Consider the following 59,469-nt stretch of genomic DNA (forward strand, 5'->3'; position numbering starts at 1 on the left):
TTTTTATATTTTTGCAAAAAAATTCCCTCGCTTTGTTCGCTCAACCCCTTTTATTCACCTAACCGGTGTTATTGGGCATGCATAGTTTCAGCAGTGGATTAAGGGAATAAAAAGCTTTTGGTGTCCCACAAACAAACTAAAAACATTTCGAAATAAACACTGCTCACTCGAACAGCTTATAGTTAATTAACAATAAAATTGCTCAGTTTCAGTATTATTGAAGATAGGCTATAATGGGAAATGTGCCTTGAAAATAACATTAGCCTAAATGAAGATGGAGATACCGCCAATAGATTTTCGAAGTTCTAGTCTGCTGAAAGGATTAGCACACGAGGCTAAACAAATTTCCAAAAATTAATTATTGGAATCCTTCCATAGTTGTGAATGATTTGTTTTAAATGGTTCACCAAGTTAATGAAATTGGTTACATACAAAGTGTGCATTTTCATAAAAAACATTATTGCGCCAAAAATGCCATAAAAGCGACCAAAAGATGATACTGTAGGCCTATATGCCAAAAATTTCTGGGGAGCAAGCCCTCTACACCCTCTTCAAATTTAACTATTTTGGACACCAAATGTTCTGTCGCTCATTTAACTTACAAATTTTGCTTTGTTAAAACTCTGGTCCTGCCCTAAACTTTTTTTAGATCTATTGCTGCATTTTCGGCATAGCCCTACAAACGAGACTTGTTTAATCTAGCTAAAATGATGAATGTAAATTTTCTCCCTACATTGAAAGAGTTTGGGGCCCAATCTAACGTTTTCTTGTCTAATTTTTAAGCGCCATAACTAAACCTACATGCCCACTAATGGATTTCGGGGTGGGGGGTAAGATGGTACTCACACGGCCTTAGCTATTCATAAATGATTAATTAGTTGTGACCGATGAGCTAGCTGTTCTGTCCTAAACAAAGTATACTTTTCCTTGCTACTTGGCATGGCATTTAAAAGCTCGGCATTCTAACTTTATACATAAAAGATCACCACTAAACAGAAAATGGACAATACACAATCTTTTTATGGTAGAAGGTAACACACGTATTGCAAACAGCTGCAAAATTTAACAACAACAACAGGCTGTTGTTCTTGAAATGACATACGCGCATACATGGTTAAAATACTTTACACACAGCCTACAGTACAATGATTACAACACAAACGGCCACGATAACCGGTGAGATACAGTCACGAATTGATCTGGCCTACCGTGCACGGTAAGCTACAGTTTAAACTGATGGTGTAAAACACCGCATGGAAACACGATCTGAAGCCGTCGAGAATGAATTAAACCACACAATGAATTAGGCCTACGTCTGGAAATGTTGACTTCTAAACCTACAGGTTTAACATAAAATGATATATTTTAAATAGTCTGAACTGATAGTTGGCTAAAACACATAAGCTAGTTACACATAAGTTTATAGAAGAATGCGTAAAATTTCATGGAAGGATAAAATCACAAACAAAGATGTACTATCCAGAATACAAACCAACATGGAAATTCTACAAACAATTAAATCAAGAAAATTGAAATATTTTGGCCACATGATTTGCAATAATTCTATTCAAAGACAACTACTAGAAGGAAAAATGAACGGCAAACGAAATAAGGGCAGACCACCAAGAATTTGGACTAATGATATCGAAGACTGGTCAGGACTTAATTACAAAACTGCAGTAAAAAAATCTCACGACAGAGAAACTTGGCGTCTCATTGCCTCCAACCCTCGACGAGAGGAAAGAACTTAATGGTGATGAGTTACGAAATATGTAAAAAAACAACATTTATTTAAGCGATTCTTTTCTAAATTTGGTTTGAATAAGCAGCCTATAGGCAGGGCCCACAAGAGGGGGGGACAACCGGTGCATTGCACCGGTGAGTTCAAGGGGGCCCGACGAAATGTCCAAATTCACGCATTAAAGTTGATTTCAAGGATTTTGCATAAAATATTATTTTTATATTAGTTCCGTATGTGGATTGGGCACCTCATAGGTAGGCCTATGCCCTTTTTTAAAAGTACAGAATTTTCAATTTTTTTTAGTTCAGGGGGCCCGACAAAATGTTTAAATTTGCGTGCTAAGGTCGATTTTGCATAAAATATTAACTTATTTTTTATATTAGTTTCGTATTTCGATTGGGCCCATCATGGGCATTGTTGTCACTGGTCCACTTTACCCCATCTCTACATTACTATTAATTTAACTGTTGGCCAAATTTAGGCTAGTCAGCAACAAGAGTGAATCTACGTAATGCGTACGTGATATAGTGAGGCTCATTTTTATCATTCAAAAAAACTTCTACCTTATGTACATAAGATACAATTTAAGTTACCATACATACCTTTCAATAGATCAGAGGGTGCAAAAAGTAATTTCCGTGCTTTTTTGTGTCTTCTAAACCATGAAACCTTGAATAATGGCGTGTGCAGCTACTTTTCGTCATGCTTCACTAAACCTAATGGTATCCGCACAGTAGTGAAACTTTAATAGAAAAAAAAGGCGGGGTTCCACTTTACCCCGTTGTTCCGCTTTACCCCACCTTCCCCTACATGCGCATTGGCACGGAGTTGTGACCGTGTCAAATTTTAAACTGATTAATTCATTATTGATATAAAGCAGGAGTAACTTGACTTTACGTTTTTATTAGAAAATGCAAGAATTACTTTTTAGGCGTATTTCAGGGTGAAATCCCAAAATTGAGAGCGAACACTGGATAATTTTAAGATATATTCGCAAATTTTGGTGTCGCAAGAGAATGAAGTCATTGCTTGAGAGCACAGGAGAAAATCGTAAGATTACTAAACAGAAGCTGCATTAGAAGACATGGCTCAAAAACAACGTTGCTATGTGTGCGACTGTGCAAGGGAAAATGATATTGAATACAATTTATTATTAATACAAAACGTAAGCTTCCATATTGGATATTATCAGATCCAGATGAGGCGTGGCAGGAGACATGCTCACAAGCAATAAAGCCTTAAAAGCGTCCTTTTTTAGGATGTTATCAGCCTTTGGTTTAGTTACAACTACAGCCACGAGAAATTTGGTGGAGAGCTATGACAGTGAAGAATATTTCTTGCATGCATCTAAAATGAAGTCAGATCTACATCTTGATATTTAAACCTGAGAGTCCTGTCCTCAGAAAGTTTGATAAATTTTCCGGGAAGAGGCATAGGCGACTCATTGGACATAAAGATGAACAAATACACAGAATGTCATATTTGCCAGTGTTTAAACTTACAACATCTTAAAGGATGGATTAAAAATTATTGTAAAAGCACTAACTTCGCAATGTAAATACAACGTACATATTTGACAATTACACGATAATTTCACAAATTTCCGAATATAGGAACGTTTAAGATCACACGGTTTCACAGAACTCATAGAAATTATCGTTCTGAAAGAAAGCATGACAGGCTTTTCATAAAAACACCGCTTTTTGTTTACACATGTTGGCTTTATAGTAATTCATAAATTGAACAAACGATTGTACAAATGTTATTAACGTGATGCGTCAGCTACAACACGTAGGCTAAGCCATTACTTCATTGGTACACTATGACTTAATCCTTGTAAGCTTTGTCCACCGTCAATTCTTAAGCAAACTCCAGTAATCATTCTTGCTGCATCCGAAGACAGAAATAGAACAGCATCAGCTACCTCACTCGCCTCAATTGTGCGCTTGTTGAGAGGAATCGAAAGAGCTGCCCGAGCATAAAGCTCATCCTTATTCATTTCCAATTTCAAGTCCTTCAACAAATTTGTACGCACTGATCCTGGATTGATGGCATTAACTCGAATTCCTTTAGCTGATAATTCCAATGCAGCTGTCTTGGTAAAATGATCAATACTAGCTTTTGTGGTTTCGTAGGCAACACCATTCAGTGTGTGCAGTTGGCTGCATATACTAGACATATTGACAATGTTTCCTTTCGATTTTTCAAGATATGGTACAAACTTTTGAGTCAGAAAAAATTGAGGTCTAAGATTGACGTCGAACAATTCATTATAACCTTCGAAAGATGTGTTTTCAGTGGTGCCACTGATATGTATTCCAGCACTGTTCACCAACACGTCCAACCTGTCATAAATCGTCGTTGTTTCTTTATATACTTTCTCTATTCCATCTTTTTGAGCCAAATCAACAACTATTTCAATGACATTTTTAGCTCCAAGTTCTTTGCAATCTTGAGCAACAACAGAAAGATTCTTTTGGTCTATATCCACGAGACTTAATGCTGCTCCTTTGCTGGCAAATGCTTTCGCTATCGCAGCTCCTAAGCCACTTGAAGCTCCGGTGATCAATACGATTTGAAAGGAACTCTCTGCCATTTGTAATTTTGATTGTTCCAAAATAACTTTCAAATATTTAAATAATCTGTAAAAATCCTTGCAAAAACAGTTGTAGTTATCTCCACGTTTAGGTTCACAGAAGTAACATTAGCATTTGGAACCTATGTTCTGTAGAAAAGATATCATACCAAAAACGATTTGCCTTTGAAGACTTTCATTTTCCATACACTACATAAAAGCCAAGGGCAGATCCAGCGAGTATCTTTAGTTGGGAAAGAGGCGATTCCAACAAAACACAATGATGTGAAGATTTACATTGATCAGACCTTGTAAATATAGTGTGAATAAAGTTACGCCGTAAAAAAACGACGCCCCAGCCCCAATTACAATTAATTTTAAACCTTCCGCATCACTGAAATGTTTTCTAGAAATGATATTTATTTGAAGATGGTTGTGGACAGACAGACGTAGACAGTAGGCTACAGTGCTCATACACAATTTCAACCGGCATATTACGGCGCACTTAAACGTCAGTTGAACATCGCCCGACGCAAACACTCAGAAATGAGTGTTCACCTAGTTTGCAGAACTAGTTTGCCACGTGTTTCCAAAACTTTCCGTTGAGCAAAAACCAACTCAGTCTACCCCAGACAGCAAATCAGTCGCTTTTTATATTGATCGAATGTCTGTAGACGTTCGATCAATGTAAAAGACTGGTTTGTTATCTGGGGCCAAACCAGGCCCATAACCAGGGGGTTCTTGGGGTTCCCAGGAATCTCCCTTGAACTAAGAGGTCCACATTTTTGGAAAAGGTGTAGTAGTGTACATACGATCACAGGATCAGCTACCTGGGATTAGCGGATTAATGAAACCTTCCGGATAGTTCTGAATAAGAGGTTTCTGGAAGATAAATGGAAGATTATACAATAGTAAAGCCTTAAACTTTGATCATTGCTGCGTCATAATGTCTTGTGTTGCGCTAGCGAGTGTGACGTTATTATTTATCTCGTATTTTCTCGGATACAGTGTTACCTAATAGATAATCTTTCTTGCATTCTACCTTCTGGATAATTCTATGGATAATCTAATATATATGAGCGCAGTTCTCGTGATAAAAGATAGTTGAAGTGAGAATAGACAAGGGAAATGTGGACGTATATTGGTTTAGTGCAACGGTGGTCAAACTGCGTCTCGCGAGCCGCATGTGGCTCTTCCAGCTGAATAGTAATGTTGAGAAAGTGTTACCTCATAATTCAAAAGTTTATATCAGACATAGCTCAAACGTCTCAAACCAAAATCAAGGTTTTATAGAGACAAATGTCAAAAACATTCTGTCATTTTCTCAGTGTCAGTATGAGAACAAATGTTCTCCTGAAGAGGCGAGGTCAGACCAAATTGAAAGAATACAAAATTAAAGTGCAAAGATTGCAGGAGGAGTTGCAAGCAGAAGCGCCGGAAGCGGGGGGGGGGGGGGGCGGATGCCCCCCCTACCCTCAATTTTTGTGCAGATGGAGGGCCAGGGGGGCCATGGTGCCCTTTTAAAGTCATGTAAGCTACTACACATTTTGCAATATAACAATTTCTGCTATTTGCTTTTAGCCTAATTATATAATCTTTCATTTTTGCCTCAAAATAATATATAGGCTACGGCACAAAATTTTACAACACAGTTAACAGGCCTTAAAACTCGTTTTTTTTTTCGGCAACTATCGTGGCCTACCGGGAGCTCCTTCTCGGTGGCCAAACCTGCGTGCTTGGAGGCCAAAATAAAAATAACGACAGCACAAGTAAATAGAATTAAACTTGCAACAATGCTAAAATGATCACTTAGCGTTGTTGAAGTCTGGGCCTGGGCGACGTCCTACAATAGAATCGTTGCACCACGCAATAACTGCTTTATCGGAATTGTAATCCAGTACTGCGGGACCATCTAACGACACTCGCACGAGTGTCTCCAATGTGGCTGCTTTTAAAGAAGTTCGCCACTCCCCTGGAATTCTGTTTAGCAACGAAAAACAACGTTCGACATGTGTTGACGATGACGGCAAGGTGATAAAATAAGTGTTTCAATGATGTGAAGGACATTACTAAAATAAGCATAATTTTTGCAAAATATGATCAAAAAATGTTTTTCCTTCGGATGTCAACTAACCTAGTTCTCCTTTTTAACAACGATTCAATGTCCGACAACATCGAATCGACATAAAAACGACAATATTGCCAGCCGATGTAAATTAGCACTTCGGATTGAGACTTTGTTAAAATAAACGTCGGGAATTACAAACAAGACTTACAGCGCTGGTGATCGCAGATGGATAATTGGATATATTCCATCAATAACAAATATTCCCGCACAATACAACAGTGGCGATTATGACGCGCTGACCTAATTTTAAGTCACTCTTTGATACTACGTATTTTCGACAGTTAATCCACGATCATTTTATTGCGAAATTAAATAATTGGCTAGAAGAGCCCGGCGGCCAAACTTGACCGATTGAGGAGGTAGCACCGGTGGTCATTCAAGCACTACTTAGCGACCATGGCCGCAGGCTGCTTTAAGGCTTGACAGTAGGTTACATCATTATAACATAGCATGATGCTCTTCTTTGTATACCGGACACTTGTAGGCTATCATTACTCAATACAAAGTGAGCTGATAGATTAGCATTGTCGCTATATCTTATCTTAAAACTTGAAAAAAAATTGGCCTTTTAGTAAACAAAAGTGCCCTTTTTTCGTAATCTTGCCCCCCCCAGTCAAAAATCGTTCCGGCGCCCCTGCTTGCAAGCTAGATTTGCAAGAGCTAAAACCATGCTTTGATATCCTTGTAAATTCATTTAATGTTAATGTAGTCAGTGCTATGACTGTCCAGTTTTCCAACTGTTTGTTACAGGCACGTGTGCTTTAGAAATGAAACTGAATGAAATGCAAGACATGGCTCTAAAATTTTTTACTTAATGACACACTACAATTGAGTTTGGAAGAAAGGTTCCAGAGTGTAAAAGACATTTCTGTATTTAGCAGGATATTTTGTTGTGAATTTTTATTTTCTGAAATTAAAGTTTGTAAAATCATACATTAGTTAGCTCAAACATCACGTGCCCGGCTCAAGATCACGGGGCGCAAGTTCGACTCTCGGGGTGTGCGCTTGAGCAACGCATTTTCAGGACTGCTCTCCATTCAGCGGCACCTAGTGAATGGAATAATTCCTTGACAACAAGACTTCAACAATCGGAAAACTTCACTCTGCCAATCTCGGTAACCGGCCCTGTGTCAAGAGCCTCTACATGTCTACAAGTATGCGGAACTACCAAGAATAACCAATCAAGGCTTTGTCAGTGCGAGGATAAAGATTCAAAAACCAAACCAAACCAATGCTTGGAAGAATTAATTCGTACCACTTTAATAACACATATAGTCCAAACTTACAGAGATTAACAAATCAAACAAAAACCTATTATTGTGTTTGTTGTTTTTTGTTTCTGTTAAGTTATTTCATTTACTGACGCTACACATTTTGCGGCTCGCTAGTGGTTGTAATTTTTGGCAAGTGACTTTTTCATTGAACAAGTTTGCCCACCCCTGGTGGATGTATAGTGTGGGATATACTTTATGCTAAATTACAGTGAAATTCGCTGAGGCTTACATGTATTGCTGTAGTTTGATATTGACAAGGAATATTGTGTTTTGGCATCTGTGCGATACAATTATAAAATACTGAATTACTGTGATATAGTTAAGTGAAGTTGCATACAGAGCTTGAATAAATCTGTTCGTTGTTAGTGATTAAAAGTGAAAGGAGCGGTGAATCTCGCTAGAAAGGAGGGTTCTCTTAATTACGATTTAACTCTACCGGAAATTTAGCTTAGACAAAGGAGCCGTGAGCTATGAGAATTACTGATTGTTGAGTGATTTTACATCAGGATTTAATTCTCTTTTGGGTGAGAACTCTTAGATGTGACAATGTTTACAGAGAGGTTCTGTATGTTATAATTAAGCTAAAATAATGTCATTGCTTTGATCAAGCTTGTGTGAAAATGCCAGGTCGGGAAGAAGAAAATAAAAGGCTATAAAGCGTGCTGCACGCAATGCATGAAAATAGATTCTTTTTTTTCACTGCAATAAACAAAAAAGAGATGATGATACAACAAACACAAACTCATGTGATTATAAATCTCCAGCAGCTACATCATGTGCTGAAAAGCCAAGTCCTTCTGACACCTCTCATAATGATGTCTGCCATCCTGATCAACTTGGAAAAAACTCTTCCTGTAACCGTGACGCTGCAGAAACTGGTCAAGAAAAGATAAAAAGTACCACCATGTCAGGTAAATATTAACTTTGAGAAAAGTTGCATCACAAAAAGTGTTATCTTAAAAATGAATATTTTTTCTGTAAGCTTACTCATTTTTAATGTTTCTACTATTTTTTGACAGAGTCAAACCTAAAAGATGACATTGGATTTTTCATTAGCCTAATTCAACTTTAAGTATTGCAAAAGTGGAGGAAACAATTGCAAATCTTTCTACAGGCCAGAAATATCACTTGCTAAAACATCACTATGAACCCCAGTTACTATACAATACATATCCTGTTTCTGAATACAATAGAAAATTAAAATCATTTCAGCACAACATGCTTCAGCAACACAAGTGGCTGCAGGGTCGGATTTAGCTGATGGGGGGCCCGGGGCACTTTTAGATCGGGGGGCCCCCGTGCAAAAAAATTTTTCGCGCCGTAGACGCGAAAAACAACCTCTACGTCTACAGTAGCATTAATCCAGCACTGCACAGCATTTTGCAGAAACTTCAAAGGCTGAAAGAAAGAAAAAATAACACAAAATCACATTTTTTCTACATAGGGGGGCCCTTCAAAAGTCGGGGGGCCCGGGGCACTTGCACTCTCTGCCCCCCCCCTAAATCCGGGCCTGAGTGGCTGACGTTCAGTGCAAAATTGAATGGTGCCTTTTGTCTTCCATGTGCTTTGTTTCTATCACAAAAGCGAATAAAAACTTGTCAATACTTTGGTAAACAAACCTTTCACAAAATGGGTAAAAAAGGCGTATAAAGTAAATGCACATGTAACAAGGCCTTATCACCAATAAATGCATAAAAGCCTGCCTATAGGTTTATGTAAAGCATTGAAAAACCAACAACAGCTGTCAGAGCAATGTTGAACAACAAAGTTTCTGAATACATTGCCGGAAAAATGACCACATCATTAAGTGCGTAGCAGAAGCTGCACTTTTTCGCACCTACTGTTCTGCATTTTATGCTTCTCCCCTTTGGTGTAATTATTCAATATCAGCTATTAATCGTCTGAAAGTTGCATATAACAACTCGTTCAGAATTCTGTTCAAATTGCCTAAAATTTGCAGCATTAGTCACATCCAAGCAAACCACAACGTGAACACTTTTTATGCTCTGCTACGGAAGAGCATTGCTGGCTTTGTAAATCGGTGTTGCAGCTCTTCTAACTCCTATATCAAAGCGTTAATGACCTCTGAGTGTTTCGCTCGTTCAATGTATTTACAACATTATAACCGTACAATGCTTGTTGTTTGATTTTCAATTATTTTATTTGTATGTGTGTGCTGGCGTGTTTCTATGGACCTCTATCTTCTGGTCTGAACCAAATAAATAAATAAATAAAACTATTTTGTGGAAGACAATGCAGAGGTCTCTGAGGAGATAAAGAAATAGTATCGGCTGATTCAAACCCAGAACCTTTTTAGCTACCTTTGAAAGTCATTGCCCAGCATGAGCATAGTTTGTTTGCATTTATTTATTTCGTTTTTGTAATGTTGACAATTGAAAGTTTGTTTTGTTTGTTGGTCTGTATATCCAGTATAAGTTATTATGTAGGCTACTGCCACTTCTTATGTTTTGATTGCTTGATTGTGGACACGCCAAGAAGAAAGTGTTTTCACCAGAGCTGTGATACAAGTTCGGCGGCAGAGTAGGAAATGCCTTTGGTTCTAGTGCTGGTAGGTTTGCATTCGATTCCAGTTCGGATTACACCAAAGACATTAAAACTATAGCCTACTATGATGTTGTTGCGTTAGAAGGGTACCGTAGTGATGTTACACTGCAGGCTCAATTCTCAAAATTACCACAGTGGTTTCAGAGCGAAAATAACGACGCAATAGCCTACCATTTGCAGAGTTGTAACACTGTTATAGCATTCAGAAGGATTTTTCAGTGTGTATCAAGAGACATTCTCAAAAACATTTTCAGAGTCGAGTAGGCCTAGTTTGGTTAGATTTTTCTACCCAGGTAGCCTAGCCTAGTCTATAAATTGCTATTAATTGTTTATACTTTTCGTTGTTGCCACCTATTCTACACAAGTTGTTCAATTGCTTATTGCACCCTGTCAATGCATGATGTTGTGCAGATTGGGTAAAGCCTAACTCATCGTAGCCTAACTTATGGGAATAACAATTTTAACCCCACAAAATGACAATGGCCTACTTGCCTGATCGACAAACAGAAACTTGGATTTGAGTTTAAAGTTTGACGCCACTAAATTAGACAATTTGAGTAGAGAGGTTATTTTTTTCAACCATAAACAGAAAAACTCAGCAACGACACAGCATTGAACATTATAAAAACAAAATAAACTTTCAGCTAGATGCATTGCTGAAAACGTTTGTTATTTTATTTTTATCATGTTAAGTGCCGTATTGTTTTTGAGTTTGTTTCTTTATACTATATTAGATTCTTCTAACAGTAGTCTAGGCCTAAACAAGATTCCAAGTCTACCGAACGTTTGCAAGCACTTCGCTCTGACTGAAGATGAATTGAGACTATCCTGTAGGCTACTTGCGTTTTTGTTGCTGATTGTACGTACATGCGCATTGGCACGGTGTTGCGAGTGTGCCAGATCTTAAACTGATGAAATTATTATAAAGCCGGAGTAACTTGACTTTAATTACGTTTTTATTCGAAAATGCAAGAATTACTATTTTAGACGTATTTTTGGTGTGAAATCCCAAAATTGAGTGCTTGGTGCTTACAAGCCGAACACCAGACAATAATTAAGATATATTTGCAAATTTTGGTGTCGCAAGAGAATGAAGTCATTGCTTGAGAGCATAGGAGAAAATCGTAAGATTACTAAACAGAGGCTACATTAGGACATGGCTCAAAAACCACGTTGCTATGTGTGCGTGGGAAAATGATATTGAATGAAATTTATTATTAAGCTTGCATGTTGGATATTATCAGATCCAGGTGAGGCTTGGCAGGAGACATGCTCACAAGCAATAAAGCCTTAAAAGCGTTCGTTTTCAAGCTGTTGTTAGCCTTTGGTTTAGTTACAACTACAGCCACGAGAAATTTGGTGGAGAGCTATGACAGTGAAGAATATTTCTTGCATGCATCCAAAATGAAGTCAGATCTACATCTTGATATTTAAACCTGAGAGTCCTGTCCTCAGAAAGTTTGATAAATTTTCCAGGAAGAGGCATAGGCGACTCATTGGACATAAAGATGAACAAATACACAGAATGTCATATTTGCCAGTGTTTATCCGAATGTAACAAGTTTCTAATTTACCGAACAGCTTATTTACACTTTCCAAGGAAGTATACTGAAATTGTTAACATCACACAACGCCTGTTTTAATTGTTGATGTTTGTTACATTGCTACGTATTGGTACGTACCGGACCGGTAATGATAATGCAACAATTGCTCGATCATACAGGCACAGCAAACTGTAACCATGCTGTAACAATTAGAAAAGCTTCGTGGCCCACATGAAATAGTTTCGCGACCTACCGCAGTGGGTCGTTGGTCACAGCGGTAAACCATAATCTCTTCGTGGGAAAATTTTAACATAAGATTCCCCAATCCGTTCGTCTGTATGTAATGACCGAAAGAAACACTCTTCTGAAAACGTCTATTCAAGCTGTGACGTAATAATGATAAGCATTATGAAGCTATTCAAACACCTGTTGAATTTGGCTTACACCATATCTCGTAATTCAAGATTTAACGATTACGTAATATTTCACAGGTGTGACAAAGGTGATGCAATCTTTGCTTATTTCTAGCAACAGTCCATGACGTAACACGTCAGGCTCAGTAGACAACGGTTCTATGCGACGTTTGATTTGAAAATTGTCTGTAACAGTCGTGACCTACGGATTGGAAAGCACTGACCAGGTGACGTATGGAACGACTCTCGAAATTGCAGCATTGGCCTTTTAGTCTACTCTAGGAAGGCTTATAGGCGATTGATTGATGCCGATAATAAAAGTACATGCAACCAATAAAGTAAAACAACTTAGTGCTTGCTAAAGGTAAGAATTGTAAACTTACAGCATATTAAAGGATGGATTAAAAATAATTGGAAAAGCACTAACTTCGCAATGTAAACACATTCATATTTGATAATTACTTCTTTAGTGCACTGCAGTATAGTCCTTGTAAAGTTTGTCCACCGTCTATACTTAAGCAAACTCCAGTAATCATTTTTGCTGCATCCGAAGACAGAAACAGAACAGCATCAGCTATTTCACTCGCCTCAATTGTGCGCTTGTTGAGAGGTATTGAAAGAGCTGTGAGAGCATAATACTCATCTTCACTCACTTCCATCTTAAAGTCCTTTAACATATTTGTACGCACTGTTCCTGGGTTGATGGCATTAACTCGAATTCCTTTAGCTGATAATTCCAAAGCAGCTGTCTTGGTAAAATGATCAACACCAGCTTTTGTTGTATCATATGCTACACCATTTAACCTGTGCAGATGGCTACATATACTAGATATATTAATAATGTTTCCTTTCGATTTTTCAAGATATGGTACAAACTTTTGAGTCAGAAAAAACTGAGGTCTAAGATTGACATCAAACAATTCATTATAAACTTCGAAAGATGTGCTTTCAGTGCTACCACTGAGACCTACTCCAGCACTGTTGACCAATACGTCCAGCTTGTCATAAATCGTCGTTGTTTCTTTAAGCACTTTCTCTATTCCATCTTTTTGAGCCAAATCAACAACTATTTCAATAACATTTTTAGCTCCAAGTTCTTTGCAATCTTGAGCAACAACAGAAAGATTCGTTTTGTCTATATCCACGAGACTTAATGCTGCTCCTTTGCTGGCAAATGCTTTTGCTATTGCAGCTCCTATGCCACTTGAAGCGCCAGTGATCAATACGGTTTGAAAGGAACCTTCTGCCATTTGTAATTTTGACACTTACAAAGTAACCGTTAATTATTCTTCAGGTACAATTTCTCTACAATACCAAAAAAAAACGTTATGTGCTGTAAATATAGTATATAAAATACTCTACATTCTGAGATGTATGCTGGGTTACAGAAAGCAGAATTACAACAAGTACCGTAACCTATGTTATGCAAAAAGAAATCTTACAAAAAAACAAGTTACGTTTGAAAACATTTATCTTCCATATAGGCTACTACTTTAAGCTTATTAAATGTTGCATTTTGTTACGTGCTTACTAAATGCTGCGTTTATTAAATTACTGAGGGTTCATGATAGCTGCGTTTGTTTAACATAATCTGATGATACAAAACGTACAGTTCTTAATAAATTGAACAAAGGAATGAACAAATGTTATTAGAGGGACACAGTACAAACACAAGTGTTACTTCATTGGTGTAGTGTAATACAGTCCTTGCAATGTTTGTCCACCGTCTATTCTTAAGCAAACTCCTGTAATCATTTTTGCTGCATCCGAGGAGAGAAATAGAACAGCATCAGCTATCTCACTCGCCTCAACTGTACGCTTGTTGAGAGGAATCGAAAGAGCTGCATCAGCAAAATACTCATCTTCACTCACTTCCATTTTTAAGTCCTTTAGTAAATTTGTACGCACTGTTCCTGGATTGATGGCATTAACTCGAATTCCTTTAGCTGATAATTCCAAAGCAGCTGTCTTGGAAAAATGATCAATACCAGCTTTCGTTGTATCATATGCAACACAATTGAGCCTGTGTAGTTGACTACATATACTAGATATATTGATAACGTTTCCTTTCGATTTTTCAAGATATGGTACAAACTTTTGAGTCAGAAAAAATTGAGGTCTAAGATTGACATCAAACAATTCATTATAAACTTCGAAAGATGTGCTTTCAGTGCTGCCAATGAGATTTATTCCAGCACTGTTCACTAAAACGTCCAGCCTGTCATAAATCGTCGTTGTTTCTTTAAACACCTTCTCTAATCCATCTTTTTGAGCCAAATCAACAACTATTTCAATAACATTTTTAGCTCCAAGTTCTTTGCAATCTTGAGCAACAACAGAAAGATTCTTTTGGTCTATATCCACGAGACTTAATGCTGCTCCTTTGCTGGCAAATGCTTTTGCTATCGCAGCTCCTAAGCCACTTGAAGCTCCGGTGATCAATACGATTTGAAAGGAACTCTCTGCCATTTGTAATTTTGATAGTTCCAAAATAACTTTCAATTATTTAAATAATCTGTAAAAATCCTTGCAAAAACAGTTGTAGTTATCTCCACGTTTGGGTTCACAGAAGTAACATTAGCATTTGGAACCTATGTTCTGTAGAAAAGATATCATACAAAAAACGATTTGCCTTTGAAGACTTTCATTTTCCATACACTACATAAAAGCCAAGGGCAGATCCAGCGAGTATCTTTACTGGGGAAGGGGATTTCAACAAAACACAATGATGTGAAGATTTAAATTGATTAGACCTTGTAAATATACTGTGAATAAAGTTACGCCGTAAAAAAACGACGCACCAGCCCCAATTACAATTAATTTTAAACCTTCCGCACCACTGAAACGTTGTTTCTAGAAATGATATTTATTTGAAGCTTTTTTCCGCAGGCTTTTCTACCGGGGTTGAATTAAAAAACAAGAAACGAATGCATGCGAATGACTGGTGAGTTAAATGGGCTCAAGAAAATAATGGATCGAAGTTACAAAATCCTTTAGTCCTGTGAGTCACTATGCATACATGATGGTTGTGGATAGACAGACATAGACACTACTGTGCTCATACATAATTTCAACAGTCATATTACGCTGCACTTAAACGTCAGTTAAACGTTGCCCGAGGCAAACACTCAAAAATGAGTGTTTGCCTAGTTTGCAGAACCAGTTTGCAGAACCATTTTTTCAAAACTTTCCTTTGAGCAAAAACCAACCAAACCAACCAACAGCGCGGCTGACTTCATCGAGCTGAAGCAGGTAAACACTAGGCTATCCGTTCAGCAGCAAATGGCGCAACACAAATGGCGAGCAGCCATGGCGAGTGGATAGCGCGTTGGGCTCACAGTCGAAAGCCTGCATGTTCGATTCCAGCCACCCGCACTTGCTGTTGTTTCTCTGGGCAAGAAACTTTACGATAATTGCCTCTACCCAGTGATCGATTTCGAGTAATGGGTAGTACCAAATTGAAGTCATAAGTAGATTTGAAGTCAAAGTAGTTGAAGTCAAAGTAGAAAACCGGAAACAGACATTGCAGTCGGCTGCAGCGTGGGTCAGGTGTACGTCGGAAGGCGTACACCGATGCATAGCGCTCAAGTCCGCTTTCCCGCAATGCAGGATAAAGATAAACAAACAAACAAACAAACAAACAAAAGCATATTGACAAAGAAAATTGCAAGAACCAGAGTTTAAAAAACACAAGATAGCCGCCCAATTCAATTGACAACGCAAAGATGCCTGAATACAGTGCTAGCCAGTGGCGGCTGGTGAATCCTAGAAACGGGGTGCTGCGGACAGGCGAAGTCCGGCCGCGTGAGTAGTAGTATCATGCGTTCTAGAAGCCCCAAGGGTATCACGGAAGTTACACGGAAGCTAGGGTGACAACTGACATAGATGACCTTACAGGTTAATGCCATCCTGTTGTGCTGATAGACACTCAATTTGTATGTACTTTTTGTTTGTTTATCGCCAGCAAAACAATAAACTGAACTGAACCACAAACTACACCTCATAAAATTGTTATTTTTCTAGTTTCCCAAGTTCAGAAGTACCACCTGATTCCCTTACTAAGGCTACTAATCATATGTTCAATATAATTACATTTCAGGTAAAATGTACCAACGCCACAAGGCGGCGTGACGACACGACTGCGCTCTGCGAAATCATTATGGCTGTTTCCTGAATCTGAATGTTTTAATTACGACTGTGATACAATTTTATTAAATGCCATAAGCTGTTGCATAATTTGTAACGTATTGCATAATAAGAATATTAATTGTATTGCTGGTATTAGCATCATCTAAAATAAAAATGTAAAATTTATTCGTACAAACAATAACAAACTTAGAGTATCGTTGTTTTGAAAAAGCTATTATTCTGACAAGCTTTAAGTGACATCATACCAACAAATTAAATTTCCAGGTTAGTTATATTTATCAAAATTACCGTACTATCAATGATCACCTAAAACAGGGGTTCTTAAACTGGGGTCCGTTGACCACCAAGGGGTTTGCGGATTAGTTTTGGGGGATCCATGAACCCAATGGAAATCTTAGTATATAATTTTAAAAATGAAATAATTTTTTCAAAAGAAAAAAGATTGAGTTCAAACAACTATCCTATCAGCCCCATCAAACGCGAAGCCACAACTTCATGTTCTTGTTGAAGACAAACAGCAGTTTCTTCACATTAATGAAAGTAAATCAAAGATATTGAAAAACAATCTGCATTAGCTATTTCTTAAATTTAATAAAACATAAATTTTGTTACCAATTCATTTTAATTTTATTGCGTTGTGTCCAATTCATGCTGATCAAAAAAGTTTCTCGGAATAGGCCACAAAGAGGGTCCACGCAAACCAATTTTTTTTCAAGGGGTCGGCGTTAAAAATAGTTTAAGAACCCCTGACTTAAAACCACTGTTTCAATGATCTTTATCAAACAAATGCTCAGCTAAATTATGAACCTGATAAGCTACACAGATTTAAACTGAACAATACCAAAGCAAGTGGTTCTTAGTTTTGATTTAGTGGTTGCGTGTTGAGTTGTATCGTCATGTTATTATAATGGAGTGGCTTAGTTGTAATAAGCATCATAAAACAAAATCGCAAATGTTATTCCTACATGATAAACCTAAAGTTACGTCGTTTTGATCAAGCTATTATTCCAGGTTAGTTACATTTATCAAACGTTACTATAAAGCTTTAGCTGAAACCACTGTTACAGCGAAACGGAGACCTGGTGAAATAAAGATTTGCCGAAACCAACATACACCGAAACGAAGATTAACCGAAAAGATGATAAAATGCAGTATTTATGAAGTATTTATTACTGTTCAAGATGATTAGGCTAAATGCAGTATTGACAAGTCATGGATGATAATAATTATAACCAACTAAGCAACCTTTTGATTATTTGCCTTACAATAAACTAAAACCAATCCACTGACCAAAACACTCATCAAAGTACAACGAAATCTTCAATCAACCTAAACACTCCAAACAACAGTGAAACCTCATTGATATACTGTACCTATAAACTTACCAGAAGATCCGCCAATCAATCACAAGTTATGAAACTCGAAACATCCACTCCCCATAAGAATGAAACAAAGTATTCGGAAAGACCTGGAATTGAACCAATAGACCTATCCACCAGAATCAATAGTGAAAACTCTATTTCTGCAAGCAAACAGCTTTAAGAAAACAACATGGCTGCAACCAAACCGATAAAAAATTAACAAAATTTTTATAAAATTAACTTAATTAAATCCTGCATATTAACTGATCTATAAATTTTATGTCCATATGCATACAGACAGTTCACCAAATTAAACGCGATCAGCCCACAATACGAATTGTACAGGAAAAAGAACTAACATATGGTATTTAATTGGTGATGCTCCATATGCCTAGAACTAAAAGACCTGCTGTTTAAATCAGCAACACTACAACTACAATGGTTAATATTTTGTGACAAGACAATATTTTGTGACAAATCAGTGACAAGTTATGAAAATCGAAAGATCCACTCCCCATAAGAATGAAACAAAGTATTTGGAAAGACCTGGAATTGAACCAATAGACCTATCCACCAGAATCAATAGTGAAAACTCTATTCCTGCAAGCAAACAGCTTTAAGAAAAAAACATGGCTGCAACCAAACCGATAAAAAATTAACAAAATTTTTATAAAATTAACTTAATTAAATCCTGCATATTAACTGATCTATAAATTTTACGTTCATATAGAAAGTTCATACAGAAAGTTCACCAAATTAAACGCGATCAGCCCACAATACGAATTGTACTGGAAAAAGAACTAACATATGGTATTTAATTGGTGATGCTCCATATGCCTAGAACCAAAAGATCTGCTGTTTAAATCAGCAACACTACAATGGTTATATTTTGTGAGATTGAGCTTTTTATGTTGGTTGAGCGAGAAACTTTATAAAAATAACGTTAATAAACCTTTATGATCTTTAAGTAGCCTACACTTAAGGTGTGTTTAGGACTTATATTATAATGATAATTATGGCAGTACTTCGAAGCGAAGATGAAGAATAGTTAATATTACATCATTTACAAGCTCTCATATGTAATGCAATGTATCATATGCAAAGTAGCCTAATTGTAATGAAAGAAATGAAGGCAAGAGAATTATGAACGCCAGCGAGATTAAAACGATCAATGCGCAGCATCACGAAACAGAAGCGATGGCACAAAGGTATCCTGTAACGTTAAATAACCGCAAACATAGGTTGTTTTCCTGCTCAAGCGTTTAAAAAAATGTAATGAAGCTTGGTAAAAAAATTGTTACCATCAGACCGACAAAAATTAAGGGTAATCCTCGGAAGTTCACGAAATGTAACAAGTTTAGGTCTACAGTTTAAAATCAACAACACTGCATTAGTTATTATGTTCTGAGATTACTATTTTTATATTGGTTGAGTAAGAACATTTATTAAAGTAGCGTTAATACCTTTATGACCTTCAAGTACGCTTTAGGTATATTTAGGATTTACATTGTAATGAAAAATAGATTGTTTTATAAGCACCACACAAGATAGGCTACTTCGCACCTACAAAGTTCTACCATGCGGACATTTATGTTGTTGCCAAACTTGTGAACAAAAAATAGCTACATGTCCTTGCTACAGAAAACGTATTTCAAAAAGTATCATTGTTTATCGCATTTAATAAAGTTGTATGGGGCTTCTAGAACGCATGATACTACTACTCGCGTGTCCGCCAAAGACGAATACAACACCGGGGGCCTCCCTCAGAAAAATTACATTTGATTCGGTGCATTCTGAGCATACTTTAGCTCTAAATTGTGATAAAAGTTTAAGTAAAACTTGGCTCATTTAAGAGTTTTGCAAATGTGTAATATTTTGAAGGGGACGATTAACAAACATAGGCCTATGTAAATAACACGTTCTACTGTAAATGTTCAAATAGAAAACGCTTGTTTTTTTCATTACCTACTCCACAAAAATTCACAGGTGGCCTATGTCACTTTACATTTTGGATGTAGATACGTTGCTTATTGCGTGACATATTAAATTCAAACAGTTTTTTTTTCAAGGATGGGAAGTAGACCTATCCTAAAAAGTATCAGTTTTTCTAGTACTTCCCTATTTACGTCCTTCTGTATCTAAGACTACCGTAATACTAATCAACGAAAATGTAAACTACTAATTGGTTTTTGCGTTACACTTAACAATGCGTAATTTCACAAAGTAGAAGCGGATTCACACTGGCTCGCTATTGCGCGCAAGCTGCTTTTGACGTTACCACGACGCCAGGCGCTCATCGACTTTTCACATTGCTATTTTTCCTCACTCGCCTTTGGGCTTGTACACCGTTTTGCTATTCGTTTGTGTTGACAATTCAAGAAAACTCGCGGCTCTACGACGTCACAATCGAGTGTCTCTTTAGTTGTAACCTTGCGCAAAATATTTTACAGCACGCCGAATTTCCAAATATAATTTACACTTATAGTAGGCCTATAACAGTCAACAATTCTGTGAACAGAGAACATAAAATAGGCTACATTTTGGGCAGAAGAAACGCTTAAGATATTTGAAAAACTTTTTGTGAAAACTTTCATGGGAGTGCTGCAGAACCGCAGCACACTCCGGCAGGGTAAATTTAGTACAGTCACCGAAAGAACGCAATCATGGAACGCTAGTCATTTTATAAAAATTCAATGCCTGGTGAACAGTCTCTTTCTGTATATAGCTACCGTGCGTTTGTTGGACAATGGACATTCTGATGATACAAAACGTGTCATGAGTCATGACGTACAAACAAAAGCATATAGGCGAGTTCAATGCAGCTTTACAGTGTCAGCGGACATCATTGCAGCAGCGCAAAAAGAAACATATTTTCCACGTCAGTTCAGTTGAGTTGTTTTTACTTCTGACCATCATATCAAAAACAATACACGTCAACATAGCAAAGGTCGAGAAAAAGGTAGAAGCAATAGCTTACTGGATCTGCTGCTATCTACGACATCAGCAACAAAAGTTAAGCCAATGCTCTGTTGTCTGTTATTTCACCTGTTGAGTGTGATCACTGTTGCATGCAGGGCCGTAGCCAGACCGCAGAGCAAGGGGGGGGCCAACTTTTCGTTAGGGGGGCCGAAAAAATTTGAATGATTTTGGCATTTTAACCTCTTAAACACCGGTATCCACAAAAATTGCAATATGTCAGTTTAGTGCAGGGGTCACCAAATGGCGGCCCGCGGGCCGCATGCGGCCCGCCACGCTGTATCGCTGCGGCCCGCGGAAGGTATCAGCGTACAAGTAGTAGGCCTTATAACCAAAAACACTTTTCATGAGGAGTTAAAAAGCACGACGGCAACAAATACTTTCCGGGAAGCATATTTTCGCTTTGCATACGATTCCTCCGACCTACCAATCAGATTATGTTCTAGGTGGGGGTTGCTTAAAGCTATTCCAATGCGATGTCCAGCCACACTGTCCCGGTGGTTGATTAAAACGTCTGTTTTCGAATTTCGAAAATGTCTGTGAGCATAGGGTTGCTTATTTTAAGTTTGCAAATGTCATGTAAACACTAGTGTGCGTTTCACCGTTATTGTGTTTCACGACCAGTGTTCTCTTTATGCAAGTTTTTATTGGCAAAATAGTTCGGTGTGCCAACTCAATTTATAACTTAATAAATTGGCAAAATATTATATAGAAATTTAAAGACTTTTTCTGATTGTATTATGAAAATATTTAGCTTAGTACTGCAAAAAAATTTTTTTTTCTTTTTTTAAAGAAATATGGAACGCTTCACGATTTCGCGTGTCATCCTTGCGCAGGGGCCATGCTAATCTTCTCTGTATCGTTCCAATTTTAGTATATCTACTGCCGAAGCAAGTTCTGCAAAATGCTGTTAATCAACAAATTCTTGCCACGCTGATAAGCATCGCAAGTGTCAGTTGTATACAACAAAAGAAAGACGGTTTTATAGACTCTCACAAAAAAGATGAAAAACCAACTCATTGCTTTTTTAAATGGAAGACTGTTCATGAATTACGATTTTTGGGTGATTTCTACAAGCATTTGTTTCATGGTGCCTGGTTTCTTTTTCCCTGTTATTGGAGCCTCTTTTTCGCTGATATGTTTGTAGGTCACTATTGTTGCCTGTATTGCGATGTGTCAAACATTTCCTTGTTTACTGAAATTGTTAATTGCAAGATATCTTTTGTAAAGCGAAGTGACAACACCACTCTTGCTTGGCGATGAATATTCTGATGAAACCGCTCGCCTCGCTATCTAAGTGCGCAAAACAAGTGGCCTCGTTTATTTGGCATTGTTAAAAAAGTCAAAAGTGTTGTAAAAGGAGCTTGGCCTGGCAGTAGCGTTGTTCGATTAATGTTGTTGCTGCGGAATTCTTCTTCTCTCGTCTTCTTCTCTCGTGTTGTCGCTATATGTCAGGGTATCCGTTGGTTAGCCACTGCCTGGTGTCGTCATCGATGGAAACTAGACCTTCCATACCATGAGGTGGTCTCACTGGTCTGTATAGCCGGCAATCCTTGATAATGTGGGCTGCCGTCTGCATTTCACCACACTCACAAGCAGCACTCTCTGCCAAGCCCCAGCGCAACATGTCTGCACCATAGCGTCAAACACCAGTGAGCAAACGGTTACGCCTTGATGAGGCAAGTCTAAAGCTGCGGTGTTCTAACATAAATATGAACAACATGTAACGCTGGATACTGGGTACGAAATGCGTTCTTTTTTAGCATAAGAGTCAACCTACCTAACATTTTATTAGTGCGGCCCGCCACAGCTCTCCTTAGTGCCAAAGTGGCCCGCATGCAAAAAAGGTTGGTGACCCCTGGTTTAGTGTTAAGACCAGTAGCGTAGCCAGGAATTTTAAAAGGAGAGGTTTTGACGACCGGCGGGCGAAGCCCGACGGCGTGTTCGCCTAAGACGACACCCAGCGACGGGGGGTCTGGGGGGCCTCCCCCAGAAAATTTTGAAAAATTACTTTGAATTTGGTGCATTCTGAGAGCATTTTCAACAAAAATGTGGGTATGAATATTCCTGTAAAATGGTGCTGTCAGGTGGCATAGCAAAAGGATAAGATCATGTTTTCTTCAGCATTTTTCGGAAATAAAGCTAAGTGTCTATGTTTTCTTGTTGCTAATTCCTGGCTGAGATGTTTGAATGTTAGGTATTGGCACAACTCGCTCTTTTAATGCAGCTTTGTTTAAAATTAGGCAAATTTTTTTAGACTGAAAGCATCATGCTCAAGCATAAAGAGACTGAAAGCATCATTCTCAATATCGTGACGTCACACGCGTGCCAAAGGGGGGGTTGTAACCCCCCCCCCCCTTTGGCTACGCCACTGGTTAAGACCAACACTGGTCTCTTATCACGGCAACCATATTACAATGACCAACATAACAAAGCAATTGTTGACTTGTTGTATAAATAGCGGTACTTGTTACGAGCAAAAACTTTAACTGGCTCGAAGAAGCTAGTGCCGAGAATTTTGATATATGATTACATTCCGCCTATACAACCGTGAGCTAGTCTATTGCAATTGCAGTCGCGGATGTTTGGATGCAAGCCGTCTCACAAACAAGTCTAAATCGATAGATTTCGATACAGAATGTTCAAAGGCCATAAGCACTAAGTTTGCCTGTCTTGGTTGTAACATGCTCCGTCTAGTGGGAGCGTCAGCCCTTGTTAACACTGAGAATCCACTTTCACAAACGGCAGTGCTAGATTCAAATGTAGCAATATCTGCTGCAAGGTTGAACACTTCACAGATCAGAAAACTAGAAACAAAATTTATTTACACTGATTGGATTGAAGAAAAAATATAAACACTGCTTAACTGCACAAATTTGGTTTATCACTGCACAGATTGGTTATCACTGACCCTTAGAATTAAGTATGGTAAGTAATGGGTATGAATTAAGTATGAATTAAGTATGGTAAGTATTTAAGAATGGTAAGAATTAAGTATAGCCTAATTTGAACCGGTTTGTAGGCCTGCTGGAAATCCATTCCCTCTTTGTTAGGTTATCATTCTTTCCCAAAACATTTTTATTTTACACAGTTTCTGACAATTTTTTTACCAACCTAACACGTGTTGGCCTTGGTTGAATTGAACCTGTTGAGGTTGCCAAAGGAGGAGTTAGGGGGGGGGGCGAAATTGTTTAATCATCATAGCTGTTAACTAAACAAAACAATTGTAGTTAATTGGGCCAGTTGGAGCTGTGCAACGGGAAAATGAGCAAAATCATTATAATTGCAGCTGTTGCTCAAGAATGTTGGAATTTTGCCAGGGGGGGGCGAAATTTTTTTCAGGGGGGGGCGAGGCCCCCCTGGCCCCCGGCTGGCTACGGGCCTGGTTGCATGTCCATTGTCCAATGCTCATTCGACGTCTGCGGAAATTACTGATTGCAACGTTGCAGCATTCGCTTTCGGAAAACGTTCCATTTTAGTCCTGCAGCAAACGCTTGTCTGCTCAGCAATGTGACCAGAGCTGTGACACAAGTTCGGCGGCAGAGTGGGAAATGCCTTTGGTGCTAGTGCTGGTAGGTTTGCATTCGATTCCAGGTCGGATTACACCAAAGACATTAAAACTATACTATGATGTTGTTGCGTTAGAAGGTTAGTGATGTTACATTGTAGGGCTGTAGGCTCAATTGGCAAAATTATCACAGTGGCTTCAATAACGAAGCAATATATCATTTGCAGAGTTAAAACACCAACAGGATTTTTCAGTGTGTATCAAGAGTCATTCTCAAAAACATTTTCACAGTCGAGTAGACCTACTTTGATCAGATTGTTCTACCCAGGTAGTCATTGTAGTGGGGTTTAGCTTCGAAACTTGCAAGATTATAACAAGAATAGGCAAAAAAAGGTTTCTTCAATATGTTTTCCAAAATACTTTTACCAATTTAACAGTTACAAGACTTCAATTAAAGTACAATTACCAGTAGAAAAATAACTAATCGCAATTATTTAACCTACCCGTTAGTAAATCTTCGATTTAACACATAGTTGAATGCTACTCACATTGCGTTCGATCAGCATTGCATAAAATCTGTACGGTAGCAACGATATCGTGCAAAAGAAATTAATTCTGTTGTGTAAATGTTTGTTTGTTTGTTTGTCATATCTTTATCCTGCATTGCGGGAAAGCGGACTTGAGCGCTATGCATCGGTGTACGCCTTCCGACGTGCACCTGACCCACGCTGCAGCCGACTGCAATGTCTGTTTCCGGTTGTCTACTCTACTTATGACTTAAATTTGGTACTACCCATTACTCGAAATCGATCACTGGGTAGAGGCAATTATCGTAAAGTTTCTTGCCCAGAGAAACAACAGCAAGTGCGGGTGGCTGGAGTCGAACATGCAGGCTCTCGACTGCGAGCCCAACGCGCTATCCACTCGGCCACTGCTGCCGACAACAAAATATATAAACATAGTAAGAAGATTACAGTTAAACAAACTTAAAAAATTTTGATCACACAAAAACTTGCACCGTAAATAATTGCCTCTGGTTCTGATCATAATTAATCCAACACTGCTAAAAACCACTCTATACAATATAGCTTTCATTCTTTGATCTGCAGGTGCAGCACTATCTTTCTACAATAAATCTGAAATTGAATCAAACAAAAGTACGGTCGCCAACTGTATTGGTAGCTTTGTGAAACAAATGAATGAGCGAACTCTGTTGAAAGTACATCCTCGTTGGCTACACCTGAACTTTCAAAGCATGTGTGAATAAGGCACCCAAATCAACGAATAGGAGCATTTTGATAATTCAACGTCTGATGGCGTCGAAACAATGCAAATATTAACTTTTGCAAACGTGCAGTTTATCAGTTTTTCGTTGTGGGTGTTGCAGCGAGGTAAAGCTGTTGACACGAGCTCGTAATGAATTACCAGCAAAGTGAGCAAACTATAATTTTGTAATCAGCTATCTAACTTTGCTATTAAATACATGTCATCGAAAGGGTATGCGGTACGTTGCTCAAGCATTCGTCGATCGAAGTCAATATCTTCATGTTTGCTTTTCTGCTCACATAATCCCGTCATGTTTGCCATGGATAGAGTTGTTTTATCGTGTCCTAGCTAAGTGTGTAGCAACCCAAACACCAAACCAACCATTTAAGTCTGCAGACGTTGAATCAATATAAAAAAAATATTGATTTGCTGTCTGGGGGAATATGAGCTTGAACGTAATAGCAACGTTAGAATTGTGATTAATAGTTTATACTTTTCGTTGTTGCCGCCTATTCTACTCAAGTTGCTCAACTGCTTTTTTTGCTTCGATAACGCACGGGTGCAGATGTTTGACATAGTAAGAAGAACACTATAAACATAGCCAGGTCAAAGTCTTCGAGAAGCGACGTGATTTTGGTGTGGCGATGCACCCGTTGAAGGAAAGTCCACCAGCGTTACGGGCCAGACTGGAGAGTAGAGGTACTTGGGGGGAGGGAGGGTGTGGATCGAAAACTCTGTCCCAGACAACAAAATTTGTCGTTTTTAGATTGATTCAATGTCTGCAGACGTTGTAAAAAGGATGGATTTTGCTGTCTGGAGAGTCATAGGATGTAAATAAGCTTTCTTTCAAAACCTTTTTTTGTTAGGTGTAGTGCCGTATTTTTACTGTATTTTTCCATGCAATCCGCTCTGCATAAGCTGTTTATACAATAAACAACGTTGATCTAATGCCGGTACTAAAAAGTATTCGATCAATGCCAAGAGCAATGCTAGCAAGACAAATTTAATTAACTCGAAGGTAGTTTGAAAAGGAGATTCATTCTAACGACAGCATCTTAAAAAGATTGATTACATGAATCTATTCACAGCTGTGTTACCATTTAGCCAGACCATTAGCTTAATGAAGTCTGGTTAAAAGTTAGAGGAAAGAATTTCTTATTTATTGTATCCAATATCCATCTTAACTACCCATTAGCGTAGGGTAGGGAAGTTAGTAATATATTTTTAACAAATTAAATATGGCAATTCGATAAAGAAAACCATTTCAAGACGCAGGACCGTTCAGTATAGAGATTTAAGCCAGCAGTTTTAGTCAAATTCTAAAGCAAGCTTAGAAACAACAGTAGCCTTATAATGTGGAGCTAGTCAAATCTGCACCCATAGAAACAATTGTGGCCTGAACATGAATTTGCAGGCTATCACAAATTTATCAAATATTGTGCCAAATAGTAAATGCATCACAGGATACTTTAATTACAAGGTACATCTTGTATAAGTATATCCTCTTGATTGTTTTAAACCATTTCCTGGTTTCACTATCAAGATGAAATCTTTGATAGTCTAAATATATTTTTTCTGGTTTGCTGCATGTTTTTTTGCGCAGGCTATCTTTTCAAAACATGGCACAAAGAGCAGTTAGTACGAAATAAGTTTGTACGGTTTTGCGAATTGTAGAGTCTAATCTACATTTGGATAGCTTTAAATGATATATATATCGGCTGCCTGGAAACTCATAATGCCTCTATTAATCCACTGCATGCAAACAGAAAATATTTAATCAATTTTCTTTATTTTGTTAGATTTTGAAGATCTCTATTCATTACGCTACTTAAAAGGTCATGGCTGAAAATGATTGTTCAACAGTGTTGATCACTGGCGCTTCAATCGGCATTGGAGCCGCAATAGCTAGAGCATTTGCCAAAAAAGGAGCAGCTTTGAGCTTAACTGGAAGAAATAAAGAAAATCTTTCCATAGACTTTACATACGTAGACGGGAAACTGCGAAAAAAGAAAAAAGCGATTTTAATGCAACAAACCAAAGCGACGTTAAAATCATGTGTCTGCCTTGCCACGCATGACTGAATCTAACTGGCTTTCCATTGGCAAAACAGAAAATGACACTTTCTTACAATTTCAAGCTTCTGGAAGCGAAAGCTTCATGCTTATACAGGAATAGCAATGGCAGTGTCTGGTGATAACCTGTTCCTTTCGGATGAAGATTGGGAAATACACGTGGAGGTAATAATGGAGCACAGTCTCTATATTAATAATATAATATAGTAATATAGGGACTTTGAATGGAGACCGTGCTTTGGACAGTAAAATATTTCAGCGGAACTTTTACTGGTAATACTTCAGCTCTGTCGTTGATATAGTCTGTCTAAAATCTATGGTTTAACATGTTAATTTACTTCAACAGAGACTGTTTGTTGTGGTTCACTTTACAACTGCCTATTTTGGAGCCAGGGATTCATAGGTTTGGAGCTGTGTAAAGGTCTGCGACCCAGACTTTTGCCGCTCATACCGACTTCCGCCCGTAAGCTTCATAATTCAAAAGTTATGAGATAGTTTGTTGTGACTTTGATTACAAAGCTTTAAGTTTAAGTCTTAATACATCGGTATACACCAACCAGATACCACTCGAATGCTTTGTCGGAAATGCTGTAATTCAACGTGGATCGTGTCTAGCAGTTGCAGCAGGATTGGCAAAGAAGTCTTCCGACATTACTCCAAAAGCTGTTGAAGTCATGACTTCCATTTACGACGGTAAGTTGTAGGCTAATTTTATGACAACAATCGATTTAAGAACAACCAACTAGTGAAGAATGTTGCATGTTTTTTTTTAATTCTTCATCTTTATCCTCCATTTACAGGAAAACGGCGGAGGCGTTATGCATAGGACCATTTGATCCAGACCTGCTTGGGAGTTTCCACATTCAAGTTTCCGATTTCATTTGAAGTTTGATCTTGTCAAATAGTCCTACTACCGAGATTTTAATTCAGTTCAGCCCCCTTAGAGAGTGTGCAATGTGTATGATAAAAGAAATATTGTTACTTTTTGTAAGAGCGGAAAGAGTAAGGCTTTTAGTCGGCTGATTTTTGATAAAGTAAAATGTATTCCTGTTTTACAGATATAGCTAACATTGAGATGATTGTGCTTTCTTTTTCAGAGTTTTTGAAAAGTCGTGATGAAGGGCGTTTGATACGGCTATTTTCTCAAGATGCTAAGCGGTTGTCCTGCGAAACTGGTCTTTCGATAGGCGAGCTCCTAAAATGTTTAGATGCCATTCCAATAATTTTTTGCGAACGGAAGAATGAAGCTGCTGCCAGCAATCTTCAGACATCAGACATTGTTATCAGTGACAAGGATAAAAAAACAGTGAAGTATATTGGAGGTTATATAATAAAAAATCTGCTACGCAAATCTTGGAACAAGGAAACAGAAAAATCTGTTTTGCAAAGGTGCGTTAAAAAAAGTTCGGATTCTTCACTGCTCGAAATAACGGACCTCCTTCTTCGCATATTGATTGCTTTGGAAAAAGCCTTTCGAAAGAGCAAGTCGTTCGCTGGTATCGATTTAAATATTATGAACGAGTGTCTGGCATCGCCACATGTCCAAGCACATATACAACAAATGTGTGTACATATGGATCTTGAAGATACCAGGCCATGCGTCTCGTGCGTCCATAGAATTGCTCGCTTATTTTTTAAAATTAGGGGCCATCGTTTTGCTAAGTCATTAGCAGAAAATGCCACAGCAAAGAACAGTAAGTCTCTTCGCAACTCTTTGAAAAAGCTGTAACTTGCTATTGAACTCTGTACCGTAAGTGATTCGTTTTTTTCTATTTGTGTTCTGTGCCGTATTCTTATTTGCTGGCTGTGATTGTTGTATTTCAGTAAGTCTCTTCGCAACTCTTTAAAAAAGCTGTAGCTTGCTATTGAACTCTGTACCGTAAGTGATTCGTTTTTTTTCTATTTGTGTTCTGTGCCGTATTCTTATTTGCTGGCTGTGATTGTTGTATTTCATCTGTTATTCGGCTTGCCTTTTTAAGTCATGTGTTATTTCTCTTATGACCTTACACTAAAGTAGAGGACGAATTGCTTTCTTTTCGCTTATTGGATACAAGTATTTCCAGTTATTTGTTGTAGTTTTTTTTTCAAAAAGAATATCAATCAATAATAATTCATTCGCAGAAACTCAACATTAACATTATCATAAAACACTAGGCAGTCACAAGCAAATTTATAAATGGACCACTACTCTTTCCGGCGTTTCTTGATAGGTTGACCAACTGCACAACCGTGATGTAATTCGCGCTTTAACACAATGGTGTTGTTTCGGTATCCAAACTCATGAATATTGGGATTTTGGTGCCTTCTCCCCAACGCTCTTTGGTGACCAAAGTAGGCTTCGAGGCTGTCTTGAGATATTCGCCTTGTTGCTACGCACCCAAAACCACGACGCAGGAGACAACGGACAAGCTCGACCATGCTCTTTGTGGCCAAGCGTAAGCCATCAAACGTTTGTTTTGATAAAAAAGATTTTTCTAACGAGCTTCTTCCAAACTTCTGCATGTTAGCTTCTCTCCACTGCTCTAATCGCGGAATGAAGATGTTTTCCAACCAACTAAGACTGTCATCATGGATATCGCTGAAAAAATTGAAAACTGTGAATACGGAGTATGCTGGACGTCTGTTAGCGGTATCGGTGAACGGGAGCTGAAGAAAGCATTATCGGAAAAATTGTGTTTCAATTCTTGTCGGAATCGCCAGCATACCAGCTTGTTGTTTTTACAAAATTTGCAAACTGCGTTAGAAAATTTTTGAAAACTGCCTTACCAGCGACCGTCCGCAAAACCTACACAATAAATCATATGACTTGGTTATAGCTAGGTGTCTTCCTCTCTATCTCACACACACCTAAAATCTGTACAATACATTTGACAATGGCGATGAAAATAGAAAATACCTGTAAACTCGAATACTTCTTTTCCCCTTGCCTGGTCGAGTATTCATGCAGTCGAACCACGAGTCCATCATTGAAACAAAATCTGCAGTCTCTTTCATTTCTTCCCTTTTTTCAATTGGAAAAAAGTTCTTCATGGCCGTAGCAACAGAAGCAGATAATGTTTGAGCTGCCAACTTCACATTCATTTTGGAATAGCTTGTCAATTGAATGTGGCGGGCTGACAAGCGATTTCGAGCTAATTCGCCTTTCTGAAATCAAATATACGTTTCCGTATGAGAGAGTATTGCCATTGTGCCATATGAACCAGTATGGTTACAAAAAAAAAAATCACTAACTGCAGATTCAGCCATCGCAAGACTGGTATAAACAACAGAAAGAAAACTCTTGTCTCATATCGGCTGTAATGAAAAAGTACCCACCGCGAGGGCAAATAATGAGACTACAACACTCAAAAATATTCGACTAATCATTGCAATAGGAAATTAACCTCCCATAAAAATCAGCCCGTCTCACCAGTCTGCACAAACACATTAGCTGTAGCATGGTCATATATCACTCAATAGCAACAACAAAAAAATAAATGGACTTACATTTTCAGATTCTATTAATGCAAAGTGTTCCCACAAAAGGAACTTTCCGTTCCTGTGAATTAATCTCGGAGGCTTCTCACGTTTACTGCTGCTAGAAAACAGGCAGTTTCTCGTAGTTTTCAAGAGATGCGGAGGATCGGGAATAAGGTAGATCTTACGATCCATTTCAGGAGAAAACCAGTTAATAGCTTGATGAAGCGAATCACAATCGGAACTCATGAGTTTGAACATGGTTCGGTTTGCAGCAAGACCATCAGCCACAATCGCAAGCACCTACAGTAAAAGATCCAAATAGACGCTTAACAGATACTGTGCCTGCACATAGCAGATTTTGCAAAAAATTGCAAACCTGCTACACTACAGCACCAGTTTTTCAACAAAGGTAATATCACTCATCGTGCAACAGCAATTTAAAATTCCTTTGCGATTTTTTATTATTAACTGAGTATGTCACACAACAAGAAAGAATATCGCACCACCAAATCGAAGTAATAATAAGGGCTAAAAGCGAGGTTTATCATTAGCTATTGTAAATAAATGATGTAGCCTAAGTGGAAAGGAAACGATGCCTGGTTTTGGAGATATAAATTAAAAAAACAAAACAAATGACGCAAACCTGCAATCCATGTGTTTCCAATAGACCGATGCATTCCCACATAATCGATGCAAGCTGGAATCCAGTCACAGTGCTCGAAGCAAAGTACAAAAGAGGGAACTTTAGACCGGGATTTCCACTAAACGATTTCACATACACTGTAAGGGCATGTGTTGCAATCTCACCTTGTTTAGGATTCGATCGGTTTCCAAGGTCAGTAAACCCCACAAGCGTGCCCGTACAAGCAGCGTACACCAAATCTTGTTTAACTGTAAAAACATATAATGCACTGATATTAGATACAAAGTAGTTCACCCAAACAACACAGTATCATATTTCTTCCATAAGATAAATCAAAAAAATCGCCACTTACCGCTCATTTCTTCGAGAGTGAGATATACACATTTTTCTTTGTCCTCAGCTTTGAGCACGTAAGAGCGAATGAACTCCGCGGTTTTACAAGTCCAACCGGTAGCTGGTTTTTCAGCATTTCTTTAAAAACAAAGAAAACGTTATACACAGTACCGATTTCGATCTTTCCACAAGCTTGCATTCAAAATAAAAAATTCAAAAATTTCGATATCATTTGAACAGGAAAAAACAAGAAAGTAACTGCAGTACCATATACTCTATTTATATCTTTTTACATCATCTAGCTCCGTTAATACTTACCGGTAATCAATCAAAGTGCGACGTGAAGGTAAAATCAAAATTCGTCTTAATTCATCATAACAAGAAGCGCTTTTCATTGCTAAATTTAAAGCAAATCTAAAAAAAGAAAAAAGCAACACATTCAAAAAGCGTAAAATTTTATCACCTGCAAACTACATTTTTCATTAACCATGCATATCTGGTTAATCAACCTGAGGTTTGTTAATTGTTATACGTTCAGCAAAGAATTTTTCAACTTTGTAAGTAGAGTTATAGATAGTGAGTGAAGCTGGGTTATTAAAGTAACCTTGAAAACTGAACCGGGTAACTCAATTTCCAGTTTTATTTCATGCATCATGTATGTTAAGAATGTTTAATTTATAATTTAATTGCTTCGTTTGCACTATTGGTGAAGTGTTAACAATTACCTGATGATATCTGGATGAAATCGTAGTCCGTTTTTATGTTGTTTTTGCATTTTCAATTGTTCCCAATAAAACAGGGAATAAAACGAGTCAGAATTTCGTTCCATAAGCTGATGAATATCTGAAGCAATTGGAGAATCCAATGATTGATTGATTGATTGATTGATTGAATTTTTATCCTCGGACTGGGAAAGCTTCTTGCAGAGCTTAATCCTGGCAGTTTCGCATACTTGTAGAGGCTTTGAATAACTGACGCAGGCCCGGTCACCGAGATTGACAGAGTGAAGTTTCCGATTGTTGAAGTCTTCTTGCCGGGGAACTATTCCATCCATTAGATGCCGCTGAATGGAGAGCAGTCCTTAACGTGCGTTGCTCAAGCGCACACCCCGAGAGTCGAACCAGCGCCGCTTGATCTTGAAGCTTCTTCGTTCCAGAAGTGACGCGCTAACCAATTGAGCTATCGGGGCTGACATGCAACATGCAACAATATCTTCCTTTCTGGATAACTTTTGTTTTATTCTTGCAATTCTAAACATGTATATTCGTTTTACAAAGATGTTATGCTGTTAATACTTTAAAAAGTAGAGCAAAATCATCGCACAAACTAAACTCACTCTGATTTTTGTTTCCTAGCTGTCTGCTGAAGTCAACTCTTTGTTGCCCGTGTGGAAAATTTTTGTAAAGGTAACTTGCCAATTTGAAAATTATAAGCTTCTCTTTGACGTTGCAATTTTGCATTCATCAAAATGCAAAATTTGCAATGTTTGCAAATATCACCATCAGAACCCACAATGATGACAGGACATGAAGGTGAACGGTAAACATCAGTTTGAAGTAAAGAATCATCACACTCTCGAGTTGAAATCACATGGCGAATAGCATTTTTGAAGCTGAAAGAAAATCCTTCCAAAAAAAAAAAGTAACTTCAGCAGTACATTTACAAGTATATATATTAATTTAGCTAGGTTAGGTTCGCTTACGCTTAGCTGGTCTAGAATTTTAGGCTCACATTATGCTTACAACCGGTAAATACTCAAGCCTTTCTGCAATTTCACATAGGCCTAACAATGTCATAAAAACGCCATAGTAATGCAACTGTGGTGACCCTCCATGCAAACACAGACAAGGTAAGAACTGTAAACTACAAAGTAATTTTCATTAACAACCTTGAGAAATGATACACATTGAATAAAAACACAATTAGTAATTTGTACAGTATCGCAGCAAACAAACCTGAACATAAGTGAGAAAGAAGAGATAACACTCTTTGTAAAAAAGTCTTGATTGTGCAAGTGCGGATATCTGGCATGTCAACTGCAGCAATCGAACATTTAAATCCATGATAAAACAACTTGTATGAAAAATTGTCTGTAATAACTAATTCCAATATGGAAGAAACATCAGTTTTATAGCGAGCAACAATCTAAAATAAAGTTGCATTAAAGTTAATGCTGGCTGAAAGACTAACTTTAAAAAAATTGTTGGTAAAATAAAGGTTTGAACATATCTTTTCCCCTAAGTTTTTGGTTATCTTTTTTTACCACAAACTCCAACTATAGTAGTACTGCATTTAACGTATATGCCAATCCATGTGCATACACAGTAGCCTACATTCAAACAACATTTACCATGGTCAAAACTCTAAGAACGTATCAATTGCTGAAACATATTTGGACAATTCAGTTTGCCTAATTTAGCATATTTCTATATCTACAAGTGTAAAATAAAGCAACTGATACCCTAAACATCTTAACATGATATGGTGCACACAATCGACGCAAGATAACAAAATGACGAAGTAGATCACAAACTTTGATTTACTCATAACAAGAGATCAAACAATGAGCTAAATTTACAAACTAACCTAATCAGTAAGTTGTACAAAATTGCTCATGAAGAAACTATGAAAGTTAATTAGTCGTGGTAGGTATACATAATTTATTTAACATCATATCACAACACACACTCAATCTCCATTATGATAAAAATATTTTGCTTACTTGGGAATCAGAGACTGTAAAGTTCCAGTCAGATAAAGATCTTTCCCAACATTGTTTTTTAACAGATGCACAAATGCTGTTGAAATCGTGATGCACTACTGGTGTTGGTAAAGGATGTTTTACTATTTCTCGTCTTGGCTGTGTATTCCGTTTTGGCACAGATTTTTCTGGCAAACACTCCGTAGGAATTGCTCCTACTTTGATACGTTTCTTTCCATTTGGTGCTAAAAGAAATAAGTAAAGACAACACTTCAAACCTAAAAAAGTAAGATTGCTGTATGCAACATATTATGTGATACAATTCAAGGCAGTCGCTGCTCAAGTCTACACTGCATCATCATGCTACCCTCCCAGTACTAAGTAGGCCTAGCTTACCGGTACCTTTAATAAAGTTGATTAAGACTGTTAATGTTGCAGAGCAACATATTGGACATTAGTAACAACCATATACTGGTACAGGCCTAAGTCACCTAACGCAATATGAATATTAAACATACCGATAGGCCTACTGTCTGTAAACCTACCAATTTTTCAACTGATGCCAGCAATCAATGATGAAATTCAACAGAACTTACTCAAGATGAAATCACAAGTTTTGAAATGCTTCTCGCAAATTCCACATTGCCCACGATGAATTTGAGACTTTATGTTATCTTCTTTTGCATTTGGATTTCGATATGATAATACCAAACGATTAAGCAATTCTTGATGTTGATATTCATCAGTCTCTTTCTTCAAAAACTTTAAACTTTTCACTTGCTTAATGTAAACATAGTGTACCTTCTTATACCTGGTAGAACATCCAGGAACACAACAGAAACTTGGAGCCATGGAATGACATAATGTTATACCACTAAGTACCGCAACTTGATCTGGGCCTACCTACCTTGCTGAAATGCTTATAATGCAACTGTTAGCTAGGTCTATAATATGATAATAATAATATAAGGTCTCACTGGACATCTCAATTACCGTACACAAGCATCATTCCATCAAACCAACCGCTAATTTTCTGCAATAGAGTTCTTTTTAATATGCTGCCGGCAAATGCGGCAATCTCGCAACCTTCTGAGCATAGAGTTCTGAGGGAAGTCAGTTAGGACCACTGAAGCGTGATTGGAACGGAGATGAAGCACGAAAAAAGCTAAGTTTCCCGTCTACGTATGTAAAGTCTATGATATTTCTAAAGTGGCTCAAGAATGTAAAGATCTTGGAGCTAAAAACGTCATTGAGATTATTGCTGATCTTAGTGAAAAAGAAGGAATAGAAAAGGTTGTAAAAGACACGATGAACTTTTATGATAAACTGGATGTGCTTGTCAATAATGCTGGAATAATTGCTACAGCGACAGTAGAAAACACAAAATTTGAAGACTTTGATGCTATTTTCAAAGTTAACCTAAGAGCTCCCTTTTTTCTTACTCAAATGTGCATCCCGCATCTTGAGAAATCTAAAGGGAACGTGGTAAATGTTTCAAGCATTGGGAGTCAGGTTCTCCTTCTTTTTATTTCGGCGTATGTCATCTTCAAAGCTGGCCTTGACCACTTCACTAAAACAGCAGCTTTGGAACTTGCACCGAAAGAAATTCGAGTCAATGCAGTTAATCCAGGCTTTGTGCGTACAAATCTATACAGAGACTCGTGCAATGAAAAAGAAGGGAGAGAAATGTTTCTCCAACAAGGTCCATTGCATCCTCTTGGAAAAAGAAATGTTGAAGCAGATGAGGTAGCTGATGCAGTCTGCTTCCTATCTTCAGATGCTGCAAAAATGATTACAGGAGTTTGCTTGAATGTAGACGGTGGACGAGTGTTGACAGGACAATAAAGAAGCATTGGTTTCAATCAGTTTTCAACCACTTCACTTTAATAACATATTACTGGCAGTGTAATTTCAGTTTTGTTCAACCTACTGTATAGGCCTATGATCGATTACTTTTTGGTAATTTTGGAATGCAAAACGGCATTATGGCTTTATCAAATAGGCTACTATAGTTACACGACCATGTTATATAAGTAGAATAAAATTTTAACGTATTTTGTCGTATCCTGATTTATGGCGGTTGGTTTTTGGTTACTGAGACCCTTGTTTCTCTTATATTGAACTTGAACCAGCCACATTCTCACGATTTACGTTAAAGCAACGTTCTTATGGCGTCGTACAGACACTGCCTACTCTCAGACCATTAACTTGATTGACAGTATATTTAGGCTTGCTTTTAAGGGGGTAGGACTAGAAGTTAAAGAAACGTCTTAATCTGCACCAACATTTTTATCATAAACGTAAATTTTCTGGTGTCTGTAAAAAAAATGACGTCGAAACTCTTGCAGGTTGTGTTTATTTAAAACAAACTTAATGTTTTTAACTTTTGCGGCAACTTACGTTATAGCTTGGCTACCTAGATATGGCTTACTACCTGATTTGTCAACTTACTGTAATAGGGAAGATGATCTTTGCATAACATCACAAGAAAAGACCTTTGTTGCTATAGAACAAAACCTTAACCATAAACCTATTTTCGGTGGGAGGTGGCCCTATCAAGCAAGGAAATCGGACTGGAAAATCGATTTGAATTTGGGACCTGCAAAAAACTGTACGATTAATCTGATGGGTCGATTAAGCAAAATTGACTGCATAACTACAGTAGAAACATTTCGTGATTAGTTACTCTACAGTAGGCCTATATACAATCTTAAAGCTTAGACCGAATTACAAGGAGAAAATGAGTAAAAATTTTAATGCGGCCAGCCAAGACCCGCAAATAGCGAAATGCGGCCCATGGCTAGAAAACTTCGGGCACCCCTGGTTTAAAAAAAAAATTCTTTTTTGTTTTTGTAATTGTATTTGTTGTGTGTTATTATGAAGCATAAAAAAGTATCTGGCCACAAACCACAGTCCCATACCTAAGCTTGTTAAACCACAATGGTTCGACTGGTACCCAACCTTTCAAGACCGAGGGACCGGCAAAAATTTTAAAAAATATTTGCGGCCTGTCAGCAAAAAGTCGTAGCGAATAAGACAGATATTTGTAATCTTTTTTTAACCAAATTTGTCGTTGCGTGTCATAAAGTAATATTTTAGCATAGGCTATGCAATTAAGACAAAGATTGCAAAAAAAACGTCAATCAAATCAGTTTAAACAACAAAATGCCAATTTATTTACATATAAAATCAATGTTCGTGGGAAAGTTATTGCTGTTTAGCTGCCAGCATGCGAGGCAGAAGAGGCATCAAAGAAACCTTCAAATCACGTAATTCTGCTTCGGTATCAAGCCGATGTCTTTTCTTTTTTAATTAAACTGGAAATAGAAAGAATTTATCATACAAGTAGATGTTTGAAACAATGACTTATAGGCTACACATGTTTGTTGGCAGTTTTGATAAATGGAGTGTTAGTCCAAAAGTTTCCTTAAAAGAGACACATGAACAGGCATGGGCTCCGTTAGAAGGGGGTCACGGGGGTGATTACCCCCCACAAATTGGAGTGGGGGGTAACTAATGCAAAATTACCCCCTTCCCAGGGGCGCCGGAACGATTTTTGACTGGGGGGGCAAGATTACGAAAATAGGGCACTTTTGTTTACTAAAAGGCCAATTTTTTTTCAAATTTCAAGATAAGATATAGCGATAATGCTAATCTATCAGCTCACTATGTATTGAGTAATGATAGCCTACAAGTGTCCGGTATACAAAGAAGGGCATCATGCTATGTTATAATGATGTAACCTACTGTCAAGCCTTAAAGCAACCTGCGGCCATGGCCGCTAAGTAGTGCTTGAATGACCGCCGGTGCTACCTCTTCAATCGGCCAAGTTTGGTCGCCAGTCTCTTCTAGCCAATGATTTAATTTCGCAATAGAATGATCGTGGATTAACTGTCGAAAATATGTAGTATCAAAGAGTGACGCAAAATTACGTCAGCGCGTCATAATCGACACTGTTGCATTGTGCGGGAAGATTTTTGTTATTGATGGAAGATATCCATCTGCGATCACCAGCGCTGTAAGTCTTGTTTGTAATTCCCGACGTTTATTTTAACAAAGTCTTAATCCGAAGTGCTAATTTACATCGGCTGGTATTGTCGTTTTTATGTCGATTCGATGTTGTCGGACATTGAATCGTTGTTAAAAAGGAGAACTAAGTTAGTTGACATCCGAGGGGAAAACATTTTTTGATCATATTTTGCAAAAATTATGCTTTTTTTTAGTAATGTCCTTCACATCATTGAAATACTCATTTTATTACCTTACGGTCATCGTCAACTCATGTCGAAAGTTTTTTTTCGTTGCTAAAAAGAAGTCTAGGGGAGTGGCCAACTTCTTTAAAATCAGCCACATTGGAGACACTCGTGCGAGTGTCGTTAGATGGTCCTGCAGTACTAGATTACAATCCCGATAAAGCAGTTATTGCGTGGTGTAACGATTCTATTGTAGGACGTCGCCCAGGCCCAGCCTTCAACAACGCTAAGTGATCATTTTAGCATTGTTGCAAGTTTAATTCTATTTACTTGTGCTATCGTTATTATTTGCATTTTGGCCTCCAAGCACGCAGATTTGGCCGCCGAGAAAGAGCTCCCAGTAAGCTACGATGGCCGCCGAAAAAAACGAGTTTGAAGGCCTGTACTGTGTTGCAAAATTTTGTGCCGTAAATATTATTTTGAGGCAAAAATGAAAGATCATAATTAGGCTAAAAGGGAATAGCAGAAATTGTTATATTGCGAAATGTGCAGTAGCTTACATGACTTTAAAAGGGCACCATTGCCCCCCCTGCCCCTCCATCTGCAGAAAAATTGAGGGCAGGGGGGGCATTCGCCCCTTTGCCCCCCCGCTTCCGGCGCCCCTGCCCCTCCCCCACTAATGTAGAGATAAAAATTTAATTTTTAATATGTTTTTACTTCTGTGTTTTATTTTCATTTTGTTGCACAACGTTTGAGTTTTTTGTTTGGAAACTCCGACTTGCAAGATAACGCCAAACTATGTATCCTGTCAAAAATATACGCATCACAATGCGCTATGTGTAACATCATAATTTCTCACTGCTAAAAACTGTTCACTTTCGTTTTTTTACCACCCCCAAACGAAATCTACTACAATTGCACTGTTTCAACGTCTTTCGGCGTTGAATCGTTGTAACTGGGCAGCTTTTTTCGCGGAGAAAGCTTCTCTTCGCCTTTGTTTGAACCAGCGGGGCTTGATGGTTTTGCCATGCCATGCGATTGAGAGACGATGCTGATGGAGAGACGATGGGTGTCTTTTAAAATTGATTGCAAGGAATAGCTGAGGCAAGGGACAGCTATTTGCTGAGTCAAGTAAAATTCTTATTTATTTTTAAATAATATTATTATTTGTGAAATTCCATTTTTTGTTTCTTACCCGGCGCAGATGGTAGGCTTTCCTGTAGTATCAATCAAGATGTCTCTCTATTTTCAGTTGTTGTAAAAGTTAATGCATTTTAGCTTTAATTTTATTTTTTTCAGTTGAATGTAGGCCTAGCTTTGACCTTAACGCTTTTGACCTTTTCAATCTAACCTTTTATGTGCAAAATTTGGAGGACTTTTAGTCAAGGATGAATACTGAGAGGGATTTTTGCGTACATCCCCTCTTCCAGTCAAAATTGTCTCAAAACTTCAATAAATTTGGCAAATGTTAAAGCGCGTTTGCTCACGATTTCAGATTCGTTGAAATATTTTTTTGATTTTAAATCGTGTTGGAAAGCAAAAATCTTGCACCTTCGGCGCGAAACATGTCGCCTAAGACGCGGTACGTAAGCTTATAAGAAACTAAAGCTTTCAGTAATGCAAAGGGCAGGGCTGGATTTCAGACGGAACGGTCCGGAGCGTCGCTCCTCAAGCTCGATCAAAAAGTTGACTTGTCCGGAACGGCGTTCCGGAAGCTCGAATATTTTATACTCTTATTATGCTTTACCCTGTTCAATAAAAGTATATCTATAATTCTTGATGAGTCGACCACGTTAAATTGCGTATCCATTCTGATAATTCTTCGCACCAGTTTTGCCGGAAGCGAACCTGTGAATGTATTTGTAGATCTTGTTGAGCTCGCTAGTCTTACGGCGAATAGCATCGTTGATTCCCTGATGAGCTGCCTAAAATCATATGGCATGTCTACAACATTTTTATCTTCTTGTTTGATTGGTGTTGTATGTGATTGCGCGGCTGTGATGTTAGGTCGCAAAAATGATGTGGCAAAATTACTTCGTGATGAATTTCCAGACATTGTGGTGTGGTATTGTGCAAACCATAGATTGGAACTATCGGTTGGTGATGTTGTAAAATCAGTCAGTAATGTGAATCGATTTCGATCTTTTATGGACAAGCGCTATAGCCTTTACCACGCTTCTCCTAACAATAGCAGGGAAAATGTGCAGCGGCTGTTGAAGTGCAGTTGTTGAAAATCGGAAGGGTAGGCTACTGGACGCACGTTGGGTAGCCTCGAGTTTCCGCACAGTTAATGCCGTCTGGAATGATTTTCCAGCACTTGTCGAACATTTCAAAAAGGGAGCTAGTAGCGACACAAAAAATTCTCGGGAACGAGCGAAATATTAAGGACTCTTGTCGAAGATAACATCCACGGATTTCTTGTTGAACTTTTCTTTGACGTACGAATCCTCCCAAGAATTAGCCGAAGTAGCCTAAGCCTCGTATTGCAAAACAGAGCATGTAGCCTACTATTTGGGATGCAGATAACAAAATTAATAATCTTGCAAAATTATTTGAAACACGCAGGAACAAACCCGGACGACATTATCGCATTGCTAAGGATGCTGAAAAAAACTTAGAGTTCAAAGAGGTGGAATTGCATGTAAACAATTGCAGAAATAGCCCGCTAATCAATCCCCGCATCTTCTATCATCACTTAGGAAATTCCATCCAAGATCGCTTGTTGAATATAACAGACTTGTCATTTATTAACAGCTGAAAAATACTTGATTCAACTACTTGGCCAGAGGACACAATAATCACACACGGAGAAAACGAAATCATTGAAGTGGCAAAGAGATTGCGCTTACAGTGGATGAACGCGAAGCTGTGAGAGGACTTCGTGAATATATAACTACGAAAAGAAGATCTCAGAGTCTTCGAAATTTGATAAAGTCACTAAAATCTCTTCCAATTTCATCGAGCTAGTGTGAACGCGGATTTTCACAAATGAACCTCATACTGACATCTGACCGTGTTTCTCTACACACTGTAACTGTTTCAAGTTTACTCTTTATACGAATGGTCGGTCCTCCACTGAGAAAGTTTTAACCAGCGAAGTATGTTGGATCCTGGTTGCGCCAGGGACGTAACCCGGCAATTGAGACCCGAAGTCGCCAGAGGTTTTATGGTTTTGAATACGATAAATGTCTTAAAAAATTGTAGGCTATAACTTGTATTTTTTTGTGTTATTGTTTTCCTAAAACACGAATATTTGCATTGAACAACGCTATATCATCTATAGACCATGATAGGCTACTTACTATAGCAACATGGTACGTACATTAAGTGTGTTTTTTCAAAGTCTTATAAGGGCATATTTTGAATCTCTTCTTCGGCACCTACCGCATTTGGAAAGTAAAAAACTACCGTTCCGCCCAGCTAGAAAGCTACGTATATTACACGTTGATTTTTGGTTGATTTTAGGTAGTATGGTATCTTAGATAGAATTCAGGTGTTATTAAGGAGTTTGTGTACACCAACACAAATTCACTTGTTTAAAAAACATTTTTTTAGAGACATATTTTAGCTATCATTTAGTATGACTAGTGTGTATATATGATTCTAGAAGTTTTATCAGGGATTATTTTTTGAATATAACTCTTGCAAAAATAACACGTGTTTTCCACGTATATTACACGTGTTCAAATTCCTATGATTATTTGACTAATTTTTAAGGTATATAAGGTAAAATTACACCCAGAAGAGGGCATACAAAAGAGAAGAAATGTTTACCCGAACAGAAGGATGTTTTACCGGATTTTTTTGTATGTTGATTATATGTTGTTTCCACGTGTATTGCACGTTTCCATCTGTTGAAAAGTAACACGTGTTTTCCACGTATATTAAACGTGTTGAAGTTCTTTCGTTCATTTGGGCAATTTTTAATCTGTGTTAGGTAAAACTACCTCCCAAGGACGGTATAAACAGAAAGAATTCTCCACTCAAGTGGATTGGTGTCAACCACGCTCCTCCGCATTTTTTAGGATATAAGTTAGATTATGTGTTTTTGTAGGTGTTTTTACACGTTTTTATTACGTTATGTAAAAAGGAAACTTCATGACATTTTTTAGTCGCAAATTAATGTGATCTTTTAACGATAGTTCTTAGTGTAAATTTAAGTGGTCTCGCTTACTGATATTAAACAATTACTTACTAAGGTTTGGTACGGTAGACACTTTAACAAGTCGAAATTCTGCCACTAAAAATGACTAGAATGAAACCGCCAACCAATCATAAGCTCCGGTTTAAGTGACGTAAAAATGGCGAAAAGAAGATGATACAAAGCAAATTAAGTGATGGATGTTTTGTCAGCTGGTTGGCTTAGGGGTTTTGTCAGCTGGTTGGCTTTCATTGACGCGGGTTCGATTCCCACCACTGCTATTGCTCTTTTTCTTCTCTAATTCCAAATAAAGTTCAAAACAAGCGTTAACTCTCCGAATGAGTGCTAGAAGGGTCACAATTGGACAGTAGCCTCTTATAACAATATGTGTTAAATAAATACAAATGTGTTAAATTGTTGATTTCAGATACGGTACGCGGAAATTAGGTAGAATGTGGGTGTAAAAACACGTAAAATCCACCACCAAATATACGTGTAATACACGTGAAATAGTGTCGACACTTATACGTGTATTATACGTGAAAATTAACGTATAATACACGACCCAAGGAACGTAGAATCAACGTGTCAGATACGAGGAAATTAGGTGTAATGCGGGTGTAAAACACGTAAAATCCACCACCAAATATACGTGTAATGCACGTGAAATAGTGTCTACACATTTGCGTGTATTATACGTGAAAATTAACGTATAATACACGACCCAAGGTACGTAGAATCTACGTGTCAGATACGAGGAAATTACGTGTAATGCGGGCGTAAAACACGTAAAATCCACCACCAAATATACGTGTAATGCACGTGAAATAGTGTCTACACATATGCGTGTATTATACGTGAAAATTAACGTATAATACACGACCCAAGGAACGTAGAATCTACGTGTCAGATACGAGGAAATTAGGTGTAATGCGGGTGTAAAACACGTAAAATCCACTACCAAATATACGTGGAAAACACGTGTATTAGTGTTGTCAGATACGAGGAAATTAGGTGTAATGCGGGCGTAAAACACGTAAAATCCACCACCAGATATACGTGTAATGCACGTGAAATAGTGTCTACACATATGCGTGTATTATACGTGAAAATTAACGTATAATACACGACCCAAGGTACGTAGAATCTACGTGTAATACACGTGAAACTTCTAGCTGGGCGGAAGCTAATCTTCTGGAAATCCACCACTGGCAAAGGGGGTCTTGGGGCGACCTCCCAGAAGTATATGTGATAATCCAATAAGCCTCCTGTCGATGTCAAAACATCATTCCCGCCCCTGCCTAAATTACCCCCCCCCCCCCCCCACTCTCAGGAAGTGAACAGGTATGTAGGTGTACCTATGACAGTTACATAGCCTAGGCCTACATATGTTCATTAAGAACCAAACGACTTTGACACAAACTTCTCAACTGGTAGAAGACATTCATACGTGTGAGTCTGAAGAAGACAATTATGCATCAAGTTCGAACCACACAAGCGAGAGTACTGCTCCAATATATAGAAACATTTTTGAAGCATTGATGACCCCATTCGAAGATGCTTATCTTTCCTTGCAGTTTCTTTTGCGCTTTTGTGATGTTTCTTTCAAAACATAACCAAACAATGAAAGGTTTGGATCGAAACATTTTGGACGGTGGGCTACTAAACGTTTTCAATAGGTACATAACGTTTTAATCCAAAAAAAGAATATAGCTAAAATTTCATGTCTCAAACGTAAGCTTTAGGTACATACAAACCAAGATATTTTATCAGCACGTGTTTCCACGTCATAATTTTGATATAAACTGGCAAAAGGGGCTTTGTAATGGAAAAGCGTCACGTGGGGGAGGGGGATTGACAAAAACGTTACGTTGGCGTCACATGGGGGAGGGGGGTCAAAAATTCGGAAAAACAGCGTTACGTAATATTTGAACGCTCCCTAAACAAAAGGTGATATCCACACAATATAGGCTAAAGCAATTTTACGCGAAAAGTAATTTTCAGTCTAGGAAGGAGGAATTTGAACGAAAACTTCAACATTTTGTCTTAGAATCTTAGAGTTTGTCCAGAAAAGAATTTGTCGAGGGAAGAATTTGCCCACAGATCTTAGAATGGAGGCTACTGTCTGTTGTATCCTAAAACCAGACTTGAAGTTGGATTTGAAGTAAAAGGCGAATAAACTCCTTCCCTCCCCTCTAATATAGGCTATGCCGCTATAGACTAAGTAATAAATAAATAATGGCATTTCACTACATGCTCAAATTAAAAGCAGATCATTTTTGGATTAGCAATAATGACAGAAAATGTTTTATTCATGGTTTTGATTACTGGTGCTTCAAGTGGCATAGGAGCAGCCATAGCTAGAACTTTTGCTGAAAAAGGAGCTGCTTTAAGCTTAACTGGAAGAAATAAAGAAAATCTTTCTCAAGTGGCTCATGAATGTCAAAATCTTGGAGCTAAAAATGTCATTGAGATTATTGTTGATCTTGACGAAAAAGAAGGAATAGAAAAGGTTGTAAAAGAGACTATGAAAGTTAATGACAAACTAAATGTGCTTGTCAATAATGCTGGACTGGGATTTGTTGGCAACACTGAAACGACAAAATTCGTTGAATTCAATACAACCTTTTATGTTAATCTCAGAGCACCATTCTTTCTGACACAAATGTGTATTCCGCATCTTGAAAAAGCGAAAGGAAACGTTATAAACATTTCAAGTTTTTTTAGCCAAATTAATGTTCCAGCGTACGCTGCTTATTGCATGGCAAAAGCTGGTCTTGATCATTTCACCAAGACTGCAGCTCTCGAATTATCGGCTAAAGGAATTCGTGTAAATTCAGTCAATCCAGCTATGGTAGTAACCAATGCGATGCGAGGAATATCTCCAGAAGAAGTTGAAGAAGGTTATCGTATTCAAGCTCCGTTGCATCCACTGGGCAAGCGAAACATTGAAGCGAGTGAGGTAGCTGATGCTGTTCTATTTTTATCTTCTGATGCTGCAAAAATGATCACCGGTGTTTGTTTGCCTGTAGATGGTGGACGAAGTTTGACTGGTCAATAAAGTTTGTCCAATACCATCGTTCTAGTTTGGACAGGCACAAAATATCAGCTATCTTCGCCTAATGATAACATTTTACCTTTACGTTTTCACCAAAGCAGCCCCACAAAATAGAAATGCGTGTTTTAGAAAGACGACATTATAGTTTAGCATTCATACTGTTTCCTATATTATTATTTTGAGTAGCCTAATTAACTACATATTCAAACCAAATTTAGAAAAAAATTGTTTTAGCGACTTTTTGCATAACTCGTAACTAGCGTATATTATGTTTTAGGCGACTGTTAGTACAGGCTACTTAAAAAATGCCATTTTATGTTAAAACTGTATGCTTAGAACCCCAATGTTTTCAAACGTAATTCATTGTCATCGGCTCCAGTTCGTGTTTCCATACGGTTTTGTTTCATTTCAATAGGTTTAAAGTGCTACATCAATTGCTAACTGCATTGCACCGGTTATCGTGCCGGTTTATGTTACCATCACTGTACTGTAAACTCTTCCATGTATATATGTGCGTATGTCTTTTCATAGACAAGAACCTGCTGTTGCTGTTAAATTTTGCAGCTGTTTGTAATGCATGTGTTACCATGAAAAAGATTATGTTGTTGTACTTTTTTCTTTTTGTAATTATCTTCTGTGAATATAATTAGAATGCTGAGCTTAATGCTATGTCAATAGTAAGAAAAAGTATAAGCCTACTTTGTTTAGGACAGGACAGTTAGCTCATCAACTAAAACTAACTTAATCAATCACTTGTGTAGCATAGGAAAAAAGGGAATTCATAGCGTACTGTTGTGCGTCATTTCATTTGGCGATACGTTTTGTAAAGTCAAAACACCGTTCAGTTTTGACAGACCAACACTTGAAAGAACTGCTTTGACATCATATCAGCCTAATTTCAACAACTTGCTATCCACGTGAAGACTCAGAGTATCACCACACAGCATTAATTGATTAATTATCATTCGGTGGACTGCACTTCACTGGGAGTGAATAAGTTTGTGTGCTTTAAGTTGCTGTTTTTCTAAAACTAGATTTTGCGATGCGGCTTGAACATGAAGCAGGTCTGGCCATCCCTGGTTGAAAGCTTCTTCAATAAAAAAGCTTTTTAATGAGGTATGCACTTCAAGATTAAATCTACGTTTTTTCATCAGCTATTACCTATTTAATATAGGAGTTTTAACAAATTACAGTAGATTTCGCCTGCCCTATAGTGACACCTGAAGGAATCACGGAAAAAGCGCCACGATAACCGAAGTGACACTATAGACGAATTCTACTCTGCTGTAGTGTATGCAAGCGGGACTTTGCCACAGGTGTCACTATGGGCGAAATGTCATTTTTTTCCGAAGTTACTATAGGGGAATTCTACTGTAGGCTACTCCTCACCAATAGCTCAGTTTGTTAAGCTCCTGATTTTACCAGCAAAGAAAGTTTAAGACCAAGCGGCGCCGGTTAGACTCTCGGGGTGTGCGCTTGAGCAACGCGTTTTAAGGACAGCTCTCGAATCAACGGCAACCGGTAAATGGAAGAATTCCCAGACAACAACACTTCAACAATCTAAAACTCCACTGTCACACTCGGTGGCGAGGCTGCGTCAATGGTTCAAAGCCTCTACAAGTATGCGAAACTACTAGGATTAAGCTCAAAGAAGCTTTCTAAGTCCGATCCGAGGATACAGATTCAATCAGTAAACAGTACATGACGTAATTAATGCAAAATAGCCTCCGATACCAATTAAAACAAGGACAAAATATTTTTATTATTATTTAAGTTTATGTAAAAATCTCAGATTTTAGGACAAGTAGCATCAGTTCAGTTTGATTTTATCTTTTATGAAGCAAAAATAAGCTGCAGTACTTTATATGATATAGCATGGAGATAGCCTACTTCAGATAAAATAAACAATTCTCTAAATTGCATCAAGATTTTCTAAACCGCAGAGAAAGAACTTGGTGTAGTGTTGCTCTAATATCGATTTAAATGTCAGAAATGCTTAATCACACATAAAACTCTCCAGGGACAACTCCAAGGACAACTAGAATGCTGTAGTTCTAGGCTCAACTGTTACTAAACTATAGTCTAAAGCAGTGGTGGATTTCCAGAAGATTAGCTTCCGGAACGTTAGTTTTTTACTTTCCAAATGCGCTAGGTGCCGTAGAAGAGATTCAGAAATATGCCCTTATGAGACTTTGAAACAACACACTTGATGTAGCCTACGTAAAACGTTGGTAAAGTAAGTAGGCTAGGCTATCATGGTTCATAGATGATAGGCTAAGCGTTGTTCAACACAAATATTCGTATTTTAGTGAATCGAATTCAAAACCATAAATCCTCTGGAATAGGCGTAGCCAGGGGGGGCGAAAGGGGCCATGGCCCCCCCCAAATTTTCAAAGTTTGGATTCGGAAGTTGAGCCCTTTGTTTAAAATATAATAAAATTTGTAGAAATTTATAACGTTTTCCAAGACATCTGGCTATTAACACCCGCAAGGATTTGTTTTAGACACACAGAAAGACACCAATAAATTTTGCAAATCGTAAATCGCGCAAAAGATTTACGTTTCTTTTAACTAATTTGTGGAGCAATTTCAGAATGGCTTACTCTGTTGGGTTTTTGTGTAGTTATTGAGTTTTTGGTGTTCTCTAATTTTAGCCGCAGTTTTTGCCCGTTCGTGTGTACGAGCTACCTTTAATAAGTTAATAGCTGTTTATCCAGGGGCGGATCTACCGGGTGGGCCTGATTGGTACAGGCCCATCAAGATTGACAGTGGGCTTACCCAAAATCAGATTCATGAAAAAAAACATATTAGTGTTTAACACTAAAACAAGCAAGTAGCACTGAATTGTCTGTGGCATCACTACTTCACAGCATGATACCACTTTAACAGCCCATAAACAATTTACACAAAGCGATATTTCCCAGGAAAAAAGTTAGCCTTTCGCTACTGTCGTTTTTGATGGTTTACACTTCACAGACGATCTTGTCCCGCTGTTTGAGATGAGCATAAAGACTTGGCTAAACGTGAGCTGGTTGCCGAGTGTGTGCGATTCCTTCACGGAGGTGTCATCAAAGAGCGGGCAGTGGGCTTTGTTGCGACAGCAGACTTGTCCGCAAAAGGAATATCAGAGAAAATCCTGGAGGTGCTTCAATCACTAGAATTGGATCCTGCTCTGTGTGTCGGATTCTGTTTCGATGAAGCATCGGTCATGTCGGGGCACACGGGGGGGGGGGGGGGGTTCAGGTTATTTTGAAAGAAACATTTCCAAAAGCCATCTACTGTATGTACACTGCAACTTGCATCGGCTTAACTTAGTGCTTTGCACCGCTGCTAAAGAGTCCGGACATGTGAGCACATTTTTTGACATTGTTAATCAAATACACAGCTTTTTTACCGGGGCCCACCGGCACTCTCGCTTGATGGAGATACACAAGGAAATGCATCTCGACCGGCAGACTATGGGGCTGGAGCGCTCATATGACACCAGGTGGAGTTCAAAATCAGGGTCGATGCATAAGATATTGCAGTTGCTTGATGTATTACTGGAGGCTCTGGCTGGCTTTGCCGAAACCAGTGGACAAAAGAAAATATAAGCAGAGCAGCTCCTGCAGCAGATGCAAACGAAAAAATTCGTTTTGTGATGTTTTGCAAACTGTTTGAAAACAGCGATTTTGCCACCAAGGGCCTGTAGAGCTCAACACTTTGTGTGACAGGCTGTATATCACTGATTGAAACACTGAAAGCTACATATGCAACTTTCCACGAGGATTCGAAGGGTGACTTTGGTGACGTGCTCAAACTGACAGAAGAACTGATGGTAAAGCATGAGATAACTAACTGGGACGTGGTTGCTTCTCGTGAACGCAAACTGCCTTCGAAGTTTCACAAGTCTGTTGTCACCACAACGCTAGGAAAAACGTCGGCTGTCAAGAGCAATGAGGATTTAAGGGCGCTGTGGAACTGTATTCTTGACAGGCAGATAACGGAGTTAAACTGCCGCTTTATGGACGACACGTAGCTATGGATTAATGAGAGCAGCGGCCTCTTTCGCTGCACTTTTGGCGAAATAAACATTCTAAATGGTCCGTGTGCACAGTATGGCATTGAGATCGCAGATGCTGAACATGCTGTATTCATTCTTCTTCTTCGTCGTATGAGCTGTTCTTCCGGACTATTATTCATTCAACACATCAGACGAAAAATGGATCGTGAAAACTTTCCTGCATTAATGGTAGTGATAAAAGCTTTGGTAGAGAGTTTGCTTTGTTGAACCATAAAGAAATACAACAAAGTAACTTTAGCGGGTTTAACATGATGTATTACATACACAAATATAATATTTTAAATTGTGTTATATTTGTGTATGTAATACATCATGTTAAACCCGCTAAAGTTACTTTATTTTATTTCTCTATAGAAGTACTGGACAGCTGCCCTACCGATATTTTCACGAACATGAACAGTGTTTTAAGGACCATCATACCACTGCCTGTCACGTCCTGCAGCGTTGAGAGACTTTTCTCCGCAACAAACAGGATCCAAACGCGCTCAAGACAACTCATTGACAGTTCGGATTATGATGACATAATCAACTTTTTTAACTCGAAACCTAGGAGACTCTGCCTTGTGTAGAAGCTCCGGTAACACTAAGGTTTTGTATGCTGGCCCGTCGTGGTATTATTGGTGAAGGCCCACCAAGATACTTCCTAGGCCCACCCATAAATTATTTTCTGAATCCGCCACTGTGTTTATCTGCTAATAAATTTCATACAAATATTACCCTAAAAGTGTTTCCAGAAAGCGCTATAATCCATTATTTAAGTGCAAATTTGCAAAAATTTTCCGGGGGCGCATGCTCCCGGACCCCCCTACAATACGCGTGCCTTCGGCACGCTCTAACCCCCACCAGTTTTATTGCTTCCCTTGCTCAACCCACCAGGATACGCCACTGCACATCAGGTGGCGATGGATTAATCAAACACTTTGTCGTTCTCATCATTTCATCAAATATTCGGCCCCCCCCCCAAAATTTTTTCTGGCTACGCCACTGCACTGGAAGGCTACTAGAGAGCAGCCAGTCTTTGGTTTCATCATCCATGACACGCAGACCTTCCACCCGTTAGGTGGCTTGAAGATGGAGCAGTCATTGATGATGTGGTCTGCGGTCTGTTCTTCGGCCCCACATTCACAGGAGGAGGAAGAGGCCATTCCCCATTGGTGCATGGTTGAGCGGAAAAGCCCGACGCCCGTACGGAGACGGTTGAGGCGCACCCATGCCTGTCTTGGTAGTGCTAGACCGATGGGGCGGATATTGTGTACTTGTACGTTCACTTGAATTGTGTACTAGTATGTTCATTTGTATTGTGTACTTGTACGTTCATTTGTATAGTGTACTAGTACGTTCATTTGTATTGTGTACTCGTCGTCGTCGTCGTCGTGTGAGCGTCTAGGGCCGAGGGTCTATCCTTTTACCACCCCGAATTCACGATGTTCCGGGACTACACTGGATTTCTGGCGACTTCGGGTCTCAATTGCCGAGTTACGTCCCTGGCGCAACCACGGTCCAACATACTTCGCTGGTTAAAACTTTCTCAGTGGAGGACCGACCATTTGTATAAAGAGTAAACTTGAAACAGTTACATGGTGTGTAGAGAAGCCCGGTCAAATGTCAGTATGAGGTTCATTTGTGAAAATCCGCGTTCACACTTGCTCGATGAAATTGGAAGGGATTTTAGTGACGTTATCAAATTTTGAAGATTCTGAGATCTTCTTTTCGTAGTTTTATATTCGCAAAGTCCTCTCACAGCTTCGCGTTCATCCACTGTAAGCGCAATCTGCCACTTCAATGATTTCGTTTTCTCCGTGTGTGATTATTGTGTCCTCTGGCCAAGTAGTTGAATCAAGTATTTTGCAGCTGTTAATAAATGACGCGTCTGTTGAATTCAACAAACGATCTTGGATGGAATTTTCTGAGTGATGATAGAAGATGCGGGAATTGATTAGCGGGCTATTTCTGCAATGTTTACATGCAATTCCACACCTTTGAACTCTAGGTTTTCTTCAGCATCCATGGCAATGCGATAATGTCGTCCGGGTTCGTTCCTACGTGTTTCAAATAATTTTGCAAGATTATTAATTTTGTTACCTGCATCCCAAATAGTACATGCTCTGTTTTGCAGTTCGAGGCTTATGCTACTTCGGCTAATTCTTGCTAGGATTCGTACATCAAAGCCAAGTCCAACAAGAAATCCGTGGATGTTATCTTCGACAAGAGTCCTTGATATTTCGCTCGTTTCCGAGAATCTCTTGTGTCGCTACTAGCTCCCTTTTTGGAGTGTTCGACAAATGCTGGAAAATCATTCCAGACAGCATTAATTGTGCGGACACTCGAGGCTACCCAGCGTGTGTCCAGTACCCTTCCGATTTTCAACAACTGCACTTTAACAGCCGCTGCACATTCACCCAATTCCCTGCTATTTAGGAGAAGCGTGGTAAAGGCTATAGCGCTTGTCCATAGAGATCGAAATCGATACGCATTACTGACTGATTTTACAACATCACCAACCGATAGTTCTAATCTACAGTATGGTTTGCACAATACCACACCACAATGTCTGGAAATTCACCACGAAACAATTTTGCCACATCATTTTTGCGACCTATCATCACAGCCGCGCCATCACATACAGCACCAACCAAACAAGAAGATAAAAATGTTGTAGACAAGCCATATTATTTTAGGCAGCTCTTCAAGAAATCAAAGATGCCATTCGCCGTAAGACTAGCGAGCTCAACAAGATCTACAAACACATTCACAGGTTCGCTTCCGTCAAGACTGGTACGAAGATATATTATCAGAGTGGATACGCGATTTAACGTGGTCGACTCATCAAGAATAATATATACTTTTACTGAACAGGGCAAAGCATATTAAGAGTATAAAATATTTGAGCTTCCGGAACGCCGTTCCGGACAAGTCAACTTTTTGATCGAGCTTGAGGAGCGACGCTCCGGGCCGTTCCGGCTGAAATCCAGCCCTGGTCTAAAGTGCATTACATCACAGTCTCTGTTGTTGAGTAAAAACTGATGTGGGGATTGAGATAGAAGGATCAGTTCAAGAATATTTACAAAATTAAAGGCATTTTAACAGATTTTAGCAATAAAAATACACTATATTCAATTGGTGCAGCAAGTGACCCAAGACAAGGAATTTCCATAAGTTGCTCATTTCCCTAACTTTGTCCTTACGTAGGCCTAAAATTCCCAATCTTGGAGCAAATTCTCTAAGAATGAAAGCACTGATCCTAAAGACCTTAACCAGAATATAGTTATGATCAAGTTTGGTCGCTACAATAAGAAAAAACCAATTTAAAATTTCAGACTCATTTAGTGAGGAACAAATGAGGCTTTAAAAAGACAAGATTGGTGCCCCCAAAGAGGCATTATGATGTTAAATAAAGTCACAATGAACGTATTTAGAAGACTTTGCCAATAAAAGAGACGAAAAAAACTAAACAAAGCTGATCAGTTTTGTCTGTCCCGATAGCTCAGTTGGTTAAGAGCGTGATTTTATACACCAAGAAACTTCAAGATCAAGTACCACTGGTTCGGCTCTCAGGATTGAGCTTGAGCGACGCATTTCAAGACTGTTCTTCATTCAGCGGCACTAATTGGATGAAATAATTTGTAGACAACAACAGTTCAACAATCGGAAACTTCTCTGTGGAACTGGCATTAGATTCATAAGTCTCTTGAAGTCTGCCTTGAGGGAGAGAAAAATCGATGATGACATAGCAATTTTTCGTTGTATCATTCACCAGCAAAACTTGTGCGAAAAATCCTTGAAGTTCAAACACGTCTTGAGCCCGGTTATTAAGGCAGTAATTTCATTCGAGCACGAGAGCTCAACCATCGTCAGTTTCAAAAGTTTATGGATGATCTCAACACGACACATAAAGATCTAGGCCTACTTTACTTTTCCGAGGTGCGTTGGTTAAGCAAGCGCTACAGGCATGTAGCTACGGCACTGCGTTGCTCACAACTAACTATTAGATCAAATAAACAGGCTAGGTTAATTTTTAACTTTGGCAGTGAAATCGACAAGCGCTGTTGCAAAGATGTCAGTGATGAAATCATGCTTACTCAAACACTATGATGATTGTGCCTTGTAGTTCACTTTCAGCAAAACTTTAAAAAATGTAAAATTGCAAGGAATACCGGTATAGCCTAGCCTATTATCATGTTAATGTAACCTACCAGTAGGCTGCAGTTGACTAACAACAAACGAGCTGTGAAAACAATAGGCTATAAAAATGTAGGTTATAGTCTGATAACAATTCATTTGTTGAGAGAATAAACCAGCTAATTGCAACATTTATATACAGAAAAGTAAATTATTGTTTGTGGACGTAATGGCGGAAAATAATTGTCAAACGGTTTTGATTACTGGCGCTTCAAGTGGCATTGGAGCGGCCATAGCCAAAGCTTTTGCGAAAAAGGGATCTTCTTTGAGCTTAACTGGAAGAAATAAAGAAAATCTTTCCAAAGTGGCTCAAGAATGTAAAGATCTTGGAGCTAAAAACGTCATTGAGATTATTGCTGATCTTGGTGAAAAAAAAAGGAATAGAAAAGGTTGCAAAGGAAACTATGGAAGTTTATGACAAACTAGATGTGCTTGTCAATAATGCTGGACTGGCATTGATTGCCAACACTGAAACGACAACATTTGAAGAATTCGATTCAGTGTTTAATGTCAATCTTAGAGCACCATTTTTTCTGACACAAATGTGCATTCCGCATCTTGAAAAGTCTAAAGGAAACGTTGTAAATATTTCGAGCATTGGCAGCCAACTTCATAGTCCACCATATATTGCTTATTGTGCCGCTAAAGCTGGACTCGATCATTTTACCAAGACTGCAGCTCTGGAATTGTCAGCCAAAGGAATTCGTGTAAACTCAGTAAGTCCAGCTTCGGTAGCAACAAATATATTACGAAACACAAACTTTGGAGTTGAAGCTTTTTTTAGTATTCAAGCTTCTAAGCATCCATTGGGCAAGAGAATCGTTGAAGCGAGTGAGATAGCTGATGCAGTTCTATTTTTATCTTCCGATGCTGCAAGGATGATCACCGGCGTTTATTTGCCTGTGGACGGTGGACGAATTTTAACTGGTCAATAAAATTGTTAGACAGCAGATTGTTGATCAATGATTAATTTAGAAATACAAACGTTAGTCAGCAGTCTATCACCACTCACAGGTTTGCAATGACTGTGATCATAACGAATTAATATTGATTTCAAATGAAAAAAGGGAGAAATTCTTTGTAACAGTTGCAAGTATTCTATTAACTTTTGATAAAAGTTATAGAAAAACATCAAATGAGCACATAGCTTACCGATGTTTGATCCTGTGTGCCAACATAGCTCATAAGTCATAACATAATTTCGTCAATCTCATCAATCGTCAAGTGCGTTGCGAATTCAGCAAATTCTTTTAAGTGTGTTGCTTTGAAACTTATGTAACATATGATTCCATAAGGAAACGCGATATACCAACATTTCAAATTGAAATTTTTAGGGGTCCGCGACCGCTTCGAAGACACCAAAAGGGGTCTACCAAGACAAAAAGGTTGAGAACCACTGTATTAGATGATGCATTTTGTTTTCATTCAAGCAACTATACCGTAAACTTATGTTTTAAATTATTTTGCCTCGCTTCTTTTATGTTTAATTTGTTACCTTTTCTTTTGTTGAGGGTGGCTGCTCGACTAGAAGACCTTCCAGGTCACTTCGCAGCCACCCGTTGCAGTATCAATACTTTCTACGTTATCGTTTGTTTTATCTGACATTGCTGAATATGTGTATTTGTACTCGCAACAAAATAAATGTCAATCAATCATCTTTTTTCGGATACTTGTAAAGGCTGTCAACCACCAACAGGCCGGCCACAATAATTGACAGAGTGAGACGCCAACTAGTTGTTGGTTGTAGTTTATTCCATCCACCAGTTGTCGCTTAATTGATTACTCTCTTGAAGTGCATCACCCAAGCGCACTCATCGAGATTTGAACCAGCTTGTTCAAATGCTCAGGTTCCCAAAAGTCATGCTAAGACAAAATTTAATTCATTGGTTTTTGTTGCATACTAGAACCCATTAGCCTAACAGAAAACGATAGCTTACCATTTTGTTTTATAAAGCTTTTAGCCTATTTCGCTACACACGGTTTTCAGATAAAAAAGTGTAAATAAATACAGTACTGTACTAGTGTATGGTACGCATCAATTAGGCTACTTCATTAAGTGGTTTTATTATTTGTTAACATTTATTGTGCAATGAAAATACTTTATGAGCAATCAAGAAATGTCACAATAAATAATATTAACTGCATTTTTCAATGTCTGGTTTCCAAAATCTACAACCCAATTTTCGATTCAGTAGATCAGACCTAGCGCAGTCAAAATCTTACCGCTACCGTCCGAAACGTAAAGATGCCACAGAAAAAAATTGTTGGTACAGAATCCGTAGACTGTACATGATTGCAAAGCTACTTAGACAAGGTGCATGAAAATATTTATCATAAAACGCACAGCTGTAGCCCAGAGCATTACGCAAGCTCTCGCTCTATTGTTAAACTCTGCCAAGTCTGGTACACAGAGGTGGGCAATGGCGCACTACTTTGTAGCGCCGCCACTTTTTTGGTAGCGCATAGCGCCGCTACATTTTTGTTACAGGAGCGGCTGCAGTGGCGACACTGCTTTTTTTCCAAATGCAGCTTTAACAGATAGGCGCTGCATTTGCTTCAGTCGTAGTTTTGCAACATTCCTATTTAAAGTGGTAAAAAATTAATCGTTTTCAGTGATTTTTGATGGAACGCCGCAATAAAAATAAAATTTTAGGTAGAACATATTCTGTATGACGATGTTGAAACGGCAGGAACGCTGGGACATAAACATTTTTTTTTACGTAGAACATATTTTGTATGTTGACGTTAAAATGGCAGAATAAACGAATGCGATACTAGATTCAGTGTCCTGCAAAAAAGACCGAGCTACATTCTTTTGAGCGGTGTCGAACCGGCGCCCTTTGGAGCGCCGTACAAGGGCTCTCACTTGGCTATGCAGTCGATTTGATTTTCTGGGTAGGTTGATGTGTCTTTCTGCACAGCAGGCTATTGCTGAAGTGCTTGAGGGGAATACTATACGATTGTGCTGACTATCAAAAACATCAAAGCAATGCTATTTTACACTTTTTTTAATCTATACATTTTTAAAATTACAATAATTATATACACAATCGCCATTTTCAAGTTACGAAATAAGGCAAAGAGAAAACAGTAGGAAAACAACTAAACAAATTGGCAACTCTGCACCAAGAAAAATTACAGCAACAACTAATTTAATAAAACATGGTGCGTTTTGTTTGCCTTCCAGTTCATTCATTTAAGCGAATGCCTATTACTCCCAATAAACTTTCAGGAATTGTCTTAAAATTAAAGTATGAATGAATTTTTAATCCAGCCATTATCAAACATAGAACAGAAAACAAAACGTTACAACCAAGGATGCCAGCGCTAGGTTATTCCACCTAGATCTGTTTTTTTTTTACCAATTTTGGCTCAACACACACTGAACCTTGTTAGACGCTTCACCATAAAGGCAATTTTGAGCCAAAATCTTTGCTGTGAGCCACTATAGGCCTACCAAGCTCTTGTTTTTGTATGTTGTCATATGCCATAATAACTACAGACATAAGCATGCATGTATATTTGCAGCTTTCTGACGCTTCTGTGTAATGATTTATAATGACCAACATAAGCAATTTATAAGCATATATAATATTCGTATAGTTATTAGTTATATATACGTGTTACTATTTGCAGCTGTCTGACTGTGAGGCTTCTGTGTAATGATTTAAAGTGGTGCTACAAGCACACGCAGGCACTTTAACCGCTTTACTGCATCTTTTCTGGACCTGGGTTTTCTTTGCCTCATATGGGTTTTTTTGAACACACGATCTAAGTTTATTGGAAATTTGTCGCTGGCATCCCTGGTTTCAACCCAGACAGAAAAATCCGTCATTTTTACATTAATTCAATGTCTGGCTGAATAAATGTAAAAATGACGGATTTTGCTGTCCAGGGAGCGGGCGTTTGAAAGCGAGGCAAACCAAACGAGTACATTTCATTTAACGTTCCAGCCACAAAAACGGGCGTTGATCAATTATCGAGCAAGATCGATTTCCTCGCAAATTTCTACAACAGCACAAAAATAATCAGTGAAAAAAGGCAAAAAAGCAGAAGAGACCAAAAGAACACAACTTAGATGACGCAAAGTGGCAGTAAACGAGAACACTGTTTTCTTCAGGAAAAATTCTGAATTATCAAGGTCAATGATTGATCTTTATTAAGAGAAATTGAAGATCAAAAATGAAGAATCTCGCCTTTCGTTTGCTCTTAAATAGCAGGTTGGTTGAATTGAACAACAAAATTTGTTCTGAGGAGTTTACATCATAAAAGCGTTATTGCGTTGGGTTGAAAAAGAAACACTTGTGTTGTGCAGACGTATAATAACGTTACAATTAGGTATGATATATGAAAAGCGAAAAAAGTTGTTCTTTGAAAGAATACTGTTCATGCACACGTCATTTAAAAGAAAAAAAGGAACAAACATTATAACTCCTTAGTCAATCTGAATAGCAATCCAGAAACTAAACTCATGTTCAGCAAACACTTTGAAAACTATATTGCTTCCATTTTCAGTGCTACTGATGAAATTCATGGCATATTTGCAGTAATTTTACGTATCTGATTATGTATAACTGTATGAAAATTGTAAAACAAAGTTATAATATAATATAAATTTGATTTTCTAAGTCAAAAGGTTGGCAGTTTTTGTGCATTTCTAACTTGTCTTCAAACGCAAGGGTTGCACACCACACCAATGAATGCATTGTAGGTATATTAGAATTTGATGACCCTCTACCGGAACTAACCCATAGTTTTGTTGAAAACAGATGCACTGCAGTGCAGACTGTGTTCGTGGGATGCATGCGATTACCCAGACAGAAAAATTCGTCACTTTTACAGTGATTTAACGTCTACAGACGTTGACGAAGTAAAAATGACGGATTTTGCTGTCTGGTTAGTGCCAAAACCACCGTTTAACCAAACATTTAAATGAATGGATTGGACTTGCAAAAAGGCTTGGGAAAGTACAAGTATCAAGTACAGGGTTCCCACACATTTTTTATAAACAAATTCCCTACTTTTTCAATACTAAATTCTAAAAATTCCCTACTTTTTCAATACTAAATTAAAAAAATTCCCAACCTGATTTTGATCTAAATTGCGCGTTAACAGTGCTTAATCAAT

The 59,469-nt window shown here is 38.3% G+C and overlaps 6 protein-coding genes, 1 non-coding gene and 1 pseudogene across 8 annotated transcripts; 3 read left to right on the forward strand and 5 right to left on the reverse strand.

Moving 5' to 3' along the window:
• Positions 1-3,545: 3,545 nt before the first annotated feature.
• LOC145771092 (3-oxoacyl-[acyl-carrier-protein] reductase FabG-like) lies at positions 3,546-4,337 on the reverse strand. Its single transcript, XM_082582833.1, has one exon. It carries the CDS (start codon positions 4,335-4,337, stop codon positions 3,546-3,548), a length of 792 nt encoding a protein of 263 aa, XP_082438959.1.
• Positions 4,338-11,244: 6,907 nt separating this feature from the next.
• LOC145770274 (3-oxoacyl-[acyl-carrier-protein] reductase FabG-like) lies at positions 11,245-13,547 on the reverse strand. The gene has a single exon (XM_082581870.1). The coding sequence runs from the start codon at positions 13,488-13,490 to the stop codon at positions 12,699-12,701; it is 792 nt and encodes a 263-aa protein (XP_082437996.1). The 5' UTR covers positions 13,491-13,547; the 3' UTR covers positions 11,245-12,698.
• Positions 13,548-13,917: 370 nt separating this feature from the next.
• Positions 13,918-14,709, reverse strand: LOC145771093 (3-oxoacyl-[acyl-carrier-protein] reductase FabG-like). The gene has a single exon (XM_082582834.1). It carries the CDS (start codon positions 14,707-14,709, stop codon positions 13,918-13,920), a length of 792 nt encoding a protein of 263 aa, XP_082438960.1.
• A 6,808-nt stretch (positions 14,710-21,517) lies between these two features.
• On the reverse strand, positions 21,518-21,620 carry LOC145771412 (U6 spliceosomal RNA). Its single transcript, XR_014289204.1, has one exon. It is a non-coding gene; the product is annotated as a U6 spliceosomal RNA (small nuclear RNA).
• A 5,718-nt stretch (positions 21,621-27,338) lies between these two features.
• Positions 27,339-36,553, forward strand: LOC145771095 (3-oxoacyl-[acyl-carrier-protein] reductase FabG pseudogene; annotated as a pseudogene).
• Positions 27,508-29,793, forward strand: LOC145770329 (uncharacterized). 2 transcript variants are annotated; one of them, XM_082581929.1, is made up of 3 exons: positions 27,508-27,737; positions 28,133-28,265; positions 28,670-29,793. In XM_082581929.1, the coding sequence occupies exons 1-3, from the start codon at positions 27,678-27,680 to the stop codon at positions 29,299-29,301; spliced, it is 825 nt and encodes a 274-aa protein (XP_082438055.1). In that variant the 5' UTR covers positions 27,508-27,677; the 3' UTR covers positions 29,302-29,793. The 2 variants fall into 2 exon arrangements, with proteins under 2 accessions (XP_082438055.1, XP_082438056.1); XM_082581930.1 differs by having other exon boundaries at positions 28,373-28,776.
• LOC145770121 (uncharacterized) lies at positions 31,332-35,560 on the reverse strand. The gene is made up of 9 exons (XM_082581706.1): positions 35,305-35,560; positions 34,730-34,953; positions 33,963-34,152; positions 33,507-33,632; positions 32,733-32,850; positions 32,326-32,421; positions 32,027-32,145; positions 31,675-31,922; positions 31,332-31,373 (listed from the first exon to the last, which is right to left on the reverse strand). The coding sequence occupies exons 1-9, from the start codon at positions 35,558-35,560 to the stop codon at positions 31,332-31,334; spliced, it is 1,419 nt and encodes a 472-aa protein (XP_082437832.1).
• Positions 36,554-54,614: 18,061 nt separating the features above from the next.
• LOC145770725 (3-oxoacyl-[acyl-carrier-protein] reductase FabG-like) lies at positions 54,615-56,996 on the forward strand. Its single transcript, XM_082582424.1, has one exon. The coding sequence runs from the start codon at positions 54,747-54,749 to the stop codon at positions 55,275-55,277; it is 531 nt and encodes a 176-aa protein (XP_082438550.1). The 5' UTR covers positions 54,615-54,746; the 3' UTR covers positions 55,278-56,996.
• Positions 56,997-59,469: the final 2,473 nt, after the last annotated feature.

The sequence above is a fragment of the Aplidium turbinatum genome, chromosome 5, assembly GCF_918807975.1.
Source record: "Aplidium turbinatum chromosome 5, kaAplTurb1.1, whole genome shotgun sequence".
NCBI classification, from domain to species: Eukaryota; Metazoa; Chordata; class Ascidiacea; order Aplousobranchia; family Polyclinidae; genus Aplidium; species Aplidium turbinatum.

Bases quoted from the DNA above. Each gene is read 5' to 3' on its own strand.
- LOC145771092 (XM_082582833.1), bottom strand. From the start codon at position 4,337: ATGGCAGAGAGTTCCTTTCAAATCGTATTGATCACCGGAGCTTCAAGT.
- LOC145770121 (XM_082581706.1), bottom strand. From the start codon at position 35,560: ATGGCTCCAAGTTTCTGTTGTGTTCCTGGATGTTCTACCAGGTATAAG. The intron at 32,851-33,506 runs GTGATATTTGCA...CAATTGCTTCAG, and splicing joins CATCATTGTGGGTTCTGATG to ATATTCATCAGCTTATGGAA. The intron at 31,374-31,674 runs GTTTGCGTCATT...TGCTATGTGCAG, and splicing joins TGGAAACACATGGATTGCAG to GCACAGTATCTGTTAAGCGT.
- LOC145770329 (XM_082581929.1), top strand. From the start codon at position 27,678: ATGGCAGTGTCTGGTGATAACCTGTTCCTTTCGGATGAAGATTGGGAA. The intron at 27,738-28,132 runs GTAATAATGGAG...TACACCAACCAG, and splicing joins ATTGGGAAATACACGTGGAG to ATACCACTCGAATGCTTTGT. The intron at 28,266-28,669 runs GTAAGTTGTAGG...TTTCTTTTTCAG, and splicing joins CATGACTTCCATTTACGACG to AGTTTTTGAAAAGTCGTGAT.
- LOC145770725 (XM_082582424.1), top strand. From the start codon at position 54,747: ATGGAAGTTTATGACAAACTAGATGTGCTTGTCAATAATGCTGGACTG.
- LOC145771093 (XM_082582834.1), bottom strand. From the start codon at position 14,709: ATGGCAGAGAGTTCCTTTCAAATCGTATTGATCACCGGAGCTTCAAGT.
- LOC145770274 (XM_082581870.1), bottom strand. From the start codon at position 13,490: ATGGCAGAAGGTTCCTTTCAAACCGTATTGATCACTGGCGCTTCAAGT.